We start from the raw sequence: 72,089 nt of genomic DNA on the forward strand, positions 1-72,089 counted from the left end.
AGTATTGAAAGTTATCAGATGAGGGCTTCACCATTGCTGGGAAAAAAATATTTTCTAAAGATGAAACTGTCGAGTATGTTGAACCAATGGATACAGCTGCTTGGAACAATAGTCAATTCAGAGTGTCAGGGAAGCAAAAACAGTTGAACAAAAATGGTGATGTTGTTCCTCCATTGATCAAAAATTTCGATTTTTGGGATGTGAGAAATTCAGCTTAATTACTAACTTTAGGAGCATATGGGATTTATAAGTAATTCCTAGACCATGCAGAGCAAGTATTGGAAGCTTTAAAACCACATACTGCATGGTATAAAAAGAAACAAATGTTACTGGCAACTTGTCTGTCATTGCATCAGTGCATAGGCGGAGAAGCTTAACAGTAACTCTTGACTGACTTTTCACTTATTGAAGCCCATGATTATTTACATTCATTTTCTGAAGGAAAACAAACAACATCTTGAGATCCCAAACAAAACAAAACATGGAATTGCAGTGTTTTTTCCCGAAACAAACAAAACACGAAATACAAAAGAAAATAAAATAATAATATTAACAAAATACAGCAAATTAACATGAACACAAGATCAATGCCACAATCACAACTAAAAATCTAAACAAAGAAGAGGAAAGCAGAAAATAAATAATAGAGAGAGTTTTGAGGAAGAGAGTTACCTGAAATAAGACGATTCAAGGAGCTTCAATGGAGATCGTTGCAGATAGCAAACAAAAAGAAAAGAAAATGATGATGTTTTCTGTTCCAGTACAGATATTTGAGAGGGAGAGATTTGCAACAGCTAGAAAGTTTTTTATGAGGTATTTTATTTGCGAAGAAAAGAAAGGGTTTTCCAAAGATAATTTTCTCTTGTAGGCTTAACTTCTTCTGGAATTCATTCATTTTCCTTTGATTAACTTTTCTTAAGCTCATCATTGAGCTCATCAACATGGGAAAGGAAAATTGAGCGAAAATCTACAATTGGTTTTCCCGAATTGCAGCCATATAACTAATTATCATGTTTAAACATGGGATTGAATGGTGCAATTGATTGCCATCCACACCCAAACATTGCGTTTGCATCATACATAGATCTCCCTCATAAATTCTGGAAAAAAACAAACAGAACGAAAAGGAAATATCACGTGCATTGAATGAGTAATATCTAAACATTGAACCCCATAAATCCAGTACTTGGAATTTTCCAGAATGTAATTTTGGCAGTAATCTCTGTAAGAATAGCATTATTCCAAAATAATTATACTCGCTTGCCACAACATAACCAGTTTTAGAGAACACGGAAAACTTTGATAAATAGTACAGTAGACCATTGATCATGCAGCCACAATTCTGATACCAGCCCAATTTAAAGACTAGTGGAATTGGATACCGTAATCACTCACGATGAAATGATATATAATGCAGAATGGTTATAAAAAAAAAAAAAGTGTAAGCACATCTATATGTACAATTGGTTAGTAAAAATCTGGGAAAGTAGTTTTTTGAACACGGTTTCTACAGAAGGGTAGTCAATATCAAATCCAAAGCTTTGTCCGCCATACTGTACATAAAGATACCCTTTAGGGGATAAAGGTGGAGGCAAAATCTTAGAGATCTGGGGTAAACCTGAGATGGGTGGAGAAGGCAAGTCTTTCTTCTTCAAAGCATAGTACACATCGGCTAGTAGAAGCCATATAAGGTCAGAGTCGATGGATGCAAGTCCGCATAGTGCATTAATGGACGCATCATGAAGCCCTTTAACACCACTAAAAGCTATTCCCACGACAAGGCCACTAACCTTCTTGAGGACTATTTGCAATGCTGATGTGCTCCTTTTATTCTGGGACAAATGAGCAATCATGTTGAGCACTGCAACCTGGACCTTCAAGTTTGAAATTTCAGACATCGAGTCCCCTGAGGAAGTAGGAGCACTTCTGTAAGGAAGTTGAAGTGGAGTTCTGTCTTCTTTTGAAAATGGTTTCTTCTGTAATGGAGACGTTGAAAGAAGTTTCCAGAAGTGTGGTCCATCAGTGTGGAAGCGGCGCGAAAAGAAATCTCCTCCACAGATTAATACTACACTGGATATCACACTTAAACATCTCCTAACAGCCTGTCCAATTAAAGGAGTTAGAATCCAAGATAATAGTACCAAATGATCTTTATTATGAAATTCTTTTGTTTCTTTACTCTTTTCAACTTCAGCAATTCAGGATGTGAAAACAGTTGGGCTAAGAATGAAGCTTGCTGTGAGTTAAGAATTTAAAACCATAAACAAGAGATGACCAATGTTTTTTGTAGAAAAAAAAAATGTCCCAGGACTAGACTAACAAAGCAACAATGTTTCAATACAATCACTAAAGGTATACCACATAAGGCAACTTCCAACAGGAAAAGATGAATACGCACCACTGGGTTTTTATTACGAACACAAGCAACCAAGAATGGCCATATTTTATTCATTGCTGGGAGCAACCTGTTCTCATCAGTCCCTTCCTCAGCCGCATCCAAAGTATCTTGAAGCTGATATAATGAATATGATCGAATCACTTCCTCAATTGCTTCTTTAGTTTCTTTCTCATGCCTATATGCTTCTTCCACTTTGGCCAGTGTCACAATGCCATCCTAAGAATGCAATTTGTAGTGAGAATATATTAAGAAAAATCTCTCGAGAATTTGTTTGATGCATAGCATTAGCATAAAGAAAACAGTCCATTCACAGATTTAAAGTAATCTGAAAGGTTCTAGTTTGTTCAATTAACTTTTTAAGATAAAATAGAAAATAATTATAAGAACCAGGAGATAGGGCATCACCACTATATTAATAGCACACTATATTAATAGCACCTTGCCGACCTTCTATCCAGGGAATTTGCAATTAGAATATTTAGGTTTCAGAAGCACCAGCACTGGAGAGATTACCATAATTTCTTGCAGCAACGACACTAAGGCACAATTTGGAATTGTGTTCCAAACGGTATTTCACGGAAAATTAATTTCTGTTTTTTGCTTAAAATAAATTTTTTAATATTTTCAGATCGTTTTAATATGCTGATGTAAAAAATAATTTTTTAAAAATAAAAAATATATATATTATTTTTGTGCATTTCCAAGCGAAAAGCACTTTTAAAAACAACTACTGTCACACTCTCAAACACCCCTTGACATGACTACTACAATTAAAAACCCCAGTACTCCCAACAACATCCAAAAAAATTAGGTATCACATCTACCACCAATAGACCCAAGCTTGAGCTTCATAAATGTAAGATGTACGAGAAAAACAAATGTTAAGTTGTGCAAAGCATCTTAAGTCTCACATCTATATTTCAACAAGCTTATTTGATATCACACACCTGATGAAATTTCAAAAATTAATATGCACAATAGGTACCTCAACTATATTCAGGGCCACCAAGCATTCCTCTTGCTTCATTGAAGCTAGTAGTGGGATCACAGCTGTTAAGCATGAACCAGCAATTGATCCAACAGTTCGTCTGTATCTTTTGAAATCATTCAACTTGAAAAGCAAATTCTCCCATTGCTCTGCAATCAATATCATTACTAAAAGCTTTCTCAACAAACACACACACACACTTTAAATGAAAGAACTAAATTCTTCTGTCTTCAGGACAGGTATCAAAATCAGATCAACTAAGATACAGATACATAAACAGACATAAATCTAGTAGGAGGGATACAGTTCAATGGTTCACAAGAAGTGGATGATTCAATAAGGAGTCATAAAGTGTCCCTTGGTTATTCAATCTGTTACATAGTTTAGGTGAATATTCTGCATCACACTGCAACTAAAAGACACAGGGTATGAATGTGCAAACTGCCCAAAGCAAAATTATTTCCATATCAAGCACGAAGGAAAAAATTCTCATCTCCTTGATATCTAGAAATAACAAGAAAAACAATGGGAGCAAGCACAAGTATACAAGCATGGGCATCATCATTTTGAAATGGTGCACAATTAATTCATGGCATCCTTTTTATCCAAAAGTTTGTAAATGATAACATGGAAACAACAAAACTGTACACCTAAATCAAAAGGACCAGATCATGAAACCATAGATCCAATTCCAAACTGAATAAGCAGAATGCAAGACATAATTGCTGAAGTAATCACCTGATTCCATGTCAGACATATCAATATCATTGTCATAATATGATGTTGAGTTTTCATGGGATTCCAGTTTTTTTCCTTTTCCCATATCAGATACTTTGGACTTGACATGCATAAGATAAGATTCTGCATTAGTGGGCAGTGAAGAAGCCTCATGTTTTGACGCCTTACCAATTTCTGCTACAGCCTACAGGAAACAAAATTGTTGACAATAAGAAAAATATCATATACAATAAATTACTGGGTAGACAATGACATAAAATACAACCTTCAAAAAGGGAATAGTTAAAACTGGGTGTTGATGTCTACCAAGAATCTCAAGTTCCTGAGAAACAGAGCGCATCTGCACAATTTTGCAACATTTGTCTTAAGCATCATATATCAGCGGCAAATCAATTTAAACGCAATTTATTGACTAATAAAATGCCAAGAGGGTTAAAGCAAAATTAACAACATGAGAAAAAGAATGTGTATGCACATGAGAAAGAGCAAGGAGCATAAATTTCATAATTAGTGAAACGAAAGAAAAATAACAATTTATCAGAAAATCGACCAAGACAACTCAAAACTGTTCTCAAAATTCAGGGTAAATTGCCGCACCGGTTCCTCCAGCAGAGGCAGTATCTTATGAGCTACTCCAATGTAAGAAAGCAATGAAGCCAGCACATTTGGCACACGCGGGTTAAGATCCAAATGACGCAGTTGTCGACATATTGAATCTATTATGTAGTCTGCATTTGCCAAGACTAATTGCCCAACCTACAAGAAAAAATAACAATATAAAAACAGTCACAGAAGCACGGATCCGGTGGCAGATAAAAAATGTTGGCTATGCAAGCTCACCGTTGGATGGCCCGATGCACAGGAAAGGACATGTAAAACAGCATCAGAAGCTTGTCTAACTTGGATGTTTGAACATATTAGACTCTCAAGCAACAAATAAAGGGATGAATGAAGAAATCCACTGGAAGCGAAATCTTTCCCAAGGCACATGGAAAAGATGCCTATCCCATCAATAATAACCTGATTGAGAAAACAAAAGGTTAGAATAGAAGCTCAGTAATATGCCATCCAGGAAATTGATGAACTAATGCAGGATTCATAAAATTATATGCACTTTCTGATAGAAAGACAAAGTACCTGTTGCAGCATGGCAGTATCATGGAAGAAGTGCAAGGTAATTTCTTCAACTTCACCATCAGACTGTATGAGAGAAGATTTTTGATCTATTGGAAGGTTCCACACTTCAGAAGATAGATATTCGTGTGCAATTCTACCAACACAATCATTCAAATGACTCCTAGCAACTCTTTCCTGTGAAACCTTCCAAATAGATCGAGTACGCTCAGGATGTTCAGCTGTATTGGGCTGAGCATCAGCACCTTTTGCATCAGGTGCTTGAACTCCCCTGTTTAACTCAGACGTATGAAACAATCTTATAAGATTATCAACTGCTTGGTCAGAGAGACCAAAAATCATCTCATTCAGAATACACACTGCAGTGCTTGCCTGGCGCAGCAATTGGCCTGAACCTGTCCTGTTATACCAAGATTGCCAGCTTTCTTTAGTAAACTCCCTATCACGGATCTCAGAAACCAGTTTACGAAGGTGACCCAGTGGTATATCACTGACAACTGACATATGCCCTTCACTTTTAGAGTCTAGCAACACACAAAATGAAAAACATGCGTGGTGTTAAGTATAGAGAACACGAGACCCAAGTCTAATAAAGAAACTGAAATTACAAGAGTTGAGATGACCTGTCATTAAAGATAAACCTACAAGTCTAAGAATTCCTGCTAGAGTCTGATATAATTTCTGACTACCAAACCAAGGGGGCATGCGTGGAAGCTCAGAATTGTCCTGCAGAGAGAGCGAAGGGTTTTGTATTGCTTTTCCATGGATATCTCTGGAGTTTGGGTTATCAGATGGAACAACATCCACAATGGGTTGGTAATCAGAGGAAAATCGAGAACCAGATTTCAACTCAGCAATAGAGTGAAGATATCCAATTGAAGATGGCCTTGCTAACATAAGCTTGTCAAGAGCACCTGTAAATACTGAATTCTGACTCAAACTGAGGGCAAAAATATCCAAAAATCTTGCAGCTGTTACCTATGCATATAAGAAGGGATAGCTGGAAATTATAACCTTCCTTGTACGAAGAACGAAAAATAAAAAAGGGGAACTCATATGTCAGGCACCTACCGGAGACTGAAGGTGATCCATCAAAAACTTGGGACCAGAATAGTAGATAACTACAAGTAATTGCTGGGCATGTGAGAGCGCATGTGATTCATCATTGCCGAAAACCACTTTTGGAAGCTTCTCGACAAGCCTTAAGAGGAAAAGAAATTCATAATAAGAAATTATTTTGAAGAAGAAATCCTGTATGCCCCCACATCCAGTCTACTCTCACATAAAGGACTAACCTGCTAAAAAGCTCAGCAACATCTGATTGTACATTAAGTTTGCTGCTTGATGACAGTAAATATTCAAGAAACTCCTGAGCAGGTGCAGAAATGTCTCCACATTCATCAACGACCAAAACAAATAGACACTCCTGCATGATTACTCATCAGAATATGCATGAAGCCAAAATTTACAGGAAGTTATAAGTTATTAGATGCCTTATCCAGTCTAATTAAAAACAACGTCCTAAACAAACACAATGTTTGTTCTAACAGCTTCCATTCATAAAGGATAACAATGACAAGGAATACAAATGTTTCTAAAACTTTACAACAGACAACAAAATGCAACACCATTTGCACCCATATATATTGAATGTCTGGTACTACCAGCAGTCAACTTCAAGGAAAAAATGACAGGTTACATGGAAATAGATTTCAATTCTTAGCTTACCAAAAACATTGATTTGCTTTGCTTCAGAGTGCAACTGCATTTTGATAACAGCCCACGTATGACAGCCAGCAGTCCTTGTCTCACCTTTCTTGCTGGATGAAGACAAATCTAGAAACATGTAAACTATTAAGGCAATGAAAAGAATCAACTGACAACATCAAAGGAGAGAGAGTGGGTGAATGCACTAACTCAAAAATGAGGTTTTGTAGAGCCCTGATTCCTCTACCAAAATCTTAACAGGAACTAAAAGCTGAACAAAAAGGGAATTTCAAAAACATACATGTGGAAAGGTTGCACTCAAAAGTCTATCCACGTGCGCTGAAGTTTCCTCAACCCAGTCTCTTGTGCGATCCACATGCAAAGCTCCTTTTTCATTGCCAGGCTTAGCACTTTGAAATTCAGATGCAGGAGTAACTGATTTTACTGCTTCAGCAACTGAATTTTCAGCTGCAACTTTACTCTGATTTTGAGTGCTAACAGGTAACTGACGAAGTTCATCCAGAACTGAGTGGATAGAAGATCCTTTCTTATTTGAATTAAAGCCAGAACCAGCACATAAAGATCTATCAAGACTGGATACATTAGCAACATCCTCAAGGACTATCATCAGATACTCAGCCAAGGCTCTAATTGCCTGGTCAATAGCCTCCACACTTCCAGCTGCCCCACTTATCATCGTTTTTGACATATGCAAAACTTTTGCAAATTGACTAACAACACCAGGTAAGAAGAAAGCCAATGCATCTGCAGTACCAATCTACATGAGATAATTTACCACTAAAATTAGCTAATTGTTGTTGTGAGAACTTGTTTGCAGGATAAAGCTGAAGGTAGGATTCAGTTAACCCAAAAGCTAATCTAAATTACTATAATCCTTCCTGCTAGAAGAAACTTCTGGTATTATCATTTCCAACAAAAAATCAAAGTGAGTAACTAATAAGAAAGATACACTAATGGATAGGAACGCTGCCACACAGCAAAGCATCTTCTATTAAGACTCAACACCTTAAGAAACATCTCCCAAGCTAACAGTCAATAATTACAAAATACAAGAAATTAATGCAACATAGTTACATCACGAACAAAAATCCAACAAGTTGCCCAAAAAATAACTAAATTCAATCACCCCAAGCACTCCCTGCAAAAGAACTAAACAGGGCACTTACATAACAAAAATATATATGCAAATGCACTACTGCAGGTTATGAGCTTTAACATTACAATTTTACATACTATCACGATGAGATGGAATTACCTTAGCAACAAGAGCACGCACAGTCAAAAATATATGCAAATGCACTACTGCAGGTTATGAGCTTTAACATTACAATTTTACATACTACCACGATGAGATGAAATTACCTTAGCAACAAGAGCACGCACAGTCAAAAATGCTTCAACCCGAATCTTCGCACTCCCTCTATGTCCTCTAGCAACCTCATTATCTGCAGCCTTTTATAATAATAATAAAATAAAAAGACCATTTTTCAGCACAAACTCAAATATGAACAACAAGGACAATTCCCAAAAATCACAACTTACTTTGAGAAGAAGTGAAAACCAATGCCCAACAGCAGCAGAAGCACTCTGCGACCTCAAAAACGAAACCAAACACTCTCCTTCCCCTCCTAAATAATCCCGAGCTGAATTCACATTCCGATTGTCTCCGGCCTCTACAAGCGCAGGCAAACCATTAATTTCTTCACATGAACAGCCTTCAACTCCACACGAACTTAATCCCTCAATTAATGCCCTAAAACACTTAATCACTCCTTCTCTAAACTCCTCCGAAGCCTCATTTTCCGTTAACATGGCCGCATACGTCAACTTCTTCATCAACACTACCATCTAAAAACAAATATCTTTAATTAATTTAAACAAATTCAAGCAGGAAATTTCGAATTTTTGTTTGAAATACCTGATCAATGGAAACTAAATAACACTTGTTCAACAACTCTTCTAAGCACTGAACAACTCCTTCAGCTACTCTGTCGCTTATTTTATGAGGCTTAGGATTTTGTTTTCGAGAATCAACGGCGGCGTCGAGGAGGAGGAGGAGAGGGAATAGAACGTAGTCGAAGAAAGGTTGGAGAGAAGGAGGAGGAGAGTCGTGGAGGAATTGGACAAGTGAGGGAATTGAAGATGAAAAAGAAGTAGGATTAGGGTTTTGGAGGAGTTGAAGAAGGTCTAAACAGTAAGGTTTTAGCTGCGAAAACACAACACCGCTGCTGATAATATTTTGTTGTTCTTCTTCTTCTTCTTCGTTGACGTCGTCGTTTTGGTGGTTGAAATTGGTGGTGATCAGGTGATTAAAAGCGTCCATTTTCAGAGAGAGAGGGAGAGAAGTAGGCGCTTGTTCGAGAGCGTGAGAGAAGAAGAAGAAGAAGAAGAGGTGGTGGAGGAGTGGGCTGTAATTTAGGGAGATGTGAGGGTGAAGTTGTTGTATAACGTATTAACTTATGAAGATAAAATTTTGGCTTTTATCTTCTTCTTTTTTTAACATCTTCAAGGTAAAATCTATATTGAAAAACTAAAATTGTATTTTCACGTTATTTTTATGCATTGATAAAAAAATGTTAAAGATTTATTTAATATATTTTTATGTATAGCTTAATTAATTAATTATAATTAATAAATAATTTTATTAATATCAAATATATTAAAATATAATAAGTTTTTTGAATGGTTTTTTACTATTAGAGTGCACATAAACAAAATAAAAGGTCATATTTATATTATTTATAAAGCTATATTATCAATATTATTGCCTTTTTATTATTAGATTGCACATAGGTAAATATGGCTTCTTTGAGTTCTTTCTTCTTCTTCTTTTTATGAGCACTAGAAATAAAAAAAAAACATTTAGAAAAACTAATTGTATTTTAATATATTTAATGTACTAAACAATAATAATAAAAAATCATTGTTTTAATATGTCCTGCTCTTGTTTTTCTGTGTCAGCTTTTTTTCAACATGTAGAAATGGGTTTTTTTAAATAAAAAAAAGAGAGAGAAATTTTGATATTTTATATGGTTATTCTGTTAGAGTGTATAAAACAAGGATGATGAGCAAAAATGATATATTTTCAATTTGGCTTCTCATTTACCGTCAACGATGGAGATGCCATTAATAATGAAGTTAGACTTATTATGTTTTGGTGGTTGTTTTTAAAAGTATTTTTTATTTAAAAATATATTAAAATAATATTTTTTTAGTTTTTAAAAATTATTTTTGATATCAGCATATTAAAATGATTTAAAAATACTAAAAAATATTAATTAGTTTAGTTTATTGTTATGAAATTAAAATTAATGTTGTTTTGATTTTTGTTTTGTTTTATGTTGGTGTTTCCGTGTTATTTCAATAATAACTTCTACTAGCTCTTAACAAGATATGCGAGATAATATATTTTCTTTCTGTTTAAACTACTTTTGCTTGTATTGGCAATTATCGAGCTAATGTAAATGACTTTTTTTAATTTTCATTTTAATTTCAATTTGTTATCGTTTATTTTTGCTACCTTTCTTTGAACATGATTTACTCATTACAGTTGCTTCATCAGTCAGGTTTGTCTTCAATGTCTTTCCTTTTTAAGTTTCTTGTGTTTGGGTGATTTTTCACTTTCACCGACTCATCATCTCCCCTCTCTTTTGTTTGTATTTGTTGTTTGATGTTGTCTTCTTGTTTTTAAAATTTAAGTTTATTGACATTCTAAAATTATTTATTACATATTTTTAATTTAAAATGGTTATTTATCCAAATCATCCAATCTGATTTTTTAACCGCCTCTCTCGTGGTCGGATTCTAAACAAGAAACTGGTGCATCATTTGCCACAATAGATGGCACTTTACTTGCTTTCTTTTTTCCAAAAAAAAATATGCATTGACAACACGTCATCTGTCTATTCTAACAAAAAAAAAAGAAATTAAATGAGGGTCAGGTGTTAGGTCTGGTCTTACAAGCCCATATACGTATAACCTTATTTTTATGATTAGGTACAATGGTCCATCCTAGCCCAAATACTTTATCTCTTTTTGGCCTTTATTGTTTTCTTCAATTTTATTTAAATTTTATAAAAATAAATCAATTAAAATATTTTTGAGATATTGTTTTATTAATATTGTTCAATTTTAACTTTTTTTTTTCGAATAATAATATAGCAATCTCTTATAATATTATTAAGCGTTGTTTTTTATAACCCTTAATGATATTTTTTATTTTCTTAAGATTTTATTCGGTCATTTTTCTTGTGCATGTTTTTTTTATCATATAATTAAATAAGAGATAAATTAAAAAAATATATTTTTTTCAAATTTATTAGACCTACCCAAGTTCATGACCTGAGTCGCAGGTTTGACAAGTTAATCTCTTTTACCCAGGTCGATCCAATCAGCATTGTCTCAATATCTAAGAAACAAAAAGTTCAAACAACATCGACTTGAATTTCTTTTTTAAGTCAAACCAAAGTTTACATAGATTGCCTTTTGGTCTACAAGTTTGAATAGTTTATTCAAGTCAACTCAAACCCAATTTATTTTAAAATCAGGCTTAGCAAGAGCTCAACACGACAAGTCTTCAGTTTTAATTGAAATTTATTAAAATAGATTAGCTTAAAATATATTTTGAATATTATTTTATTTTATATTCCTCAATTTTAACTTTATTTTTGAATAATATTATAATATTGTTTTATAATATTAGCAAGTGCTTTTATTAAAACCCTTCATGATTTTTTATGTAAATTTTATTTATTCATTTTCCTACACATGTCTATTTGTATTGTTATATAATTAAGTAAAAAAATTAGATTCCAAAAAACCAATATATTAAACCCAACTAGATCCATGACCCGACTAACGAGTTTACCAGGTTGACTTGGGTCGATCCAACTAAATTTTGACCATGTCAATCGGGTTGCATGTTTACTCATAATGTCGATTGGATCATATTATGTCAACTCCAATCCATTTTAATTTAAAACTTAAGCTATACCTGGCTTGATAACACAACCAAAATGTTCACCACATCAACACAAAAATTGTGTATTATTCTTATATTTCTAATGCATTTACATCAAAATTATCAAAATATTATTATTATTATTATTATTATAAATTTTTTATATGATTATGATGAGGTGTTCTCAAATTAAATATTTTGATAAAAGATGGACAAAAAGGGAACATGTTAATAAAATAGAGGAGTTTTAATTAGAGAGATGTCTTTTATCCTTATTTCAAATCACCTATTTTTTTAAAATATTTTTTCTATTTTTTATTTTATTAAATAAAAAATATTGATACATGCTAGAAAATTAAAATCAATTAAAAAATAATGATATTTAATTAAATAAAAAATGAATGGCTCATCACGACACAAGATCGGATCTCTCAGCTTTCTAATTTACTTTCTGGTTATTGTTTAATAACTCTTTGTAATATTTACTGATATATATAATTATCAATTTATTTTATTAAACACATCTGTCAAATTTTAAGTTCACAATTAAATTATTTTTTTGAAAAAAAAACATTAACAATACTTATATATTTTTTCCATTAAAAATTAACATTTGTTCCGACTTGTAGTGAAATGAGAGAGGAAGTTGGCTAGTTACCAAAAAAAAAAAACTTTTAAGGGTTTTTACTTGTTGCTTATTGTATTGTAGTACCTCTTATAGTTCATTATGGATTTCAATAACATTTGTTATTTTTGTCATCAAATAATTTTTATTGTTCAATTGCATCCTTTCATGGGCTATTTTTTTGTGTTTTATTAGTTGATGATCACTTATCTTTTCATTATATAAGGAGTTAAAGGTTTTTATTAGATTTTTAAACTTCATTAGAGGTTGATATAATGATATATAATTTTATTTTATAGTTAAAAGAAATAATTAAAAGAATAGGGACAAAACCAAAAATTAGAAAAAAACCGTGTGATCAATCTCTAATTCGTATGAAAAATTGCTTTTTAGTCCACTTATTTTTTTTTTGACTTCTTTTTAGATCCCTTTACTTTTTGTGATTTTTTTAGTCCAAAACTTCATTTTGTATATTTTTCAGTTCTTAATTTAAGAAATGGGAGAAAAAGTCATCAAACAATGGGTAAAAAGAAAAAAAACATAATTGGTTGGCCACCTCTGACAATAAAAACAATTGATCTTAGAGTACACAGGTTTCATAAAGAAGAGTTTTATTGATGTGTTTTTAATCTTCATCTTGCTAGAAAAAAAATAGATCTGGCCTTATGATATTTTAGATTCAAGTTAATTTTTTATTTTTTACCCAATTAAATGCTTATTTAAAACTCTAAATGGATTTATTAAGGTCTAAATGGTGTTTCTTATACATTTTCAGGTGAAAAGGTGTTGAAAAATAACTTTTAAGGGTCCTAGAGGGTTGGCCTCTAACTCGTCATATGACGTAGTAGACGATGTGTTGTTGGTTTGTTTTTTTAAAACAAAAATTGGATGGAAAACGTGTCGTTCACATAATTTAAAAAAAAATAAAAATGTACCAAACATGTTGGCCTAGCCTTGCAAGCCCTGTGTGTCTGCATTGTTTTGATGGCCCAGACCTTTATGTTTTTTTTCTTTAATTTCAACTGAAGTTCATAAAAATAAATAAATTAAAAATATATAAAAGGGTGTTATTTTACTTTGTTATTAAATACCACTCATTTTTTTGTTTACTTTGTTTGCAGGTCATTTTAGAATGTTAACAAACACACTTTTTTCACAACTCTTTGTGATGTTTTTTTTTTTGTCATGCCTATATATATATCTATTTTTATTATCATATATTTCATAGCTAAAATTTTGATATATTTTCTCTTAATTTAATTTTTGGAAGGGTTAAAAATTAGATATTAAAAGATTAAGGATTGATTTCGGTTAAAGATGTGATTTGTCAATTTGTGAAAAAATTAGGAACTATAATGTGTTTTTGCCCTTCTCTCCTAATCTTCAATTTAAAATGAAAAAGGTAATTAAAGCATTGACAAGAGTATGATAGAAAACAATGTCAAATCACATATTTGATGGAGTAAGAAAGGGCCCCACAAGAAACAAAAACTAGAGACTTCTTCCCAAAAATAAAAAAAAGATAAGAAAGACAACATAAGAAATAGATCATAGCTTAAACATACAAAATTGAACAAATGAACGAGCTCTTACCAAAAAAGGAATTCACAAGAAACCATAGAAAAGATGGGATTTATGTTTTCAAACTAGGTAAAGATACGTACATTTAACCCCAAAGCATTGCACCAAGTTTTATTTTACAAGAACAATTCTTGAAATCAAACTCACACGAGTCAAAAGATTGATAAATAAGGAGTCTTTGGAAAGCTTTAGTTGAAGAGGATTATTGAGATTCAGGGTTTTTAGAACAGTTGAGCTGAAAAGGAAGACAAAGCTTTTTGGTTCTAGTTAAAGGGAATTGCTAGATTGGGATTTCAGATTAACTGAACTATCAATAAAAATTTCAATTATGGTTAAAAGAAATTGCTAGATAGGGATTTCAAGTTGACCAAGGTAAATGTTCTAATTTTAGTTCTAGTTAACGAGAGTCGCCACATTGAAATTTTAGGTTAACCGAGTTGTAGATAAAAATTTTGGTTTTGATTAAAGAGAATCGTCATATTCGGATTTCAGATTAACCGAGCTATAACATGAAATTTTGAAACTAAGGGAACAATTAAGATATAGAATTTCAGGTCAAACTTGTAATCAGGAAACATCAAGAAATTCAACCCTACAATCAAGAAACACTAAGTTTTCAAACCTCGTAATTAGAAAGTATCAGAGATCAAGGTTTTAGTTAAAAGAAATTGTTAGATTGGGATTCCAAATTAACCAAGCTGTAAACAGTTTAATTATAGTTTTGGTTAAAGATAATTATTATAAATATAGATTTTTGGGTTCATCAAAATAAAAGCTTTGAGAAGAATAGTTTTGAAGGACAATTCTTTTATCTTTACAAACTTGTTACGCGAAACACTTAACAAGTCTTTGCTCCATAACTATTGTAAAGAAGGGGCATCTGTTATTACCCATTTTGGAGCCCCACATAAACAAAAAAAAAGAGAAAAGAGAAAATACAAAAAAATATAAAAAAATATTGGAAGAAGATTAAAAAAATATATTAGTGGGAAGAGTATATCAGAACGCCCAAGAAATTGCCGAAAACTAGTCGAGGAGGATCAAATATACAAGATTAAAAAATTCAAAAGTGTATTTTTTACTGATAAGGATCTTATTAGCAAAGCAAATTCAATTTGAGGAGGAAAATTCAAAATTAAATGTTTAAGGACTCAATTAGAATTTCTCAAGGTTTATTTGAATTGATTGAGGGGTTAATTGCAAGAAAAATTGATTTTTAAAGTCAATTTAGACTTTAATTAAAAAAACATTAAAGTCTGGGGGCCGAATTGTGATTTTTATGAGGTAATTTGATCAAATTAGAGGCTTAATTGCATAAATATTGAAGTTTAATGGGTAATTAGGGACTTGATTGAAGAAATCAAAACCAATGATCAAACTAAAAAGACACGTGAATATAGAAGCTGAAATGACCAAATTAGGGGCTATATTAAAGAAATTAAAAGTTTGTTGGTCAATTCAATAGAGGGTCAAAATGTATAAATTCAAAACTAAGAACTTAAATGAAAATGTCGGCCAACTTAAGGGCTGATATTTTAGTTAGGTGGGGATTAAATTGCATGCAATTAAAAAGTTTTTTTTTGTCAATTAAGGGTTCATGTACTACAATTGGAATAACATGTATTAAATTGAAACTTTGTCAAATTCTAAATTAAAAGCTCTAACTTCTAGGGTTTTAACCCAGACAACGCGTCGTTCAGCCTATGTTCATTTTCTTTCTTGGAAGTTCACGATGATTAGGTTGGCACCTTTCAAGAGCTCGTTTTGGTGTTTTAGACCTCTAAATGGCATAAGAGTTTTTGCAAATGGAAGAGGAACATTCCCTTTACAACCCTATTTTCATGAAATTAAATGTTTACATCCTAATTTTTCCAAGAAAATCCCCAACATCTTGTCCCTAATCAGCCATTACTTAATTTCCAAATTTGGGGCTGATCAGGTTGGAACCTTTGAACGAATAAATATGGAGCTACAAACCTTTAAATTAAGTAAAAATGAATCCAAATAAAGGGTGTGCACCCCTTCTATCAATCTCAGCCGAAAATAACGTCAAAATTGCTCCAACAAAACCTTGAAAATGGGTAACTCAATCAACCCCAATATTGCATCTATCTTGCAAAAAAAAAAACAATTTGATTTTCGTGTGTTCCCATATAAAAGCTCCTTAATAGATCCTTATCGAAGGTTCACAACACTCCTGTCAAGATCAAGAGATCAGGAATTGATTCAAAATCAAGAGATCAGGAATTGATTCAAGACCTCCCAAAACCCTATAAATACCCCCCTCAAGCATGGTTAGGGGCTGGACAAAAAAGATGGAAAGGAAAAAAGAAAAGGAAAGATAAGAAAAAGAAGAGTAATAATAAGAAGAAATATAAAGTTAGAGGTCCAAGAGAAAAAAAAAACAAAGTTTTCTTAAGTTTTGTAAGCTTGTGAAAGGCAAAACTTTTCAAAGAAAAACCAAGAGAGAGTGGTTGTTCTAGGTATACATTGCAGACCTAAAAGTAGATTTTTATGGCTTGCTTTTGTTGTTTTTCTTGTTTGTTTTTGTCTTATGTTTATAGTTACATACATAAAAAAAAAGTTTTGAATGCTTAACAAGTAATATTATTGTTTCGATTTCTGTTTACTGAAGTTATTTTAATTTTGTTTTTAATGTATTCAAGTTGTTGTTTAAGTTCTCCTTTCGATATATAAATGTTGTTTTAACTTTGGTTTAGTTTAAGTTATGTATGTTAAAGTAAGAGTGTTTATCCTTAACTTGTTAAGTTTGTTCATGCATAAAAATGGGTTTCAAAAACCAATTTTGAATCCATGTTGCATGAATATATAGGATGTTTTCAGTTGTTAGCTTCAAGATTTGGTATCTCATGTTTCATTTTGATTATTTGATATTTTTTGTTAGTTTTGTAGATTCAAACTTGTTTGTGTATGATATTGTAATCTATTAAAATAAAAAGAACATTCTTTAAAATCCAAAAATACCATTTTTTAGACTTGATAAAAGCTGCCTTTATTGGAAATATTTTGGGCTTTTTGGGCATGTTATTCTTGTTTCTGGAAAGAACATTGTCTTAGCCCCTAGATTCGTACCATGTTTTGTCTGTTTCTTTGCACATCACCCTTTCTTATGTATGACTAACTAATAATCTAGTGTTTATTTGTACCGATAACATGTTTATAATGATTTTTAATCTTAGGGTTTTGGTTTTGAACCAAAATCCATTTTAGCCAAATCATGATAACTTAATGAAAATCAAAGTGAATGAACCTTAATTCTTGATCTTTGAATGATTTGCAACCTTTCTGTCCTTTTGATCTCAAGAAATCTGGTTTAGATTTGAGTTCACGTTGTTGGGTTCATTTCGAGTGTTCTTGGTGTTCTTTATTTTATTTTTTTATTTGTTTTGTTAAATTTATTTTTTTTATTTTTTATGTTTTTTAGGTGTTTAATCTTTTTTTTTTACTTTAGTTTTATTTGTGGGTTGTTGTTTTGGGTCAAACCATATTTTTTTGGTTCAATTTATAGTCAAAACTAAAGATTTCGGGTTAACCCAATCAAGTCGAGTAAAAAAAATATTTTTTTTTCTTGCATATGGCTAAAAATCTTAAAGTTATTTAAGCATTTAAAAAAAAATAAAATACTTTGACATGTTTTTTTTAAAAATATTGCATGGATTTTACAACAAGTTTGTAAATTCCTAAAGGATTTTGACCTATATTTCAAAAAAATATATATAAAAAATTTCTATTAATATGCAGGATTATGAACTTATACGTAAGATATATTTCTAGTATTAAATGAAAAGACAATTTATTTTTGTTGGCATTAGAATTATTATGTTTTTAATTTGATAAGATAAAGATCTTATTGAGGATTATTTTTTTAAAACCTTAGACAGATCAACAATTAGAAAACATAATTTTTTCTTAGTTTATATCAGATAAATAAACAATGCAATTTACCTCAGGTAAGATATACTAGGTATGTTAATACATTTCCTTTACGCAATCAATCCCCTTTCTCAGACTTTAAGACTAGTTATGGTTTCTAATAACCAAAACACTAAGTAATGACTCTCATTTCCTCTTTTTACCGATAAAAGACAAGAATCCCTTGTCCTTTCCACCCACATAATTAACTATCCCGATTTAGGAGGACGATTACCTCGACGTTGTACACTTATGATAAGAGACATCTACCAATTATTCTATTTCCTCTAAGTTTTCTTGCAATTTTCATTTTTTGTGGTGTCATGATTTCAAAGAAATAAATATGACACTCTACTATGATTGCTAATTATTTCAGATTTTTTGGTACCCGCCTTAATTATAAAGAATTTGAATTTCAAAGTTAGATGTTAAATTTGATATTAATAATTTGAACTCCAAATACTATTCTTACAATTCTAGAATTGTAGGTCTAGAATTGTAACAATATCTCTTAAATACAAATTTTAAAATTCTATGATTTATTTATATGCATAAGAGTAATTAAATAAATTGAATGGTTTGAATGCAAAAGATAACTTAGCAACTTAGGATTAAAGAACTTATATTCATTGAATGATTTTTTAATTGATTACAATCACCCATAATAATTCTTTGATAGAAGAACATGAAGTGATATATTTTATGATATTTTCTAGGTTTTTTTCTTAATTAAAGTTGCAAGCTTACCATGTTACATTAGAAATTGCAAGTCTACTATTACAAGTCAACTAATTATCTCTTATGAAATTATAAGCCTACTAATAAACATGTTTTAAAGATCCTAAAAACTTAGTTCAATTGCACATCAATAATTGTTGATTTTTATTGAGTTGTTTTGTCTTCCTCTAGCCTTGATTTATATTGAAAATGTTATAGATAACCGCCTGTTAAGTATCTACTCTCTCAATTACTTTTTATTTTAAAAATGCACGACTGAAATTGTCTAACTTCACTTGTTTTAGTTTGTTTCTTTTACAAGTATAGATTGTATCTTTTCTTTCTTTTCTTAATCCAAACCTCATGATCCACTTGATTAAGCCTATAACCATGTATGTCCTTATTTTTATCTAGCCTAGACTTATATGAAAACACTTACTTAAGTTCAGTTCATTATTTCATTTTTTTTTACCTAAATTACTTCTCTAACTTATTTATTGTATAACAATATGTTAGGTAGATTATGTGGTATAAAAAAATGAAAACATATGATGGTCCCCAAATTATGGTTGTTTGTGAAAATATGACAATGTCGATTTTTTTTAATCTTGTTTTTGGATTTATAATAAACATGACATTTTAAGGCTCATGTAATTTAGAGGTTTTATAATCTAAATTGGAAATACTTGTCTTGGAAACTTAAATTTTAATTCTTTAGAGTTTTTTTGTTCTCTAATTTTAATATTACATGATTCATTTGCTTAAGTTGTTATAGTTTATGCTAAGTATTTATTTTATAATTTGAAAATTAAGGGTTATAGACATGTTCTTGATTTCTTGAATTAGGAATGGATGAATTATATGAGGCTTGAAATCTTTTATCTTAAGGTTTACTTTTTTTTTTTAATCTAGGTTTGTTTATTAGAAAATTAACTCAATTAAGCTTTTAAGCTTTATGTTTATCTTAACAACTAGCAATAAAAGGAATGAGGATCAAATTTGATATAAAAATTAAATAAAATAAAAGGTTAAGGGATAAAATTGAAAAATAAAATCAATTTTAAAAAAAATAGTAATAAAACAAATGAGGACTAAATTTGATACCAAAGCAAAATAACAGGAATCCTTTTAACTTTTGTAGGCTAGTATGATTTCCAAGGAGAAGATGGAGAAAAGAGAGAGGAGGAGAAAGAAAAAGTTGTGTGAAGCCTCATCATTGCACTACCATGGACACACTCATCACCATAAAGGTCTCTTTAAGGTGAGTTAAACACATTCATGGATGGTGGTGGTTTGCCATCGAAAAGGCCACACGAGCCATCAAAGTGTTGGCAAACTCTTTCCACCTACTAGCGCATGCAACGCACACACCAACCAAGTTGCCCTGCTTGATTTTTTCATTCTTTGTTATTTTTTTCCAAATTAGATCCTCCAAGCCCCAATGATTTAGATCAATAAAATTGTGTTTTTATCTTACAAAGTCGAGCATCAAACACATCATATTGTTTCCTTAACATTGCAGGATTCCTATATATAGGCAACAAAAAAAAATCAAGTTAAATCTAAAAAACATAATATGAAAGGATAAAATTAAAGAAAAACAATCGAGGGATAAAAAAAGAAGGTTGAGTCTCTCCTCAAATAATGCAATTAAGTCCCTGATGTTTGCAAAAATAAAAAGGCTCAATATTTGTCCATTGTTCAAATTAAGTCCACATTGTTTTAATTATTATAATACAATCTATTTTTTTTTCTAAATTGAGCATTAATTGAAAGTCGGTTTTCTTTTTTGGCAGTACGATATGTTTTTTAAGTGTTTTTAAGATAAAACAAAAAACATAATCTTAACTCCCTTCATCATATTGAACCATTTGACATAACAATCGATCATTTTGTTGGTCAAAATCATCCCCAATGACAACTTTTTCTTTCTAAGTCGGAATTTGACGACCTCATTTTTCTCCTCCACAAAAAAAAGAACTAAAAAGAGAAAAATAAAATTTGATATCAAAATGTAATTTTTAAAATTTATAGGGACCGATTACTGATTAACTTAAAAAGATGAAAGACTAAAATGAATTTTGCAAACAAATTGCAAAGCTGCCATTTATTTTAGTTGTGTTTATCACTTCAGTCCTTTATCTTTTAATTGAACCCCTCACCTTAAAAAAAAACAATTAAGCTCTAAATTGAATTTAAGAGTTGTGAAAAAAAATGGAATATCAATTGAGAATTTTCAAAAAATTCATTATTGAAACTCATAATGAAATATGAGAGGCTTAACTGTGAATTCGATAATGGCAATAAAACCGCTTGCTATTTTAGTTTATACTGTAGTAATAGGCACGCAGGTAAAGATGAGGTCTCACATTCTCGAACGGGAAGCCCATACTGAAATTGGGCTTTGGGTTAGATAGAGGAGGGAGAAGGGCTATTTGGGTTTTTCTGGGCAGTAGTTTCTTTTGTTCTGGTCGACATTGATTGAGTTGAGTGGTGTGGCTAATTTTGTATGGGTGTGGCTAAGGTGGATTCTGGGTTCGTGTCTATGAGAACATGAGTAGGGAGGCTGCTTCTCTGAGAATCCAAAGAGATTTACGCATGTATCTTGCTAAGAAAGCATATAAAGATTTGTATTATTCTACTATTTTGATTGAAACAGGCATGAGTGGGATGGCTACGCTTCAGAAGGCATACAAGAGTGGCAATTATGATCCAGGTAAGATATTCTTGAGAAAACATGAAAATTACAAAAATCCCAATTGAATATTCTTTCGTCTTCTGTTTGTTTGATAAAATTTGATTTTTTACTGGTTTTTGAGTTTTTACTATACTGTTGCTGATATGTGGTTTGCAATGTGGAATCTAGCTAGGGATCTTTCTGATAACTTGCTTTGTGGAGACATTCCCTTCTCTCTATCTAAGTTGAAGCAACTTGATGCCTTGTGAGTGACTGTTTTTTTAGTTTCGTTCACTGTGCTTCAATGGGATTTTTGTGATTCTTATGGCTGCTCGGGATGAGTTACGAATGTTTTTCTTGTTTTTCCATTGGATTATGGCATGGTTTGGGCAACATCTGAGGATGGAAGCCGTATGTTCTCTTTTGTTCCATCAGATCTTGAGCTATTATGAAAAGACCATTGCATGGTTTTCCATCAGATCTTGGGCTATTATGAAAATTCCAGAAAGAGATTTGTGTTCATGGAATGTTTGATAAAATGTATGAGAGACAACTTTTCTTGGACTGCAATGATTTCTTAGAGAGACAACTCCTAATGAGGCTTTGGAGTTTTTTAGAATGATGACGAGACGTGAGAATTCCATTCCAATGTTGGTGTATTTGTTTACGGGGCTGCGCGGTTATTTAATAATTTTTTTTTATTTTAAAGTATTATTTTTAAGATATGTTTAGATTGTTTTGATTAATTTTAAAAATATTTTTTTATTATATTTTAAAATAAAAAATATTTTAAAACATAATAGCTACCATAATCCATAATCCAAGAGATAATCTAAAGGAATGGATAAGTTTCAGGGTATTATAGATGGAATTTGATTATAATTATGAATTATGAATGATAATTTTTATATTTGAAAGCTTTTCAGTTATTAAAATAAATATAATTTTTTTTTTGCGTGGTTACCTAACATATAAATCATAGAATATAAAGTATAATTTTTCAGAAAAGAAAGAAAGAAATGCTTGGGTGAAATTCCATGGGTTATCTCATCAAATATTATTCATGTAATCTCCACGCATCAATATTGGACCGCCAAATGATTTGAATGTTGCTACAATGTAAGTGGGAACCAACCCTAAGACATCTTTGTTTGAAAGTGATTGATTTAGACCCACAAACTTTCTCTTTCCATCTGATATGATAGTATATTCCTTTGCAGAAATTCCAAGGCTTGCGTTGCATTGCGTTGCGTTGCGTTGGATTCTCAAACAAGGCAGGCAGGCAGATTCCTACAAGAGGTGGTTCAAACTTGATTTCCCATCCCTGGCCGATTTAGCGGTGATGCTATTCTGTCATTGCTGCTCCTCTTTTGCTTTTTAATTAACCTTTCACCTGAAACTCTGCAGCTCTCTCCCTCCCCGCACAAATCGACAAGCTCAAATGAGACCACAGGCTCTCTCTAGGTTGGTGGTTTGGTGCACCAATATATGTGGGCTGATCTACTTGTTTTGACTTATTGTTTTGCTAGAAAAGTCCATGAAGAGTTCAAAGCTCTGCATATTCTTCCAAGCTGTGGGAACACAAGAAAATCTTGTCTTAACATGTAGAAAAGATTACCAACCCACAAAGAAACATTTGATAGCGATCACTTAATTATATAGACAATTGATGATGGGAAATTTGATTTCTCATGAAAATCTTGCTACTTTTCCTAATTCTTTTTGTGTTGATAAAAAAAACCAAGTCGGACTAAGGAAGGAGCACGGACATGAGGCTAGCATTGATCTAAGAAATGTCATTATGCCGCCTCCATGGTGACGCCGCAGAAATGTAATGAGAGAATATTTTAGCAGTGACCAGTATCTGTTAGTTCTCTGTCCTTTTATCTGACTTCTTCCTTCCTACAGTGAACTGTCCTTCTCAATACTAATATATGTGGGCTGATCTACTTGTTTTGACTTATTGTTTTGCTAGAAAAGTCCATGAAGAGTTCAAAGCTCTGCATATTCTTCCAAGCTGTGGGAACACAAGAAAATCTTGTCTTAACATGTAGAAAAGATTACCAACCCACAAAGAAACATTTGATAGCGATCACTTAATTATATAGACAATTGATGATGGGAAATTTGATTTCTCATGAAAATCTTGCTACTTTTCCTAATTCTTTTTGTGTTGATAAAAAAAACCAAGTCGGACTAAGGAAGGAGCACGGACATGAGGCTAGCATTGATCTAAGAAATGTCATTATGCCGCCTCCATGGTGACGCCGCAGAAATGTAATGAGAGAATATTTTAGCAGTGACCAGTATCTGTTAGTTCTCTGTCCTTTTATCTGACTTCTTCCTTCCTACAGTGAACTGTCCTTCTCAATACTAATTTTTGTTAACAAGGAGACTTATCTCAGTCATTTTGGAGGTTAACGTGCTGATTCCAAGAGGTTTATATTTTCTTGTGATGTTGATGTCGACGCATCCCGCCGTGTTACGCTAGTATTGACCGTGACAATCGATATATCTTAGTCTCTCATCACCTTTGTTAATATTGAATCAAAACTATCAATATTTCTTGCAATTTATTTCTATATTTCAGTAACTAATTTGAGATTTCCTCCAGAGCATTCATGTCTGTCCAGGCGGCAGACGAGCTAGTTACTGTGCGCTCCTTCATATTCCACAGCAGACTCAAAGCACAGATTTTCTTGTGTTGATATTTTCTTGTTGATCAGGCTGCTTGCTTTGCGACTTGTGTCATTTCCAATTTCATTCTGTTTTTGTCAACAAAATCTACTTCGAGGTCAAGCATGGGACTTGCTGTTGGTGGATCCATGTCTTATCCTCCCCACCATTTTTCAAGGCGTGGGGACACACAGCCATCTAATGTCTCACGAATTCTTAATAGCGGGTGAGTAAGAGATTTTACCTACCCACTGAGATGGATGTTCAAACAAAATCATTCAATTAATATACATGGCACTTCCATAAACTCTGAAGAATGTCTCTATCATTCTATCAAATATCACCTAATTTAAGGCCATGTTTGGTAAACTGGTTTTTAAGATTTCTCTGGGCCTTTCCCAGAAGGAGAGAATAAAAGCATTTTTTTTATCATAGCATAAAAATAGTACAATGCTCCCTGGAAAAAAAGAAAAGAAGAAGAAGACGAAGCATTTTTAACGATACCCAGTACACTTTTTACAGTCATAATTATAAAAGTCACAAGTAGCAACAATTTTGGCGATGCCAAAGTTACAGTTTTAAGCCAGTAAACTACCGTTATACCAATGACTATATGTCAGTAATACCAAAAACTTGTGTATTGAAAGAGAAGTCACTAGTTTCACATACTTATAATTTCTACAAACTACTGCTGCTGTTTTCAAAGACCTAAATTAACCTACTTATAGGTTCACATGACAGTTTTTTTTTTCCCTTTGTTTTCATAAAGAAGGCCACAAATGAAAATTTTCAACTGTCCCTGGATGGACTTCCGCTGGCTTCAGTGGTATGTCATGCTGAAAATTCTCAGGGACTATTGTACTCTCCGCAGCATTCTTCGATAAATTCTGGTTTTCATCTTTGCTTGCATCGAGACCAAGCTCATTCTCCAAGTAACGGAGCCACTTCTTATTTTCAACTTCTCCCATATTATATGCATCTCCAAATCTTGAGCTCTGGCCAGCTTCAACATTTTGCAGCTGAATTCCACTGGACTGGAAGGAACTTAAGCTGTCCAACATGTTCCAAAAATCGTAATCCGACTCGAATGGGATTTCGGCCACGATTTCTTCTGGTTTGTTTACCTCCTCTAGTGAATTGCGAACATTATAACGTCCTCTAAAGTTAAAAAACGAGCCCGTTTTTTCACCATCTGGCTCGGAAACATCAGCTTGACTAGAGTTGGTGATGCTGGAATTGTTACTAGAAAAAGAGGAACTTGATAATTCGTTTGGTTTCATGGCTGGTTTAAACTGATTATTAGACACTCCCCTTGGTGACGAGTCCTCTTCGTTCTCTAGGATGCGAGGCTTCTGCGTTGAGAACCCTTGATTTTTTTGTTCATCAAGTTCCATTTCCAAAGCTCCTTTTCCACTTGACATGATCGTACTAGATGAAGAGGAGGACGTTGAAGTTGAGGAGGATCCCTTTGACTCATCTCCTTCAGAATGTTCACCATCGTCTTTACATGCCAGTTTTTTCTTTAAGTGAGTATTCCACACATTCTTAATCTCATTGTCTGTTCTTCCAGGCAAATGAGATGCAATCTTTGACCACCTGCAAGATTATAATTTGTTATTACAAATACAATACTAATTAAGATATTAAACGTAAAACGCCCGTCAAGATTTATTTAGTGTTATGTGGAGAAGTAGTTTACTTGTTTCCCAAAGTTTGATGTAGCTTAATTATGGTGTCTTCTTCCACTTCGCTGAAGTTACCACGCTTAACGTCAGGTCTCAGGTAATTAATCCATCTCAATCGACAACTTTTTCCGCATCGCAGCAACCCTACAAAACGGCAAGATTTTTTTTACTTTAAAAAAAAAATGAAGTACAAAATTACTCAATGCTATATAATTCTTGGCTTCACAACGACATCATCGATTTCTCCCTTGTTCAACCACCTTGAGGTTGAAATCTTCCCTCCCTTCTAGTCCTCTACTTTTTTGTTTTTTCTACGTGTTTACATGAAATAGTAAAAGCAAACAAAGTCCAAGCTGCGTGTTAGATTGGGCATTTAGGCTCTACCTTTAGCTACGTATTCAACTTTTGTAACTCTTTCAACGAGGTGAGCATTTGTTTCCGATTTCCTTTAGGCTGAATTGGATTAATTAACAAGATTATCTTATTATAATATTTTTTAAAACAAGATTATCTTGCATCTTCGTCAACAAAATGGGAAATCTTAGCAACCTCTAGTATATTGATGTGACCATCAATTGCTGCCTGGCCTTGAATCTAAATTGGGAATATCCCAACTAGGCAAGATATGAAATATAAAGTGTGATGAGACTACAAAAGATTTTGCTAACGCAGACACCACCATTGCTGCAAAAACAAATAAATCTCACTACAAACAAATGAGTCTGGTTTTAGACATAGATATATAGAGGTAAAAGTAGCGGAAAATTATAACTGATAAATATTTGTTTCTATACATAATTTCATTATGGATTTATGCACTCCAATCGAAATATCCGTGCCAAATCTTCCATGTTTTACTAATATCTCTGCACAAAAGTGCCTCGGAAAACATGGTTCGATGGTAGGCTTTTCTTAAACATTTTCTTCAAGTTCTTCTTAGAAATTTCTCAAAACATGTATATAGGTGCAATCTAGAGGTGATTTTCTGAATCTAGAATGATATTAAAGATATTGGTATCGAGGTTGTAATGTTGGTGATCTTCCATGTAACCCAATCCATTGGAGTTGGCAATTAATGACAGATTAAATGGTAGAAGGATTCATAGTATAAAATAATAATCTCTAATATATATTGTAGGCTGGCAATGAAAATGATGTTGTGTATATATATGCATACTAAATGATTTGAATAAGCGTTTCAAAGTTGCCTTCCTATTATTGCCTGATTACTACATTAACATAGCCATCGGTCAACAAACAATAAAACGGCAAATGCCTCTCATTTCATGCCAAGTGCAAGTGGACATACATGCATCTACCTAAAAAGAAGAGGAAAAAATCGAAGAGAATAGTAATAATAATAATAAAAAAAAGAGTTAAGACAAGACAAAACTATTGCTTTAACTGTTGGATTGAAGTCCATAATCCTATAACTCAACTGGTATCCACCTCTCCCTTTTCTTAAAAAACTAAAAAAAAAAAAAAACTCCAAGCTCTTTTTATTTATGTATATATAAAAAATAAAGAAAGAAAGAAAATCACTGATGAAAAAAAAGGTAACATAATTGATTTCACTTAAAAAAAAAACCGGGGGCTAACAAGTGTTTGTGGAGACAAATATTTGAATTCTGGATTTAGAGAAGCAATCAGAGTAAAGAAACTCTGATCCCGCTGATAAAAATAATCAGTGCAAGCTAGGAAATGTTTCTCTTTCAACTCTTTAAGGCAATGAACAGCCAAATACTAGTTCTTGGAGAGTCCTTCCCTCCCCCCCTGCTAATGAATAATGAAAAGGGAATGTTGCTGAATGCATGAGAAATCAATTTGTTTGTTCAGCAAAAGGGAATGATCATGTAAGATAAACAATGAGAACGATATTTAAGAATGCATGATGAATATTTTACATGATCAAGAAGAGAGAGAGAGAGGAGATTTCTGACCAGCTTGTTTAGGAAGAGCCCTCCAGTTTTCATGCCCATGTTTCTGAATAAAAGCTATAAGCCTCAAGTCCTCAGCAGGACTCCATGGTCCTCTCTTCACTTGACTCTTATCACAACATGGTGCTCTCCCTTTTCCCATGATCTCTCTCTCTCTCTCTCTCTCTCTCTCTCTCTCCCCCTCAAGTTTGATAGCTATATGAAGAGAATCGATGGATTAATGGAGACTCTTTGCCATCACCTCTTCTCTCTTTATATAGCGGCATAATATTATACCCTGGGGACATGAACATGTCGAGATGACCTAGAGCCCACAGGATCATGATGCCATGAAATAGGATGTTATTTGGGGCAATAAATAAAAGGAGATCCAAAAAGATCACTAAATATCTATAATTCAAACATTTAGTTACTATGCGTTGTCCTGTATTAATGCAGACTATCCCACTCCAGTAACCTCACTCCTCTATACTTCACCATTTTCGGAATAGAATTTACTCCCAGTGAGAACACAATTCAATATGGGAGGCCCCATGGTTGACCAAATGGGTAAATAATCCTAGCCATCCATATGGCTGTATCGTCAACTATATCATTAATTCTGTACACACGATATTTATTTATTATTTATTATTTTTTTTTATTTTTTTTTCAACTACTTCAAATTCAATTTAACAAAATAAAGTATTATCCACAGATAAGAATTTTCTCAACTATATATATTTTCAACTTTTCTTTCCATGTTGGGCCATATGATTTTATTTTTTTTAACAACAGTGTCATCCAGGAATCATCTTTGGTAAGTTTTGTCACAGGATTTTTTGCCAATTCAAGGTGATTTAATTATAGAATATACCTAGCTGGTAATCCTATATCTGTCACCTTTTTTTTCCTGTTTTTTCAATTTTTTTTATAGAAAATTATAGTAATATAGAATAGAAAAATAAAAATAAAAAAAATAAAAATTAACTAATAATAATATTTATTTTCTTATAAACCTTATACATCAGTCTCACCGGATGTGACGAAACTTATTCTCGAGTTTAGACCTTATTTAAAAACTTTTCTCCACTATAAATATCATTTTATGCATGGATCATTCTATTATGGATATATAATATATTTGTGTTAATCATCTTTTCTTAGTTCATCATCATTGTGGATCTCATTATTAAGATTGTCAATAACAATAATTGACATAGATGAAAATATCACACTAATTCCTAGATGCATTTTTTTTCTATCAAGAAGGAACCTCCTCAGCTCCTTTTACTTAAGCTCATCTTATTCTACAATCCTTTTTAGACATGTTTATTCGTACACACACAACATCTAACTATGTACCATGAATTATTGGACTCTAATACTAATTGATGTAGACATAAATGAAGAATAACGATATTTATTACAAGTCAAAACTCGCAACTCGCAAGTACTTAATTTTATTCATTTATCAAAAAGCTATTATAATATTTTATACAAAGAAAACTAGAAAACTCTAGTAATAATGAATAGGAAAAATAAAATAGAAAAAAGCTATTCGATCTCTTTAAATAGGAAAAGAAATAATAATATAAAATAAAAAAATAAAATTAATTTAGAAAAATATTTAATGCGCGCACGCGTGTGGAGTTTTGATGCATATAAGCTAAACATAGATGAGATTTAGCTAATGATTCTAAGTTAGAGGGCACATGCTCTAAGAAGAAAAATATTGTTTTGTGCCAAGTTCCTCTTCATTTTCTAACTTGATTTCAGAAATATATATATTGCATTGATCAAGCCACACCCTTTACCACAATACAAGCAGGAATACATGATATATACTTTTCTTTCTCTTTCATTCTTTTTATTTAACAGTCACGTGACTTTACTAAATTAAATTGTTTTGGTGAGACGAAATTCACCTTTTCAATTTAATAAAATACATGTGATTCATACGAGACCGAACTATGTAATAAAAACTTTATGTTTATAATAAAGTAAATAATTGCTAATTAATGAAATAACTTGATAAGGACTTCCGAATAAGTTAGAAGAGTAATTATCATCCACTAATAGGAAATTCTATTGGTTAATTAGAAGAAAAAAGAAAAAAGAGACTTTGCATGGTTCACATTAGTACTCACATGACATCGAGGCACTAGCCATCAAATCTTGTAAGAAAAATATAATTCATTTGAAGAATTTCTCTCCACAATACAAGAAGTAAACGTCTTTTTATTATTCATTGTATTTATACATGTAGAGACCAAATCTAATTGGAGATTAACCTTTCACTTTTCTCTAGCAATTAATATAATTAATTAACAGCTCATGACATTATACATGACAGCTCCTTTCATTTATAGCATCATCATATATAATATAATATAATATAATATAATATTCTTGATTGAAAATATTGGCCCGTTACAAAGGTAATTCACCAATTTTTCTATATATACACAAGCCCTTGAATAAATATTAAGAACATCCTAGATTTTTATTATAAAATAGCCACATTAAAAAAGCGTTGGTATATATTCTACGATAAATTAAATAATAATACAAAGGAGACAAGACGTACGAAATAATAATAGTGTGTAAGATAATTAATAATAAATGTCTATGTATCTTATTCGAACAAGGATAAAACAATATAATTAAGGTATTTTGATTAGTGAAAACTTTTTAGAAAAACAACAATGATTCATAGGATGTTATTACACAAAACATTAGTTCTGTTTCATAATCCAGTTAGTTAATTACTCCATTAATTATAAAACAGCAAGTGGAGTGTTGTGAAGATTAGTCCTCTGAGATCGAGATCAAGAGCAAGTGGTCCTAGGATTTAGGTCACCAGCTCAGTTTTGTGCCTTTTGAAGATGACAAGAACATCGACACTTTCACTAATAGATTATATGCCAAACCCCTGGCCCATGCGAGCGAACCTGCTTAAAGTCCAGCAAAACAAGTCTAACCATTTGAAATTTACAATAAACATTATTAATTAAGCTAAGTCTTTTGTTAGGGAAACTAACATTAACAAGTCCTTTTACCATTTGGTACCTAATCTTGACATCTTTCTCCTGGTAAGTAGCCTCACTAACCATTGAAGACTTTTCATGACTACCAAACTAGACAAGTCCAAGATCTCATGAGACAGAAAAATCGTGAATTATTATTATTATTATTATTATTATTATTGTTATTGTATAACATATGCATGACGTGCTGCTTATATACATGTGTTCGGAGCCATGTGGCATGCCCCTTGAGCTGATATTTGACCTCTATGTTCTTGGTGGAAAATAGTGACTTTTTATTAATAGCAAACATTGTTCAATATGTCCCACGTACACACACCAGACATTTTATTTTCTAATACATGAAAGAAACATTTTTGTCCTCATTTTATTGCAAATTAAGTGTTTGCTAACCCATGCCTTAGCTAGACTTAATTTCAAATTAAATGACATCAGTCATTCCATGACATGTCTTCTCGGTATTGGTAAAAAGGAAGACCATGTTCAATCTCAACGAAATCTTGAACAAAGGTTTCATATTATGCATTATGTTTTCAAGCTGGTTTTGTGTTTGCCATGTTTTAATTTATTATTATTGTTGTCTATGATGTTGGAAAAAATAACATCATGCTGAACGGGTAAAATCTTGATGACTTTTATGGATAAATTAGCTATTTAATCCACGCTTTGTCTCGAGTTATAATTTTTTTTTCAAAATAAATCGGGTATACAGGCTGCTTTAATGTATTTTTTTACATTAATTAATTTCAAAGTGTAAATCAAAAAACCTATACAAGCATCTAATTAAACAAATCGATAACCATTTATGTAAATAAACAAAAACAATTGTTAACAATAACCAAAAGAGAAATTAAAAAAAATTGAGGTTGAAAAAAATTTAATTAGAGGGCAAATAAAAATTTCCAGGTGGAGGGTTAAATTAAATTGAAAAATCAAAAGAATGAGGGTTAAACTGGTAAATTTTTTTTTGATTGAAGGATGAAATTAAAAGAAAAAAAACATCAACAAAAAGGCCAAGGAAAAAAAATTAAAATTTTAAAAAATAAGGACTGAAATGAAAAAATAAAACATTTGAGAAATTGTAATTAAAGGACTAAATTGAACAAAACAACTTCTATAAAAGGAATAAGAAGAAAAAAAGAAATTAAAAGAATGAGAATTGAAATTAAAAACAAAACAAATAATAAATTGTAATTGAAGGACTAAATTGAAAAAAAAAACTTCTTTAAAAGAAATAAAAATGAAAGAAGAAATTAAAAGAACGAGGAATGAAGCTATAAAAGGAATAAGAACAAAATCATAAATTAAAAGAGTGAGGACTAAAACTAAAATTAAAATTTATTAGTAAGTATAATTAAAGGACTAAATTGCAAAAACAAAAAAAAACTTCTAAAAAAGAAATCAGAAATAAAAAGAATGATGATTGAAATTAACAAACTAAAAATAAAAATGATAATGGTGTACTTTAGTTGTTAAGAGAGAGAGAAAAAGGGGAGAAAACAAAAAATAATTGTTGGTGACCATCTGACCACCATCCTTCGCCACACACCACTCTATGTGGAAAAGATTATGGTTGCACATCCAGGGAGATGGTGGAAGGCTAGATTTGTCCATTGGGTAGCGTCGTTAAATGGCGTAGACACCACCCATGTGCTGGTGTGTGATCAACACATATTCCCAATTTTCTGATTTAAGTATTCAAAAGTCAATGTGAAAATACCAAAACATCCTCTATGACTCTGTTATAAACCAATGACATCTTCCCTTTTGTGGATTAACTTCAAGAATTTTATAAACCAATGACATCACCTATTTTTAAGGATTAATGCCCATTTTTTTCTAAATCAATGAAATCATTTATTTTAGGGATTAACATCAAAGCTTTTCTAAACCAAAAAAATCATTTATTTTTAGGGATTAATGTTAAAGTTTTTTAAATTGGCTATCTTTAGGGATTAAAGGCACACTTGTTTTTTTCCTTCTAAATTGACAAAATTGTCTATCTTTAAGGTTTAACATCATAATTTTTTCTAAAATATCCAATTCTTCTATTTTTAGTTATTAACATCATAATTTTTTTTCTAAATTGAGGAAATTTTATAGTTTTAGGGATTAATGTCAGAATTGTTATAAATCAATGAAATTGCATATTTTAAAGACTTAATGTCAAGTTTTGTTTTTATGAGTCTCCTACTTTTTAGGATTGACATTATTTTTAAAATAAATCATGAATAAGCTTAGAATTTAATAGCATAAATAAATTTAGAAAAATATAACAAAAATAACCTTTCATTTGAAATGATATGGTAAGAGTGATATTCCCCTTTCCTTAAACATAACTAACACAATACCTAAATATCTAGAACTAATGTATGTTTTTTAGAATTTCTAGTTTTTTTAAATTACTAGGTGGCAACTTTATTATTTTTATTTTTCGCTTTCAACATCCATTGATTCCCACACATTTCAGCAAAATGTGACAATAGTTACCAAACTCAACTCACCCCAATGGATCGACAAGGTTATCTTTTGAACTAGGTCTGGCTTGACTCGAATCAAATTTGCTTTTGAACTAACTAGAGAGTTGATTCAATTAGACTCAGATGACATGACAAAATCAAATGAGACATATTCAATGATTTTTTTTATAGAAAAATTTTGTTCTAATTTTAAAAAAATTAATATTTGTTAAAAGAAATCTTTTCTTATAAAAAATATTTAACTTAAATTAACCTGTTCAACTTATAATCTAGATATTGTATCGGATCAAGTTTTATAACTATCAAACATACAAAGTAATTAACCCATGAGGCTAAATATTGAAAGAAAAAGATTGGGCTAAATTATGAATTAACATTTCAAGAATAATCTTTTTATCTTAATGGAAAGAGCCGCAAACCTTAAAATAAAAAAGCCACACTTAGCTTATCTACAAGAACCTAGCAATTTCAACACAAGTGTGTAAAAGAGCAGCTCCATCTACACTGTATAGCGTCCCCCCCCCCCAAAAAAAAAAAAAAATTTGTATGTTCTTATTCAATCTTTTTTTTTTTTAATCTTTTAAGTTTCTTTTAACTTGGATTGGATAATGGATTGGTCAATTACACACGAAATCTTAATACATTCCAAAAAGATTGTTCTTTTTCACAATCTCCTATTATATTCATATATGAAATGGCAGTATAAAAAGCAAACTCATTTATCAGTACGTCTAGTGATTACTAGTTTAGTGGACCAAATTTTTTTAAGCATAGAAAAATATATTTATATGATGGTAATAGTTTTAAAGAAATAAAAGAAATGCAAAAACCAGGTTAAATCTTGATTGATTTGATGAGATGATAAAAAAAATAGACGAAAACAACAACAATAAAGAATTACAAAATATATTGGATCTAGTCAAATTGGATTAACAAGTGAAACTCGTCACCTTGCACATGAAATCAGTATAACTCATAGAATGGTGAAATAAAAAAATTCAATTGTAAAAAGAAAATTAAAAAAAAAATCTAAGTCAATCTGGTCAAATCTTTCAAACCCATGACCCAAAAAGTTAACAAAATCCTGATCAATAAAATATTGAGAGGTGAAAAGAAAAAATAAAGTTTCAATAAAAAAAATTAAAAAAATAGCAATCAAAAGAATAAAGATCAAATATAATACAAAATAAAACAAACTAAAATATTGAGGGATTGAAAAAAAATCAATTAAGAAAATGATGTAAAATATTAAGTGGTGTCATTGAAAAGATAATTTAATTAAAAGATTGGTTATAAACACATTCATAATTAAAAAAAATAGGGATCAAATCCGAAAGGTGAAAAAACCTAACGAGGGTTAAATAAAAAAAAAGTAAAATTTTATGGGTTATTTAAAATAAAAGAAATAGCAATAAGAAGAATTTCAACCAAATTTAAAAATAAAATAAAAATTAAAGGGATGTTTTGAAAATATAAAAAGAAAAGCTCTTAAACCATGGAGAAGTGAGGAAATAAGGAGGGAAAAAAAAACCCTAATACACCCCATGTGTTGTTTAGGAATGAGGGCGATGCTACGAGGATTAAAACATTGTCATGAAAGCTCAAGTTTGGCTGTCAAATAACACTTTAACAAGTCATTCAGAGAACACACAATAGACTTCTTCAGAATAAATAATATATTATATATGATAAAATATTAAATTGCTCATGGTGAAACTCGATAATTATATAACAGAAGTAAACTGGTTTTATAACAGCTTTGTATTAGCACACATACAATAAATAGCTCACAAATTTACAATCTCTTTAATTCCATGTCTTAGATTAAGTCATCAGTTTTGGGCTCAGCTTACAAGTTACAATCCCCTGTGAATCTTCTAACCAAGAGCAAACTAGTCGAATAACGATCTGCATTATATGGGCTCCCTATTAAACTACAAAACCATTCTACGTACCCTGAGATTACAAGTTATTTCATATACCCAACTTGCCTTCATTCTCGAAAAATACAAGTCTGCGTATGTACAGAAAACTCTTTAACTTTAAATGGTTGTAGAATTTATTTATGTTGTTTAAAGCTTCAGAATTGAATAAATGATTTCATTTCTAAGTAGGCTCAACAAAGCTGCTTTTATGTTCACTCATAATCACTTCGTCCTTGAAGACCAAAACCTTGAACAATTCCCTCATCTTTTCCCACTGACGACCGGACCTTTTCTTCCCTAATTCCCAATAAAATATGATCAGAAGCGTAAGCATGCCCACTAGTTCAAAAAGATTCAGGAGATTATGTATTAGCCTAAGCATATAATAGTAGACAGCAAACAAAACAGCGTGCAAATAAAGTCACAGTCCATAAAATTCACTGAACAATTCATGTCATATCCTCATGTTTATCCACACGTCGCAAACAAGTCTCAGCACGTAGATTTTCCTAATGATATTAGCACAGTCTAAAAACTACCGCCCCTGAGAGCAAGCACAAGATGAAGAACAGAGCCCCCCTCAATATTGTAGTCACGAGCAGTCTTGTCGTCCCCAAGCTGCTTCCCAGCATAAATAAGCCTGCAACCAGAGTCTCAATGGAAGGAATGATATAATAGTGAACCATGTCATCATTCAAGTGTAAGAAAGCAACAAGGGCCATGAAGTGAAATTGGATGATACAATTACTGAAGCAACTAACAAGGCTCCGCCTAGGATATTGATTACAGACAGTGATATTAAGTCAGGTTTGCCAGGGTTGTATTCGCTATTTAGATAAATGCAGTGACCACATTTCAAAAAACAAAATAGTTGTGGATGGTTTAGGGTAGCAAAAGAATGTAGTGGAGTCTTACAGTATGAACCAAGATAATGCAGTCATACTATAGCATCTCTTAAAATAAATACATGCAACAAGAAAGATAATAGACAAACAGATAACGAACTGCCAATTATTTAAAACATGTTCAAAGTACTTATGCAAGAGCATCCCTCCTTTCTAAGCTTGACTGTCCAGATAAAAACAGAATGAGATCACAATAGTTACCTTTGTTGCACAGGAGGAATTCCTTCCTTCTCCTCAACACGTTCCTTTATACGGTCAATTGTATCAGTAGGTTCAATGTCAATCTCAATTTCTTTTCCAGTGAGAGTCTTGACTTTGATCATAGTTCCTCCTCTAAGCCTCAAAACCAAGTGAAGTGTTGACTCCTTCTGAATGTTATAATCAGCAAGAGTCCGGCCATCTTCCAATTGCTTACCAGCGAAAATCAACCTCTGCTGGTCTGGAGGGATGCCTTCCTTGTCCTGAACCATACACATCACCAATAGTTGAGCACAAATTCATCAACTCCCGGAAAAAAAAAAACCTAAATATCCAAATCTCACAGGGAAACCATTTCGATATGGAAAAGGAGCTCCAAAAACCAAACAAAAAAATAATCAAAGATTCATGTCAAGTCATGACAAGAAAATCATGAATAAACTCGTAATAGTTCATTCCTATTGAAAATTCTGAGCTGAACTTCAATGTTACAGGCTTTCCCAAAGCTAATTTCCATTACAACCTAACTAATTTGAGACACTGTTTGCTACGAACTCCTCAATCAACAACATTCAAATATACGATTACTATTGCAAGTAAAAAAACCCTCCTTTTTCTGTATATGGAAAGACAAACCAAACCCACAACCAAATATAGTTTTTCCCAGGAAACAAATTATAATACTATATATTAAAACAAAAGGGAATCAATTAAAAATAGAGCCCCAAAAAAAAAGAAAAGAAGAAGAAGTCTACCTGAATCTTGGCTTTGACGTTGTCAATGGTGTCACTGCTCTCAACCTCAAGAGTGATGGTTTTACCAGTCAAGGTCTTAACAAAGATCTGCATCTTTCTCTGCTTTCTCTTTTCGGTTTTCTTCGTTAGAGAAAGAAAAATTGATAGATAGAAGAAAACAATGGGCTAAAATTTTGGTGATGCTTTTTATTTTTTTTTGTGGAATATTGGAGGACAGATTTTATATTGGTGGACCCCACAACTATTCCTCAATTGTGTTGGAAACAGAAGTTCCCAGATTTGTTTAATTTTTATTTATTTATTTTAAGAAATTACTTTGAACCTGCCTTCTTTTTCATTGAACATGGTTTTGAAACCGGACTGGTATGGTAGATTGACCCGGGACTCGGCTGACCTGAATCTAAGATCGGTCCGGGTCTAAGTAAAAACCCGCTGAGGAGATGGCCCGGCGAAACCTAATCGACCCAGGTAAACCCGGATGAAACCCGACCTCTTTTTTATATATACATAGCCGTGAAACGACGTCGTTTTGATCTTTTAAAAGGCCAAAACGATGAAGATAAACGATGCAGAATTGCAGACAGAGAGAAAACCTAATTAAAGAAAAAACAATTTCAATCGCATAGCTCCTGTGCCCGTAATACGCCTCCACCACAAACACGGCGTCCTCTCCGTCAATGGGCTTTACCCTTATTAGCAGCCTTACGTGGTAGGACATTATTGATCTTGTTTGATTCTTTAATCTCCCCGTTAACTAAAGAGTTTTAGTCCTTGTCTCTTTGCCTCCCTGACTATCCGTCTCCAATCTATTCTCCTTATACATATTGCTACCAGAGGTTAGTTCTTCTCTCATATCTTTTAACTCTCTTATTTTTTTCTTTATTACTATTTTTTATTTGATTTTCATGCTAAAAACCCTAAAATAAAAATAAAAATTCCCAACTTGTTTGTGTTTGCTTTCCTGGAAACGTAGCAAAACCAAATTTATTTTCATGCAAATGATGATTTCAGCTCATAAAAAATAATCTCTCTTGCTATTATTGAGAGCGAATTTGATTAATTTGACAATTATTTTTTAAAATAATTATATATTTGTAAAAATAAATTTACACCTTTTTTGTGTGGTAAACAATGAAAAATCAAACAAGCTCCTAAGTTTCAATTGAAAATCTTCATTTTTTTTCTGCTACTAAATAATGAAGAAAATGACATTCGAAGAAATTCTCAATTTTGAACTATTTGTTGCATTTTGTGGCTGAAAATGTGCGAATTCAGCTTACTGATTTTAAGCTAGATGTTCCATTGTATTTAGCTGCTATTTGTTTGCTCTTCTGCTATTCTCCAGTTGGCTGACTTATATCAGTAGATCTTTTAAAACACGAGTAATCTGTGAATTATTAGTTTATATTTTGTTGGCAATTGAATTGGGTGTTTGATGTTTGGTGCTCTTGTTTTTTTTGGATTCTAGTTAAACAAGTGGTATCAAACTTTCAGTTTGATTCAGTATGCCTAAAAAGAGCTCTTCAAATAAACATCTAAATGCTGACACGAGTCTAAAAAAAATTTTTTTATTTGATTTTTTTTTGGGTTGACTCGGATCAACCCGGGTCAACCCATCTGACCCGTGACCCGATCATTAGACCGAGTCAACTAACGAGTCGGGTTTCAAAACTATGGTTTGAATAGTATTTTAGTACATAAAGATTGAAAATTATAGAGATAAAAAAATATTTGATTGAAAAGATAAAGATAAAGATATAAAAATAAATTTATTTTTATAATAATTATGAGGAAACTCATTCTCCAGTTATGGATGCAATCACTTTCAAATTTTTTATTGATTTAGTAGTCGTGTTAATGATCAACTGAACATAATTTAAATCTAGTAGATTACCTTGAAACCCTTCTCTTAAGTAATCACCCTCTTGTTTCTAGAGAGACTTAGATAAAACCCAATATCCGGATGCCTCATAGAACTAAACTTCATGATCACCCATCTTGAAACATAATGACCAATTAATTTAGTCAGGGTTTCAATTACATTTAGCCTACCTGTTATACCCTAACATAGGTAGAAAACCCTTAAATTTTAGATCTAACTTATTTAAATGGTTAGGGTAAGTTTCGAGTAGTCATTAACTACTAAGACTAGACAAGAGAAGTAGATATGAACTAGGGTGAAGCCCATCGATGTAACTATCTCAAACTTGCTAGCTTCCAGGAGGTTCAAGGTGTTGTGAGCTCTAGTTTAGGAACACACCTATTGGAAAGCCACTACTTCCTACCTAAAAAGAGTCAACATATGAAAATATATAGTATATACTCCTGTATGGTTCCATATCCAATCTTAGATATAAGTAATAATATAAAAGGTCACCTGTAGGTATATAATAATATATACTCCAATAATTTACACATAAGCAAAGATAACATATAAGTCAATCATTTAAAAAAACAAAAACAAAATCAAGAAATCAACCATATAAACACAAAAGTATAAATCATAAAATGATACTTATGATGTACATGAACAACTTAACCCCAAGAATTATAGTGTCTGGCAGAGTTGTCATCCTTTATTAGCCGTTATCAATTCTGATCCTTGCACATTGCAGGAGTGGTGTTTTAGATAGGAGTCCGGAGTCCCCCTATGAAATGAGATAAATAATGATAACACATCACCCTCTGGATTCACTTTTCCATCATATAGTAAACAATTATCCTACTAATAGGGTTCCTCCTGCAGTGACAACATATCATTTTAAATATAAAAAACTATCATGTTTTTTTATCATCTTTATTTGTAAACATGTTTTTGATATATTTTTTTTCGCATTATGATATATTATCCCTATTGTTACGAGTGGACCCCATAAAGGCTCAATGAGTATGAGTGGTGCCCTTCGAGCCCATTTTGGACATTTAAAAGAGTAGATACAAAACCTATCTTTTACCATCCATACGAGTCCAACACCCATTTTATATAAAAGTTAAAATCAATTAAATCTCTAATTTATAGGGATTAACATCAATTTTTCCATTGAAAAACTAAAATCAGCAAAATCTCCTTTTTTAATGATTAACGTCAGGATTATCATTTGAAAAACCAAAATCGATTAAATCTGCTATTTTTAAGATTAACAATAAAATTTTCAGTTGAAAAATCAAAATCCACATAATCTCATATTTTTAGGTAAGGGTAATCATTTTCAGTTCGGTATGATTTTTATAAAAAAAGTAACCAACCAGTTCAAACCGACCAGTTTCGGTTTGGTTCTGTTATTTTAGAAAAAAACCGGGTTGACTCGGTTTTGTTCCAGTTTTGGCTCGGTTTTTTCCGGTTTGGGTTTGGTTCGGTTCGGTTTTTTCAGTTTCAGGCTTATAAAACTGAAACCGAACCGGTCACTTTTGGTTTAATCGGTTTATTTTCACGGCTTGGTTTTTTAAGTTATTTTTTTTTCAATTTTCTTAGTTTTTTTGCTCTTTTAGGGATTAATGTCAAACTTTCCATTTGAAAAAAAAAAGATAAAATATCCTATTTTTTGGGTTAACTTTAAAATTTCCCTTGCAAAACCAAAATTGGTGAAATTTCCTATTATATAGGATTAATATCAAGATTTCTCATAAAAGAATAAAAAATTTATGAAATTTCCTATTTGGAATTAATGTCATATTTATTTATTAAAAGATAAAAATCGATGAAATCTTTTATTTTTAATGATTAAATTCATTCTTTTTTGTTAAAAAGGTCAAGATTGATGAGATCTCCTATATTTAGGTATTAATGTCAAATTGTTTTTGATAAAAAGATAAAGATCAACAAAATCTCCTATTTTTAGTAATTAATATCAAACTTATTAATGAGTCTTTGATTGGAATGATGTCTTTTTTAAAATAAAATAAATCATAAAATATGATTAGAATTAAATTTAGACGATTAATGGCATGTGTAGAATAAAATTAGGATAAAACACATAGTTATTATAACTTTTTATTTGAAATGATGCGATAAGGGTGATATATATCTTCCTTTATGAACAACCAATGCCTTACCTGAATCTAAGAAACCAAAGCTTATTTTAAGATTCCTAGCTTTCTTTAATTATTGGGCGGCTATTCCATTTTGTTTTTTTTCCCCATTAATTTAGGAGATCCCAAACATCGTATCGGGTGCAATACAATTCATATAAGTTTAGTTAAATAGGAACCCATTTCTATAGCATTAAACATATTAAATTTATGATAACCTTAAGGAGCTTAACAAATTATTCATTAATGAAACTTTAATTTTATGCATATAAAATTAGAAGGTAACAAATCACTATCCCAATATGTACTTAATATATTAAAAAGGGATTCATTATATTAAATAGGTCTCATCCCATGGCATGATTGATATAAGATGCATGACAAACACACACACACCCCCCTAGCATATCATTTTAATTAGATGATTATAGATATATCTAAACTAATTTCCTTGAGATCAAATCCTATATAGTTGTTACATGTCTTTATAAGTCTTGTGAGCACCATGATTGTATTCCTTTCCACCATTCTTTCTTCGTATTGGACTACAAAATTTTTTTATCTAAATTTCTATATTTCTAAATTAAATAATTTTTAAAAAATTAAATAATAAACCTTGAGTTACATTCAAGGAGAATTAGATGAGAAAATAATTTTACATCATAGAAGAAAAATAAAGAAAAAGTAGGGCATATAAACCCCATTTGATATTACAACCATTTAACCAGAAAAAACTCAATTACATTGGTCTTTTAATCATCCATCATGCGTAAAAAAGAACATTAATATGCATAAAAAATATATTACATGCTTTAATTCTATTTATTTACTTTATTGAAATTTTATAATAATATTTCTAGCATTTAAAAATATTAACTTAAACTCAATTTTATAATTTCCCAAACTTTACAAAATTTTATTTAATATAATTTCCTTGAAAAACCATTTTCAAGATTTAATAAGAAAATTAATCATATTAAAATTCTTATTAACATCCCAAACTATTTTAAGATGAATTAAATAAAAACTTTCTTTATTTTAGAAAATTTATTTTTCTAAAATAGTATTAAAAGTTTTAATTAAATCCTAATGTAATTAAGATAATAAAAAAACATTTTTTTAATTAAGAAATTTAATTTAATTAAGAAATTTACTAGCTAGGAGTTGTTGGAAGGACGAGGTGTTGTATAGCTAAAAAAGGACGGGTTGTTAAAGCTGCTAATGTTGCTGTCGGGGGTCTGTTACTGGCTAGAGAAGAGAGTGTGAGAGAGAGAGAGAGAGCAACGTGAAAGGAAGTCTAATGGCTGGAAAGGAAAACCCTAATATATATATATATATATATATATATATATATATATATATATATATATATATATATATATATATATATGACATTCTGATGTGCTCGAGTAGCATCATGACTTGGTCATCATCTTAAGGGTTTTCACAACAATTAATGTTGTCTTAAAAGACTTTGTGTATCTCTTAAATGCTTACACCTTCCTCTGCATAGAAACATTATAATATGAAGACAAGAATAAATGTATCCTTAGACTAAATAATACTTACACCTTCATAATAAATGTATCCTTAGACTAAATAATACTTACACCTTCATTTCCATGGTAGTAATTTTTGTTTTGTTTTCAGAATGATTGTTTTTTTTCCCCTGGTAAGCGAGTAAATGCAGATTTCCAGCCCATTTCACATGCTTCTCTAAGAGACTGAAAGAAGTTTCCATTCGAGAAAATTCATAGCGAGGTGTAAGTATACCTTTGTGCTTTGAAATTTGTAAATTTACCCCTATTAGTTTAGTTTTCGACAAAGCGACCCCCACACTTTCAATTTGTTGTTTCTAGAGAACATAGCGTGATGACAAAGAGTTTAAGATCTACACAGCAGGTCTCGAGTTCGAGTCAGGACGTGCATCTCTTGTAAGAGCCTGAGATAGTCAGAATTTTACTCGATCACCTGAGCCCATAAAATATGCTTTTTGAAGAATGAGATTTCCTCGAATAAAAAAAAAATCAAGTTCATTGGGTGTCCACCATGTGTAAAACATCAAAGTGGATGAAGGACCATGTCTACCCACAAATTGAAGGTGTCCGGTTGATTTTTTAAAATTGACGATAAAGGTGTTCATTCCACCAATTCCTAAAATTAATCGCAGAAGAAAATAATAGATTTTTATTGAAAAGAAAAAAGATTGAAATAATCTCGTTCTACTCCTAAGTTCTAAGTTCTGACCAATTCTAATGTTTGGCATTTAGTAAAGAATTGAATTCCATTAATTTTAAATAAAGATATTTGCAAATCACACCAAAAATAGACCAGAGTTGGTTGAGTTTAAATTTTTTGAAGAGGCCCGCCTCTTAAAAGAAAAAAAATAAAAAAAACTAAATCATTACGATATCATTAGCAAAAACACAAAACAAAGGCATAATATATTATAATTATATTAAAGAAATTAATGTGGATTGTTAGATAATTCATTGTGCATGCATTATAATAGTGTTTTATGATTTTTATATTTTGTTATTAATTTTTCTTAACTTCATCATTTGCTATTGTGTTGATTAGAATTTAAAATTTAAAATTTGTTTTTCCTTCCCTTTTATATTGTTACTGAGATCTCGGACAGATTGGTACTTGATTTCATGAAAAGGTATTTAATTTAGTTATTTACATGAAATTAAAAATAAAGGGACTAAAATTGAAGAAAAGGAAAAATAAAATACCTTTTATTTTTTATTTTTTAAAAAAGATGTAAATTCTGGCTTTTCACCCTTCAATCGCTATTTTTTCCATGCTTGAGTTAAAAAAATGATCCAATTTTATTGTCTTAAAAGGATTGAAATTTAGAAGATTGGGATTATATTAGAAGATTGAGATTATATTAGTGAAATATTTAAAGGTTTTTTTTTTTTAAAAAAACATCTTTCATTTGAGTCTCTAAGTTTGAAAGAGAAAAGAGAAAAAGAGTCTTTATATTATGATGAAAGAGAGAAAGTTGACAAACACTAATTTTTCAATAATAAAACTTGTCATTCTTGATGTCAGTGGACTCTATTTAACTAGGAGAGTTTTATTTTTATCTTTTTTTTTCATTTATCTTTTCTGAAAATAGTAGATCAACTTTCAAAATCTTATTTTCATTTTTAAGCCGAATTAAATGGTGATTTAATACCAAAAGTAGGTTTTCAAGTTCCTAGGGTATTTTTGGTGGAAAAATTGGATCAAAATGGTTTTTTTTTTTTTTACCTTTGGAGAGTGGCTGCATAATTGTTTAGCCACCAAAGGTGGCTAAAATATGTGAAAATAGGTGACGTGTTGCCTCTATTTTTTTTAATGAGGTGGGCGGACGATATATAGTCTACCCCTAAAACAATAAAAAAAAAATTAACAAGCCTAGGCGCATGGGTCAACTAGGCCCTCACTCTTGGGCTTTTCAATTTTTTTACTCGTTTTTTTACCTTTATTTATTTTTCTTGTTCTTTTTTTTTTCAATTTTATCCTTCAAATTTTTATTTGTTTTGAATTGGACAACATAATTTATTTTAGTTTAATAATTATGGGTTTTTCATGGTTTCAAACAAACACTTTGATATTTAGTTGATACTTAATTTTGTGAACGTCTAATTTTTTGTCATATAGTCAAACAAAAAAATAATTTAAGAAAGAAAGTTTTTAAACCATGTTCAGTACATCACCTGACTTACATATTATATAATTAAATAAAAAATGGTCTAAAAAATTAAACACGTTGGAGTCCATGATTCAAGTCGCGAGTTTAATGTGTTAGACTAAGAAATTTAGATTAGTTCAATATGTTATTGTCTTCATATTTTAAAATAATTATTTCATCTTGCGATTTTGGTTTATTTTTTTAATTAAATCTTTTTTGTTGCAACTGGATATTCTTTTTTTTTTCAATTTTATTTATGAGTTAGTCCTCGAAATCAGGTGGACATTCATTTTATGAGTTAAAAACAAATTTGGTGTGCATCGCAACATAGTGTGAGACATATATTTAGTTAACAAGACACTAAAAGAGGTAGTGCTTTCATTGTGCATCACCTCACAAGGCACTACATTTCAATACTGATTTTTTTCCATATATGTTTTTTTTTTAATTTTATCCTTAAACAATTAGCTTGTTAGGGATTGGATATGTTATTATTTATTTTATATAGGGTTATCTCAATTTCATGACCTGGATTACAGGTTTGATGATTAGTACTTAAAAGTGCATTCTTATTAAGATTTTATATCATCATATTGCACTTAAAGTATCATTAAATTCCCTAACTTAATCATGTTTTATAATAACAAGTCTGATAATTTAAAATAGCTTTAATTTATGGTAAATGCTCATTTTAAATAAAGATATATCTCACAATTCAAATGATTGATTGATGTGATTAACTATTGAAAGTGAAAGAACAAAGAGAGGGCTAAGCTTAGAGAAGAGATACTGGTTCAATTCAAACACAAACATCATTCAGTTATTGGGTTATAACTAGAGCTGTAGACCTTGGATTTAGGTCTGATTTATCTTAATGGAAAGCTAAGACATAGGCCTAAAACATTCATGAAAGGTCCAAGACTTAATTCTGCCGTTTTAGAGTTCAAATCGTAGCATCAAAAGAGAAGTCAGAATTTGTCCTGCAGCTCAGACACTGTTTGGTATTCAATCAATAGCTCGAGTTCTAGAAGTTCAAATGAGCTCATTCATATTTTGGTGGAAAGCTGAGACAGATTTCTACAACTTCCATGAAGACCACTTTGCCAACTTCTGATTGTAGCAATGCCATTTCATCCAAACAACAAATCCACACCTAAACCACCAAGTAAATAGTTGGCCACTAAATCAATAGTTAATTACCAAATGAATAGTTCTTTTTAACCTATAAAAGAAGGCATTTGCCATACATTTAGGCATTTTGGTTTTAAGATCAAGATCTTGCTCTTACTTTGTTTCTTTGAAATGTTCAAGTTTTATTTCATGTTATATTTTCATTAATATCTTGTTTATACTTTTCATTTCCTTTACTATACTTAGTTAACTTATATCATAATTATGTTCTTATCTAGTTTATTTATGTTTCTCTTCTTCATAATGTTTAGCTAAGTTTAATATGTCAAGGTGAAAAGGTTTCACTAATGGTGTTATAATAAGTATAATATAAACTCAACATGGACTTCAATGCTTATATCCAAGAAAGTTTGCTGTTAACATGTCCTATCATATTTATCTTATGCATTCTTAATACCTTGCTTGTTAAATGGTTAATCTAGATTTTTGTTGTACAACCCTTGGTACAACAAATACTTGATCCATTCATAGCTAACTGTATGGTTAACCAACACCTGTGCTATGAAAAGAACTTGATTTGTTGTTAACATAAGTTAACATCATGAATACTTGATAATATTTATAAGTATTGGTGTTACTTAAATAAGATAATTAATATGATCATGTTAATAATTTATAATAAGACATTAATAATAAATCATCCGATTGGAACCTCCTTTGTTTGTGGTTTCCAGTTGCGTAATAAAATGAGTTTATATTATATTTATTTGAAATACCATTAGTGGATCCTCTAACATTGACAATTATTTTATCATTGTTTAATCCTCACATCAATATCACATAAAATTCTCTCCAACTCTTTGTTTTATATATATTGATTTTCTTTTTCAATTTTACCCTCAACATTAGGTTAAGAATTGAGTTTCATAATTTCTTTTTATTTACTTTCAATGAGATTATCCTAATCTCATGACCCGAGTCGCAGGTTTGGTAGGAAAAATCAGGTTGTGTTTTAGATTTTTTTTATTTTTTCAATTTCATCCTAATAATATTTGATTGATTGAGAATTAGGTTTCATAATTTGCTTCAATTTGCTTTTTGTGGGGTTACCATGATCTAATGATCAAGGTTGTAGATTCGAAAAGTTAAACTCATATCAATCTAATATGTTTTTTTTTCAATATTTTTTTTTAAAAAATATACTTGAATCACTATACGTTATCACTATAAGAAATTAATGAAGTGGTAGGTAAAACGCTAAGATCAATCAATGTTCAAACATGGAGCTTTTCTTTCTCAATCATCTAGCTTAATTTTAGGGTGTATTTGTGAGAGTTTCTACTTTTGTTTTTGGTGCCTTTGGCTTGAAAAAAAAATCAAATTAATGTTTTTTTTAGTATTTTTTTATGATTTTGATGTGCTGATGTTAAAAATAAAAAAAAATATTAAAAAAATTCATTTTCACAATATGTGGATTTGAGGTTCAAGTTTGGCAACTAATATTTTTATTAGACTAAATTAATATAGAAAAGAAATGGCATATTTAATCTGTGGATTTGAGGTTCAAGTTTGGCAACTAATATTTTTATCAAGTGGTATATATGTGTTTAATTACCATCATTTTCACAATTATACAAGTTTTGATCATGATATAGGTTTGATGTAGATTTCTCCAATTAATGCATGAGGGTGAAATTGTAATATTTCTCGTGGTCGTGTGATTAGTCTATCTACACATCCTGCATGGCACTTAGAAAAAAAAAACAACATGACTTGGCATCTTATAATTTGATAACATGATATTATTAGAAAAACCAGCAGCCTGCTGGAGGACTAGTTTACTTAGTTATTATTGTTTAATTTACTTTACACAACAATAGTCAATTTTCTATTTTATTTTTATTTTAAGTATTATTAAGGATGATAATTTAACTTGAATATGGTAATCATTAACATGAACCGATCTAAACAAGTTGTTTATATATATATATATAGTTATTTATTTAATTAGTAATGAATAAGATATGAATAAATATTAGTCTTTTATTTTATCTTGAATTATAAATAGTTTATTTCTAAACCTGTATTCTGAAGCTTAATGAAAGCTATTTTCATTATAGAAAAAAAAGAAGATAAAACTGGGCTCGAGCTGTCTACACGACTGAAGGAGGGGCTTGGGATGATCAACAAAAATATAAGAAAAAAAAGGTTAAATAGATAATTCTTAGAATTGAAGAGGATGCATCTAAATATCCAAAATTATGAGCCAAAAATGTCGACTGGATATCAAAGCATAGCATTAAATGCTTCCATTTACATAGACGCCTTCCCTTTTTTAATACTTCTCCCCAACTTCATCCGCATGCCATAATTAAATCATTAAGCAACACAATAGAAAAAACAATTAATTAATGAAGTAGAATTATAATATTCAAAATTCTTTCAATATAGAAGTGGTAAGAAAAGAAAATAATAAAAAAAAAACACTACTAGTTAATACCAACTTTTCTAAATTTTTATAACATATTCCCCCTCCCCTCTCATATATATATATATATATACGTATATATTGATAAATGAATCTCAATTTAATACAAAGCAACCCCACTCTTCCCCCCTCCCCTCTCTCTAATTGTTGTTGTTGGAGGAGAAGAAGAAGAAGAAGAGACTTTTTTTTTTTCTGGTGAATATGGCAGCTGAGGTGAGTTCTCTGGTAAGGCTTTTTAGTGGATACAAGGATGATAGGAATGCTGGGAGTGAACCCGGTGGAGCAAAATCAACAGCTTTGATCACAAGGGACTTGCTTGGTGGTGCTACTTTAGAGACTGAATCTCTAGAATTGGACCTTGATTTGCAAGTGCCAAGTGGCTGGGAAAAACGGCTGGACTTGAAGGTAATTGGTGTTCTTATCTGGGTTCTGTTTGTTTCTTGAGAAAATAGCAAGGAAAAGAACATCATAGGGTTTCAAGATCCTATGATGATCATCATAATCTTTTGAAGGTTCATGAGATATACTTTTTTGGGTTTGTTTAACTTCTTGAGAGTATCTGGTTATATATTCCTAGGAAAAACAGAGTTTTTTTAACGTACAAAAAGAGATTTTATATATGTGTTTCATGACATTTACTTGTTATGATTCTTATTTCTTTTCCCTGTTTTCTTTGAAGGTAGAAATCTTAAGGGTTCTACAATTTCCTTCCATTTATGCAAATACATCTTCTTATTACATGGCTGCACTTAAATGTTTGCTGATTTATTTAATTTGAATTTCTCTGCTTTGTTTGATTTCCGAGAAACTGGAGGAATAGGAAATGAGAGTCCAATCAATTGATTTTCTCTTAGTGCCAGCTTTTGGCTTTCATGGGAACTATATATGCAGAATTTGATATGCAGACAGAGGCTTTCTTTAAGTTTTTCTGAGCAATTTAATTCCCCAACTTTTCCAGCAATCAAACAGTTTTATTTATTTCTAGGAGTAATCAAACATTAGTTACTCCCTTTTCTTTTCTTTCTTTCTCTTTTTTTTTTTTTTTTTGATAAAGGGTTTAAAGTTGTACGCATCCTTTCAACATAAGTAATAATCAAATGCTATAGTGCCATTAAATGCTCTTCAATGCTTAGCAACTTGTAAGTTATTTCCTCCACCTTCTCTTCAATAAATTCCGATCATCTATTTAATTTCTGATATACTTCAACTTCAGAATTAAATCCATCATTAATGTCATGGCCAGTAAAAAAAAAATCAATTTTCTTTCTTATTAATCTTTTATTTTATTGGTTGCAGTCAGGAAAGGTTTACTTGCAAAGATGCAACCCCTCAAATTCACCCTCATCATCCTCAGATTACAGGCACCAAACCAATCAAACAGTGGCGAAGCTTCAAGATTTAAATTTCCCGCCTTCGCCCTCCAAGACGACATTAAACCTTCTTGATAAAGGTAACTTGGAACTGAAGTTAGTCGCATCACCATCGTCAAGCAGTTACCGTAGTGTTTGCACTCTAGATAGTGTAAAATCGGCACTCGAAAGAGCTGAGAGAGAACTAGGAAGGAAGCGATCCGCATCGCTATGGAAATCATCAATGTCACCTCCGTATTCATCATCATCATCCTGTATAAGAGAAATTCAAGAGGGGGGAAATGATGAGAAGCTAGGAGCACCATCCCCAGTTGCGGCAGGATGTCCCGGTTGCTTATCGTACGTGTTGATAATGAAAAATAATCCAAAATGTCCTAGATGCAATTCAGCTGTTCCCATGCCAATGGTGAAGAAGCCTAGGATCGATCTCAACATATCAATTTGAGATTATTGTTGTCAAAATTAGTGACAAAAGGCTTGAGATCGATTAACTGGATGTTAATTTATGATTTTTGTGAATGATAGATGGAATTTGAAGGGGGCCTGAAAAGAATAGGAATTAATGTTATGTAAAGAAGATTTTATGGTTTTATTAGGCATATCAAATGGTAGAAAAAATATATATTTCATCTTCAACCCTTCCATATGCCAACAGTGAAGGCGGCTTATTTTATTTTTTTAGGAACTAAATGGCTCATGTGTTGTTTCTTTTATTTGTCTTTTAATATTTGTAGACATTTCAACTGTTTCATCTCACACAAATTCCTTGAACATTAAATCTTATGCGTGTTTCATGTTTAAAGCAATTAATTAACTACCAAAATTATGCTGAAATATTCTATCAATATTTAAATATTGATTTCTAATTATACCAATGAAATCACAAAAGATTGCTGTCCGTTAGAAAACTTATCATAAATGATTTCTCTTTTGCTATTCATTCTGTTGGTATTATAATCACCAATCGATTTATGAACAAAAAAAACACGCTAAATAAAAAATATTTACCAGTGTTATTTCGTTGGCATTTCCATCAGTAAAGATGGCATATCACCGATAAAAAAAATCATTTATATTTTCATCGGTGATTTATTTTTATATTACCAATGAAATTAACTTGTCGGTGATTAAATAGTGCCCGTGACATTTCCTATAATTATTTTCCAACTCTCAAATTTTTTGATATATTTTTTCCATTGATAAGTTCATCAGTAAGTTGTTAAAATATATATTTTTAAAAAAATCTAATAAACAGAGTAGAAAAAAGTTAAAAGAAATTAAAAGAAAATAAAAAATCAAATATTTATATAGATTTAAATTAAAAAAATTAAATTAAAATAAAAAATCAAATACATATTACAAATTTAAAAATTCATCAATTTAAATACAGAAGAGAGGGGGGGGGGGAGGAGGAGGAGGCAGATCTTTGCCAGGACTGGGGGTGATAAGGTGGACCACATATATCACCTATGTGTGATTTCAACTCCATGTATAATCTCTGGAGTTCGATAGTCTCAACATTAAATCGTCCTGTCTGAGCAACATGATAGGTCGTCTGAGATACAACTTGTTGTTTAAAATCACGTGGAACTCTGGAGATTGAGTCCTTGGAGTTGATTGCGAACATCCAACGACTGAAACACTTTGAGTCGTCTGTAACTCCTCGACCGTAGTGTTTGAGATACCGTAAACTTGATTTTTATTGGGTTCACCAGACAATCCTACCTCCAACCATAAATCTAGATCAAGTTCTGGATGGGTCGAATGATTGCCTTTGTATCTCTTTTGTAACCAAGTGTTATATGTTTCCTAGAAAAAAAAAGTCAGCTAATTCAGAAAAATAATAATCTAAAAAAAGAAATTATTGAAATCTAACATACCATGAACTTCTGAGCTCGACTATCCATAAGTTGTTGCATCCCTTTCTAACGGTCATCATTTCGCATGTGAGTTTCTATAAAAAGAGAGAGGCTACCTGTGCCTCATCTGCCTGTTCATGGTTGTCACCTAATGACTCATGACCGTCAGAATTGCTGCTGAAGAACTAGCAACAATCTTTTCTGTACGATGCATTACTGACTTTCCTCTTAGCATATACACAAATTAAAGGATTGAAAAAGGTAATAACATTTCTTTTTAAAAAAATCAGCAGCACCTCTTCTATAGAAGAGACTACCCACAATTGAACGACCTATAAATACACATAATTAATAATATATAGTCACAAACCAGTTAATTTTATTTATGACAATTCCTTGTTGCTGTTGATTTATAAATAAAAAAAAGGAACCCCATAAAAATACGAGGAATCAACTAAGGTTTTATTTTTGCTAACAATTTGGTTAATTTGTAAAACTTCCAAAAATTATATAAACCAAAGATTTGACCAAAATTAACATGTGTTTTCTACCGACAAATTATTTGTATAACTAATTTAACAACAATATAAATCACCATTTTAACCAAAAATAAATTACAACCTATACAATCAAACTTCCATCTTCTTAACTACCTGGAGATATAGTTCTTACTATAATGCTTTATTAACTTCTCAAATAACAAATCAATATTTTGCATCTTATGTGCTTCCACTATATTGAGAGAAAAACATTTCCCACCCTCATTTCACTTCAAACTTAAAACACGTCCGTGATAACTGCACACGAGTCATTGTGATTCATTAAACCTAAAATTGTTGAAATCTATGCAAAATAGCATTTGATATATATTGCGTTTTTTTTTTTTTTGGTTTTAATACATATTGCGTTCTTAATTTCTGCACTTAAACTTCAAATATCTAGCTGGCATAAGCTATCCCATCACGTACACCTACTACCTTTCTATTCATTTTACTTGAGCTTTTCTTAGTGCCTTACAAATGAAATTTTTCTCAAACCTGTACTATGATTCAGAATCTCTTCACAGATTTATAATGCCTGGCTTATTGGCTTACAAATAAAGTTTTGCTCAATCTTTTAAACAACATTGCTCAATTTATTTCCATATTAATTTTTAGTATTCTTCCACTTTTTTTCTATCTTTTTTTTTCTCCCCATTCATTGCTATCAACAAGCACATATACACTCCTCAATATGTTTAATAAAAACACAATAAAAACATCAAAGATAAAAACACAATGACAATTGTTTTAAGAAAAGGAAGAAAAACTTCGGCCTCATACACATCCCCAATAGCAAGTTGTAAGCCATGAGTATCACCGGCTAATAAAAATAAAGAGTAACAAATGATCCGAATGGATTGAATCTATTTGTACATAACCCAAGATATACGTTTCTTGATTCCATTGAAAACTAATGATTCACCCTATTAAAAATTTTCCAGACTTCTCCATTAAAAGGGTGAACCATGACTCCGTGCACCACATCATGTGAATGATGCTATATCATGTGCTCAACAGTCTTTGAAGACATGAATAACATTTACATTCTAAGAGTGATTATGAAGTATCTAAGTTTTCTATGTGCGACAACAACCCTTCCCCTGCCAGTTTTGGGTTTATAACGAGCATACCCACAGATTCTGTACTCGGCCAAATCTTTATTTTCAAGGTAGTATAACATGTAAAAGTCTGGAAACATGTCAATTTTCTATTATTTTAGACCAAAGGGTTTCATCATAGATTTAGTAATATAAAAGCTCTTTTTTATCCTATTACCTTCAGGTAAAATACTTCTCACTCATTCGATGATTCTATTGTAACCAACATCACTTAACTTATAATTTGACTTGAGGCGAACACTTGTGCAACAACCAATAATTTACTATAATCTGTGCACACATCCAATAATAGTTTGTGAGAGCCTTTCAAAAGATTAAAGAACTTGGTTACGTCTGCATCTGATTCTTCATCTATGATTGAACATTCACCTGCATAACCCTGATTCATTCTCATCGCATCTATAACCATATTCCTATAAGGATTACTATTGTCATTTACAACTCTATGCACATTGTTAGAACTAGAAGTTGACCCAATCATCTTATCTACCATGTTCTCATAAGAAAACCAACACAAGTATTTCTCCATGAAATCTTTTTTGCAAAAGATGCATTGTTACAACATCTGGATCGAGAAACTTTTTTATTTTTACATCTCTTACATGGACATCTAATACCACCCCCACTAATATTTCTCATATTAGATAGTGTGTAACTAATAAAACCCTCGACCCCATTATAATAATCCATCATATACAATCCTTCAGGTGAAACTCGATACATCCAAGAACGATCATCCATTACTTATATCAAAACTATATAGAATATTGATCACAACATGTATTAAGTAATTATGTGAACTAAATAAATTAGTTAACATTCGTTTAACTCAAACTTATTAAATCTATTTTAATACTACTCTTAAATCAGTATCAAATATCTAAACAAATTCAAATTCCTCCATATTTACCAAAATTTCCAACTCAATAATAAAATTGACAAAATATGAAACATATCCATTAAATAAACCATTATTTATTTCATTACAAAACATCTAAGTCACAAAATCAAAATCAATTTCATCAAATTACAAAATATACAATTTTTTTTATTTCAAACAAACTTTAACATGTACAAATCATACATTTATAAAACAAAATTCTATGGGAAAAAACTATAAAACAAGTAAATACATAGACAAACTACATATACTATAAACAATAAAAATTAACATTTTAAAAATGAGTTCAAACAAAAAATGGATAATTTTGCTTACTTGATGTGAGAAATAAAAAAAAATGGAACTAGAAAGATGCTGACAAAGTGAATGTTAGGGTGACCATATTTTGTAGTGATGAGAGTTTGATTTGTTATAAAATAAAGGGGGTTGTCTGTTGTTTTTTGTAGAGAAAAATAAAGGAAGAAGAAGAAAGGGAGGAGGGGGAGGTGTGGTCACTCGCCAGGTCATTATTTAATATTAATGACAGATTTACAAATGAATATTACTAAAAAGTTTATTTTTATCAGTAATACTGTCTATAAAAATAACACGTCATTGTATCTTTTTTTTTTTAATTCATTATACATTGATGAAAGTTGTTGTCGGTGTGTATACCAAGAAACATAAAAAAGAACTAGTTCATTTATAAATTCACTGCAATTTCTGATAGAATTTTGATCATTGATGTTTTCATTTGTGTTTGTTAGTTTTATGGTGATAATTTATTGGATTTATATCAGTTAAATAATGCACGCACCTATAAATTCATCGTTAAATTCAATGGAATTTACTGATAGAATTTTAACTCTTGATATTTTTGTTTTTGTTATGGAAATGATTTATCGGATTTTTGTGAGATAAATAATGCACACACCTAGAATTGTATGCCCATAAATAGACGCTGAGCATCACCAGTCACTCCCTTGCAATTAATAATAATAAAGTCTACTGTTTATGGTCAGAGTTCCTTAATTGCAAGGGGCTAAGGGCGTAGAATTTCATATAATAATAATAATGTCTACTGTTTATGTTGTGTTTCTTGCAACTTGTTTCATAGATAAAAAAAAATAAAATAAAAACAGCAGCTAATTAATTAAGAAATATATTTTACCTATGCATATCAATCCAGGTATGGAAAAGGAATTTAATTTCTGTAGGCAAATGTTGCCTTCAGATTATGAAATTCACAAGTGATTATCGAGGATTGGTAATTTGTCTTTGTAAAAAAAATTAAAAAAGAAATCAAGACTCTTAAATAGAGCAGTCTGATCCAACTAAGAACAATTAAGAGGTGAAAATCACTAGGGTTTAGTTACAATTAAGAGCAATCTGATCATTAATCTAAGATTGTGACTTGTATCCACCACGCATACTTAATTACGTGTGGTCCAGGATTTAGCCGTCTTAATTATATGGTTAGGGCACGAACTCAAATTCCGGTACCGACTCTCGGTGGATAATAAAAAGGGAAAAATGACAGTATGCACCCACGCACTTTGTCAAATGATGAGATTTATGGTACTGCCTGAGGCTAATTATGGCATTTATGAGACCAATTCATTAATACACCTAACTGGAAATAAATGAGGAATTAATTCTATCATCACGGCCTTAAAGCCTGCCCACCTACCCTCCCTCTCATGTGCTTATATTTCTCCAAATAGCAGTCTCTTCTTTCTGTGATCAGCGACTCACCTGCCACAGCAATGCATTGGATCTGCCTGTGCACACACACTTCAGCAGAATGCCCATTTATAGCTGACAAAGGATATACATGAACTTCTACATAAGCTCGGCGTCAGAAGGGGAAAACAATGCAAGGATTAGAAACTTATAGGCACATTGCAGATTAGAAATCCTTCGCGCAAGTTATTATAAATGTACACTAGACCTGGTAGAAATCAATGCAAGCCTATTGGTATGAGGTCGTGATTTTGTTCGCGTTTGTGTAGAAAAGGTACGGATCATGATCATGCCTTGTCTTGTGATATTCTCTTAGTGGGGCAGAGTTTATTATTATTATTATTATTATTATTATTATTATGGTAATGGTTACTAGTTTTGAGGTAGGCTACACGTTTCAGTGATGCTAGTCCGTACAAGAACAAAGAATTAGAACCATGGGGTTTTCAAATTAACTCTAAGTTAACTGAGACTCTTTTTCGTCGTTATGAAGTTAATCTTAGTTTTAGAATCAGATTTATTGATTTTAAAGATTAATATGAATTAATATTTTTAGGAATTTTTTAAAATTTAATTATTTTAATTTTATCCTTGAACTTTTGATTTATTGATTTATCAATTAATATATATATATATATATAATATTAAAAATATATTGAATTTTTTATATTTAAAAAATTAGCTATACGCAAATAAAAATATTTAATGTATTTTTTAGAAGATATATTTTTGTTGTTTTTTTGAAAGATGTGAAAAATAGTTATATATATATATATATATATAAAAGGTGGATCACGGCTTCATAAGTCGATTTTATCTTTGTATATATTTTTTGATTTAATAAAAGATTTATTAAATCTATGAGAATTTAATATACATTTTAAAAATAAAAAAAACAATTTGTTTATTTTCAATACTAAGGATTATGAACTTATATGTAAGGCGTATTCCCGGTATTAAAAAAAATATTTGACCTTTAGAATAGTTAGGCTTCACTTATGAAGCCATGGTCCACCCTACTAGGGTGGATCTTTTTTTACTAATAAACAAACCAATTGTTAGAAAAATACGATAGTGCTTTAGTAATCAAACAAATAAACAATACAGATTACTTTAGGTAGGGTGTACTAGGGGTGATATTATCTTCTTATACACAATCAGTCACCTTAACTAGATTATAAAGATTAGTTAGGGTCCTAGTGACTAAAATACTAGGCGGCGACTTCAAACCTTTTTAGCTGATAAAGGAGAAGAACTTCTTGTTCTTTCCACCCATACCAGAGGATGCCGATCCAAGAGAATGATCGTCGTGACGCCACACATGTGAACTAAGCTTTGTTGTTTGTCTATTTGTTGTGTTTTAATTATTTGGTTTGTGTATTTATTTTTAATATGTATTTTCTTTAAATTTTGCTTATATGTTTTAATTTTTTCACATTTTTCTCATGCATTTTTATTTTGAATATGGATTAATTTTTTCATGCATCACATGCTTTAAATTTTTTAGAGTACACATAAGCTTCTGGGATAGGTGAAGAATTAATGGTTTGTCCTATGACTATCAGTCAGGGTTGAAGACTCGTGAAACTTCTAACTCAAATCTGAGTGTTTGCTTGACAATGGTGGGCACATGTGACTTAATCATTCCTTGCAACGCTCCCATACCATTCTTACGAGGGCCATTACTAGGCAGATCTGAGACACTTTGAGACTAGGTAGAAAACCTACCTATGCTCACTTAACGAATAGAACCTATCCTTCAGTTGTATATGCTATTTATAAATATTTGCATCAAGTATGACCATATATTCCTTGTATTGTAAGACTTTAAACTGAGAATCATGACTTCCATTAAATACTCATCTTTTCAAGAATTTGAGCAAGAATCTGAGCTGGCATAATTAACTAAGGGAAATTGTCCAATAACCAACACTAATGGATTGCCACACATTACAAAGATAAATCATAATGTGAATAGCATGGAGAAGTTATTACTCATTATGGAATATGTAAATGAGGCCTTTTTGAAAAAGAAAATGAGAGGATTGCACAGTTGATGAAGCTCTTAGTACAAACATCAACTATAAAAGCATTACTGAATTTTTAGGATCTTAATTATAGGTTTTTACCATCAGAAACTATGACACCCATATTGAAAGAGTATAATAGGATCCTATATTTTCTAAATAACAAATATAAGATCTACTTCAAGCAGAAGTTTGAGGATACTGCTTCAGAGATAACCAGACTATTATGCTTGGTAAAAGTCAGCTAGTGTGGGGTAGTTGATGAGGGATTTAGATGAAAAATCATTGAAACTAGAATGAAGAAAAACATGGAAGAGAAAAAAAGGAAATGAAAGATACAAGATAATGGCATTTTCTATATTTGAGATCGTTTTGTTTCTATCTAAAGTTGAAGTTATTAGTCTGAAAGTTGCATATGCATTTGTGGAGTATAAGCACATTAAAATTAACTATTCCACTGTAATTTTGGCTGAAACCTAGTTATCACTTAATCATTGTAGAAATCGTGGACAAGGCATCATGAGATGTTGTGTTCCACTATTGTATCTATAGATTATTAGTCATATCAAAAAACTGAGGGACATTTTCAACAACTTCTAGTGGTTTGATCTCCAACCACTAAAAATTGTTATGGATGAAACTTGCAATAATCTGGATGAGAAAGCATGGATGGAGAAATATGCAACATTACCACAAAGAAACTTTATGTGCAAAACACCTTGGATGAACAATTCATCTTGCATAATGACTTGTGGTGGTAAAATATGGGTCCCTTTGACTGAAATCACATGTTACATTGGTTATGCTCTTGAATTAGTAATAAGACAACTTGATGGGATACAATATATACTAAGAACCTTGGGTTTAGCCAATTTCATTGGACCATTCAGGAATCAGTCGTCATTGGAAAAGCTCAAATTTATTAGTCAAGATTGATGAAGACTTTTTATGGTAAAGAAGGATGAAGGAAGCAAGTTTGAATCATCATTCAACCAAAATTACATCATCTGGAGAAATAACTGGCTTTTTGGAATGATTGAATCTATGACTCCTAGAAATCCAAAAATAGAGCAGCCATAAAAAAATAAAGAAGGATCGGAAAGAAAAATGATTGACAATGAGGAAGAGTAGAGAAAACCTGTCATCTCAGTGGCCCTTGTTTTTTTAGTTTAGTGGACTTGACACATCCTGTATCTCCGTGATTCCCTTCAACTAGAACTTTGGTTCTATAACTATTAGGAGAATCATATTCTCACAACTATTCTCTTGTGCAAATATTTTTTTTGTAGAGTCTCGTCATTTCAGTGACCCCTTTTTTTTTACCTTAGTTGACCTGACATCTTGAATCTCAATGATTCCATTCAACTAGAACCTTAGTTGACCTGACATCTTGAATCTCAATGATTCCATTCAACTAGAACCTTGGTTTTACATCTATTAGGAGAATCGTATTCTCACAGCTATTCTCATGTGCAACTATTTTTCTGGTGGAGTCTTGTCATCTCAACAACTCTTGTTTTTAGCTCAATTGACCTAAAATCCTACTTCTCGACGATTCCTTTTAATTAAAACTATACAAAGGCACCTTAACTGTTTTGATTTAGTCCGAAAAACTTTGATTGTAAGGCTAGTTTCTTTTATGATTGTAGGGTTACTTCCTCTTTTCTTGATTTCCGAGCTCAATGATTCTTTTTTGTTTTATCAATATTTGATTCATTTGAGTGTGATTATGAGGATTTTTCTGTAAAATAAAACATTATGCAATGCTTTAGGGTTAAATGCATACATCATTACGTAGTTTGGAAACATAGGTCCCTTTTTTTCCTATTAACTCCTCTTTCTAGTGTAAGCTCGTTTATTTGCTCAAATTTATATCCTTGAGCTAGAATCTGTTTTCTATGCTGCATCTCTTACCCACTTCATTCCTGGGAAGCAGTCTCCAACTTTGTTTCTTATAGGGCCTTTGTTTGCTCAACTGAAGATGTGATTTGGCATTGCTTTCTATTATACTTTTGTCAACTCTTTAATTGCCTTTTCATTTTAAGAGCTTTTTAGTATTTTTCCAGCAAAAAAATCCTTTTTCGAAAAAGAAATCTTTAAAAGACTTGGTTTTGTTCATGAAAACTGAAACTTTCATTGTATGCATCAAAACTATGTTTCAAGCAATTCTTTTAAAGGTTTTATCAATTTTAAAGTGTTTGCTATATTAGGTTAGGCTTTTACTATAGGTGACCTTCTGTTCCAGTTTTCAAAGAGGTTTCAAGAATTTACTTGAAAATCTATATAGAATCAAAGCTTACCTTATGCTAGAATTTTCATTTTCCTTTCATGAATAATAGTGGGTTGCTACTTATTTTATCACTTTACGTGAAAGGTAAGATCGTCGTTTATCAATCCAAGTTGTGTGTGCTTGATTAGAAAGGACTTTTAAAGACACATAATACAGGTTTTAACTATAGGCTATGAAAGAGATTGACATTTTGAAGCTCAAAAGGTGTTTAAGGGTTTAAAGATTTAAGGTCACTTTTTTTCCAGCCTCTTTTCTTTTATGAAATAGTCTCACAAACTTCATTTAAAAAGACTCTCTTTCTCGACGGAGAGTCTTGCTTTAGGATCTTTACTTTTTCTTATGCTATTTAGTTGGGGAGCATCATAAAATCATCATTTCGTTTTTTTTTCTTTTCCTTTCTTTTATTTCACTTCTTTCTCTTTTTTATTTTTGCTTTCTCTTCTTACTTTATTTTCTTCTCTTTTTTTTATGATGATGCCACTTACTATTGGGTTTTAACTTTTATAGATCCATGAAAGTACTTTGGCAATTTACTTTTTCTACTTACACATTCCTTTCTTTCCCCAATATAGTGTGTGATTCTAGTCAGGATCGACTCTTGATCTTTGGGGGTTTTAGTTGCCCCTAGTGTAGAGTGTGATAATAGTTATGGTTTTTACAAAGAAAATTTATTCAGGCTCAAATGAAAACCACAAGTGATATATTTTTAGAATGTGAAGGGATAACAAATATGACATTTTCTCATTTTAAACATGCATTATTAAGATTGATACATTTTTTCTTTTTTCAAAAGAATTTGCTAGTGATTATAGTCACCACTAACCATTTATCCATATAATTTAAAATGTCATTCAAAGATGGGTTTTATCTCATAGTTAGTATTGGTTTGTTTAGTTTGGTCACCTCCTAATTAAGAATTGCTTAAATCTTATTTCAAACATATTATGATTCATTCATCATAATTGATTAGTACTTAAAAGTGCATTTTTATCAAGGTTTTATATCATCATTTTGCACTTGAAGTATCAATAACTCCTTAACTAGAGCATGTTTTATAATAATAAGTCTGATAATATAAGATAGCTTTAATTTATGGTAAATGCTCATTTTAAATGCAGACATATCTTACAATTCAAAGAATTGATTGATGTGATTAACTATTGAAAGTCAAAAGATAAAGAAAAGGTGAAGCTTAGAAAGGAGATACCGATTCAATTCAAATTGGAACATTGTTCAATTATTGGGTCATATCTGGAGCTGTAGATCTTGGATTTCAGTTTAATTTATATGGATAAAAAGATAAGAAATAGGCCTACAATGTTCATGAATAGTTGAAGACCCAAATCTACTGTTTTCAAATCCAAAGTTTGGCCACAAAAGAGAAGTCAAAATGTGTCCTGTAATCCAGCCCAAACACTGCTCAGAATTTTACCCATATCTGGAGTTCTAGAAGGCAAAATGACGTGAAATTTGGTGGGTGGAAGGAAAAGATAATTTTCAACAACTTTCATGAGAAAGACCTGCTCAAATACTGATGATAACAATGACATTTCATCCAGACAAAAGCTTGAGGCCTATCCACCACATCCACCAGCAGCACTACTCAGTAGTTTAGCCATATCTTGAGCTCTAGTGATCCAAATGCTCTAAAATTTTATGAGTGGAAAGATAAGATGATTTCCAACAACTTTCATGGGGAACACTTTGCCAAATTATGATTGCATCAATGTCAATTTATGTAGCCAAAATACTTGAGTGTTGTTGTCCACCAAGTCCACTAAATCAATAGTTGGTCACTACATCAATAATCAATTACCAAATGAATAGTTCTGAATTTTAGCCTATAAAATGAGGCATTTGCGATTTATTTAGGAATCTTGGTTCTTCATATCAAGATCATGTTCTTGCTCTCTCTTTATATTTTTGTAATACTTAAGTTTTGCTTTTATTAATCTCTTGTTCATGATTTTCATTTCCTTTACTACACTTAGTTAACTTATATCATGTTTATGTTCTTATATTGTTTATTTATATTTTTCTTCTTCATAATGTCTAGCTAAGTTAATTATGTCAAGGTGAAAAGGTTTCACTAATGGTGTTAGGATAAGTATAATATAAACTCAACATGGACTTTAATGTTTATATCCAAGAAAGTTTGCTATTAACATGTCTTATCATTTTTACCTTATTAATTATTAATACCTTGCTTGTTAAATGATTAATCTAGATTTGTGTTGTATAACACTTGGTACATCAAATACTTGATCCTTCATAGTTTTCGGCTGACATTGTTATTATGAGAGGAACTTGATTTGTTGTCAACATAAGTTAGCATCATGAATACCTGATAAAATTTATAAGTATAGTGTTATGTAAATAAGATGATTAATATGATCATGTTGATAATTTATAAAGAGTTTATACTTTACTTATCTCTAATACTATTAGTGGATCCTCTAACCTTGACATTTGTTTTTATCATTGTTTAATCTTCACATTTATCTTACATCTCAAAGTCCTCTTTAACTCACCATCATCATCATCATCATCATCATTGTTGTTGTTGTTGTTGTTGTTCTTATTATTATTTATAATTTATTTAGTTCACCTCCCTATGGTTCGACCCCAGTCTTGCTGGGTTATTTATTACTTTGACACTCCTGCACTTGGGATAAGACATCAACTTTTTGATCGTGTCAATAATCATGCACAAATTCTTTCATTCATCATAATCATGCACAAAGCTAGCTCATTCTAGATTTTCAAAAAAAGTATTTCAAATGTTTTGAGATCATGCAATTTTTAAAGAAAGGTTATTTACACCAAGAATTTATGGTCAAATTTTACTTTATTAATTTGGAAGAAATTGAGTACATCATACATAATATTTATTTACAGAATCAGAATTCACAAGTCTAACTAGATCTTATCCATCTATTTTAGACAACATTAGAGCTCCTTCTAAAAAACCTTTCTTCATTATGTAAGGACCCTTATAGTTTGGTGCTTATTTAATCTAGTCCTCTCCTAGTAAGGGCAATATTTTTCTTTTGCACCAGATCTCTTTCTTGGAACACTCAAGGTCAAACTTTCTTGTCAAATACCTTAACCATTCTTTTCTGGTAGAGTTGGTGATAATAGATCGTAGTATCCTCTTCTCACTGATCAAGTTTAGCTCTTCGTATCTCGCTTTGATCCACTTGGCCTCTTCTATCTCAGAATCTATCAATACCCTCAAACGATAGGACTTCCACTTCCAAAAGCATCACCGTCTCTATCCCATATACCAAATAATACGGGGTAGCTCCTATTAAAGTTTTGACTGTAATGCGATATCCGTAAAGGGCAAACAATAATATCTCATGATAAACTTTATAGGTGACTATCAACTTCTTGACATTCTTGTTGGAAGCTTCTACAACACCATTCATTTTTGGTTTTTATGGTGAGGAATTGAAATGTTTGATTTTTTATTTGGCACAAAGCTCTTTTATCATCTCGCCCTTAAAGTTTTGAGCATTATCAATCACTATCTTTCCTAACAAACCAGATTGGTAGATCAAGTCCCTTTTTATAAACCTCTTCACCACTTTCTATGTTACATTAGATATGAATTGGCTTTTACCTATTTTGTAAAGTAGTTGATAGCCACAAGGATAAACCTATACTCATTATCGGTTTTTGGATTGAAATGTCTAATCACATCAATTTCCCACATCACGAACGGTTATGAAGATGTTAGATTAAACAATAAAGCTAGAGGTACATTAATCTTATCACTATACACCTAATAGTTATGACATTTCCTGAGATAATTGATGCAGTCTCTTTCTAACGTCATCCAAAAATAACCCGCTCTTTGTATCTTTCTCACCATCATATGCTCAATAAGGTCCCATCTTCAATAACTTCTCATAATGCATTTCTAGTCTTAACCTTATTCAAACACCTCAGTAAGGTTTCGTCGAATTATCTTTTATATAAGACCTCCATTTCTAAGTAGAAATCCATAATCAACCTTCTCAAGGTTTTCCTATCCATTTTGGATGCTCCTATAAGATATTCCTGGTTCAGTACAAAATTGATATCGTAATACCAATGGTTTTTATCTACCTCTCCTTCAATTAAGCAATAGTGAGATGAGAAATTTATAATTTCAATGTGTACTGAATGTACCCTATGCTCGAAGTCAATTCTAGCCATGGTAGCTAGTGTGGAAAAATGTTAGAAAACTAGTTCCCTTCTCTTTCTAGATGGGTAAATTTTATCTCTTCAAACTCTTCAGCTAGTTTAGACAAGTATTCTTGAGAGGGTCTTAGTTTTTCTTCGTTGGCTCGCTAATATCCTTTCACCTAGTAGATAATCAACATTGAGTCCCTATATGCATCTATCTTTCTCGTATTTAGCTCTAATGTAGCTTCCAACCGAGGATGCAAGTCTTATACTTAGTTGTATTGTTGATGCACTTAGATTGCAGCTTAACCAAAATCGGGTGCTGCTCCTTATTATAAGAGATTATTACTACATCAACTGCATTCCCACATATATTTATTACCCCATCAAAATACATAGTCCACCAATCCAATCTATTTTCTTCTTCTTTAACCAATGACACATTTTTTTCAAGAAAGTCAAAATCTAATAGCTCATAATCTTTAATAGCATTGTCAGCTAGATGGTCAGCAATTGCACTCCCTTTTTCATCATACACACTATGTCGTATTTTGCTAATAAAACTTACCATCTTGCAATTCAACTTGTTATATAGGGTTTCTTGCAGATATATCTAAAGGGATCCACTTTTTAAATTAACCATGTAGTATGATACATGTATTGTGGTAATTTTTTGCTGTATATACCAATGAACAACATAACTTTTCTATCACAGTGTATCTGGACTAATATTCTGTGAACTTTTTACTTAAATAGTAAATGGATTTTTTCTTTCCTTTAAGTTTTATCATACTAGCCCAATACACATCCTATTGCTACTTTAGTCATTATCAAGTATAATATTAGAGTCCTTTTTAATGCAGAAGGAACAAGCCAAGGTGGATTATGTAAGTATTGTTTGATTTTATCGAAGGCTTCTTGACACTCTTCATTCTAGGTTTCAGGATCATTTTACCTCAGTAATCGGAAGATTGGTTCACCTATTGTTATTAGCTGAGATATAAACTAGGCAATATAGTTCAATCTCTTTAAAAATCTCCTTACCTCTTTCTCAATCTTAGGAGTCGACAAGGATTGAATAGCTTTTATTTTATTAGGACTCACTTCTATCCTTCTATCATTTACCACAAATCCCAATAAATTTCTAGATTTTAGTCCAAATGAACAATTTGCAAGGTTGAGCCTCAATTTGTACTTCCTTAATCTCTCAAACAACTTTTTTAAATCCTAGATATAACTCTCTCCTTTCTTGGACTTGGTAATCATATCATCCATATACACCTCAATTTTTCAATACATCATATTATAGAATAGAGTCATCATGGCCCTCGAGTAAGTGGCTCTTGCATTCTTCAACCCAAATAGCATAACCTTGTAACAGAAGGTTCCTTAGGGTGTGATAAAGATAATTTTATCTTTATCTTCTAGAGCTATTTTTATCTGGTTGTACCTCGAGAAGTCATCCATAAAGGAATACATGGAATCGCGTGTAACATTATCAACCAAAACATTTATATATGGCAAAGGAAAGTTATCTTTGGGTCTAGCCCTGTTTAAATCTCTAAAGTCCATGCAAACTCTAATATTCTCCTTTTTTTTAGTACGACAACTATGTTAGATACCTATTGTTTATATTTCACTACTTTAAAAAAAGTTGACATTCCACTGCTTTTCAATTTTTGCCTTGATTTTGATCAAGATATCTAGGTGGGTTATTCTTAATTTTTGTTTGACTAGTGTGTCCTTTTACAAATGGTACCCTGTGTACTATGATATCTATATCCAAACCAAGCATATCCTCATAAGACCATGCAAAAACATCTACATATTCTCATAGTAGGGTGATCATTTATTTTCTTTCTTTAGGAGTAATCAAGGTCTTTATTTTTAGTTCTCTCTTAACTTACTCATCTCTCATGTTTATAGTTTTAAGATCTTCTATAGTAGGTTTCCATACATGTTTATGCTGCTCTATTAATTTTATGAATTCCCTAATATTATTTTCATTCCATTCTTCTTCTTTCATAGCTATTATATATTAATTAAAGTTTGGTCATTCATTCTTGGTACAAGGTGTATATGGTGTTGTGGAAGATCCACTTTCAGAATTCTTAAAAGCAAAAGTGTTCGGTGTAAATGCATAATAAGAAACAAAAAAAAGAAAATTTTAGAAAATACATGATCTCATTACTTTTATAGAAAAGGTTGGGTCCACAACATAAAATTAAGTTGAAATTTTAAGCCTCAATTGTCAATCAGGAACAAGAAAAATAGGAAAAAAAAACAGAGATAAAAACACTTTAAGACAAGCAATGTTGATTTACATTTTAAATACCACTAAAGCTTCCCGACTCACCCAATTTTGAAAATTTTCGCCCTTAGCCAGCTTTCATATGAAGGTCTTGGCGGAGAATTCTTTTAAAGTATGAATGGATAGTTGTGGCAGTACTTTACCCTCCTTTCTAAAATATGTACTCTTTGTAATCCTTTCAACCTTTTCTTCCTCTAGGATGTTTAAGCTCATTATAGACAAGTTTTTACTAAGGTTTTACAATCCTTAGCCTTTGGGAATGGAACCCTGATTGGAGGGATGGCTAGTTCTTCTTTTTAAGGCTATTTTCCTTTATTTTAACCATTCTATTCTCTCTTTTCATACTAGTAGTTCATCTATAATCTTCCTTTTTAAGCTTATATCCAAGCCCAAATCTCTGATCAACACATTTCATCTTTATTAAAATGACCATTTCTGGCATTTCAATGTCAGGTTTATAATGAAATGGAATTCCATGTTTTAGGAAACCTTTAACGCCACCTTTGCGACTTTAAAGATTTTTTGCTTTCTCAACTAGTATTTTCAGGAACCCCCTCTATATTCACAATCTTGAAAGTATGAACATTTCCATCCGTACAATCTTGTACTTTAATGAAGGGTACCACCACATTTCTTATCATGGAAATGGTTACTTTAGTTTTGACTACTACCAACATTCCATTCATGATATACTTTAAGCATTGATGCAATGATGAAGTTACTGCCCCAGTCGTGTGAATCCAAGATCTTTCCAACAACATGTTATAGGAAGGATGCATGTCCATCACTTTTATTGTTATCAGAAACACTTGTATACAACTCTATTTTCAAAATCTCAACTATTTATCTTAGTGAGCTATCATGGTACTCGGTTTCCAACAATATGTCATTGCCATCATGGTACTTGGTTTCATATGAAAGATATCAATACGCATCTTCTCTAGCAAGTGTCTTGGCAGCACATTGAGAGTGAAGCCATTATTAATTAGCACTTTACTAATAAGGCAATCTTTGCATCTGATAGTGATGTACATGAGCTTGTAATGTCTAGTTCCCCCGACATCTAACTAATCTTCCATGAAATACAAGAAATTACTTGTATGGATTATCCACACCAAATGTTCTATGGTTTTATGCTCAATGTCTTAAGGTACATAAGCCTTGTTTATCACTTTTTATAAAGCATTTTGGTGCGACTTAAAGCTGAGTATCAAAGACATAATAAAGATCTGGGCAAGGTTTTTTTTAATTGATCCATTATGCAATATTCACTATACTTTATTAACTTTAGAAATTCTTTCGTCTTTTTCTCAATTATTGATTTTTTAACCTCAAGTTCCTTACCAAGGTTTATCACCTCCTTGCCTTTAGCTTTTCTATACTTTTCTAGCTTTCCAGACGTGAAGCAACAACCACTTCAGGTCAACCTGATTATCTCATCTTGGAATAAAGGAACAAGAGTTTTGATACCAGAAGTACGGCTATAATTGTATGGCATATAGTATAATCCCCTTTATTTTTACATGAAGGTTTAGTCAAGATGAGTTTAGGTGGCCCATTAACTATTGGTTAAACCCTACACCCCTTCAACATTCTCTCTTAAATCACCATCATCCTTACCTCATCACTATCCTTCATGGCCTTAATTCTTAACTCCTTCAGGGTCAACATTCTTGTAACCTTTTGGTGGAACTCAATGCATTCATCAATGTGATGTCCTTTCTTTTCATAAAACTCACAATATTCACCTCTCTCTAAAAGACACTCAGTGACCTTCTTTAAAATCCTAACTATACCAACATGTCCTACAACCTCTTCATGGACACTTTCAACCTTTTTTCTTTACTACCAACTTCCACCACACTCATTTCATTGTTACGTACAATATTGTTAGGTAAAGGATTCAAATTAACATTAGGCAAATCCTAAAAAATTAGTTGTCTTATTTTGATTAGTTCTAACCTTTTCTTCAAAGCATAGCATGTTTCAATATCGTGGCCAAGATTTCCAGTATAATATTCACAAGTTAATTCTAGTTTGTACCAAACAAAAAAAGGTGATCGTAGTGGTGGTAAAGGGATAGGATCTATGTGTGTAATACTTAGTAATTTGGCATACAACTCCTTCAAGAGCATATGTAACGGTAGTAGTTACTCTAGGGTATTTCTTGTGTTTTTTTTTTGTTCTGGTTGTTTGATTGGCTATTTGATTGATTAGTTTGGTTTAGGGAAAATGAATTTTTCCATTCTACCCACCTACTAAGTTGTTCACATTACTATCCATTTTCTTCCCAGCAAAGCCTTTCTTTTCATTGGCTCGGCTATATGTCCAGACTTAATCCATGCCTATCCTTTCAACAATACATACAACATCGTAGAAATGTTGAGACGAGCTACCCATCAAATGTTTATAATCAAAGGATTTAAAGTTACCATCTATGTTTCTATCAAACGAGGTTAAACATGCATGGCCTCATCTCGTCATCTTTATGCATATACCCTTACTGAATCTTGATTTTGTTTTTCCATGGTCATTAAGCTAGCTCTATTGAGGGCAATTTCCAAATTGAATTTGTATTGCTTTAGAAAAGCATCTACCAAGTCTTTCTATTTCTTAATTCTGGTATTATCTAGTCTCATATACCACCTTAAAGCGAACCCTGTGAGATTATCCTAAAAAACAAATTAGCGTTTTGTCATTATAGATCACTTCAACCACCTTGTTGTAGTATGATTGGAGATGGATGTTTGGACATTCTAGTCTGGTATACTTGATGAAGTCTAGAACTCTAAATTCCTTTGGCACCACAATATTTAGCACCAAACATGCTTTAACTACTCGTATATGGTCAAACAAATCATTCCCTTTAACTACTCTTAATCTCTCTTCTAAAGCATACCATTTATCATAGTTCATAGGACCAGTAGATCTATCATTAAAGGGTCCTTTAATTATCAAATCCATAGTGTTTGAACTAGCTATGTAAATCCCGAGAAAACCAAGGCTAGATTAAATTAAAGAAGATAAACTAAACTAAAAAGAAGTGGGGGCAAGAACCAATACTTAAAGAAAATAGGGCCTAAATGCAAATAAGAATAATTATAGAGCATAAATACTCCTATTCTCACCAAAAACAGATCTGCAGCTACGTAAAGAAAGAAAAGAGGGAGTTTTTATATCTATTTTTAGAAATCAAGAGAGAAACACCAAAATTTCAAGAACCCATCCCAGATTGAGGGTTATAGGTAAAATAAACCTTGGTGGGAAAGGGATTAACAAGAAAAAAAATTGAACAAGAAGAGAAAAGGGGAGGGTCGGCTGTTATTAGAAAGAAAAGGAGGGATCAAAGCCTTGATTCGCACCAGGTAAGATATTCTAAACCTGGTCTTATGAGTCATTTCAAGTCGATTATAAATTGATGCCTGGATGTTAATTTATATATTGAGTTCTTAGACTTGAATTGAGGAAAAAGTATGAGTTGTTAAAGTAAAGAACTTCATGTGTTGTGTGTAAATGGAAAGGTTGATGAATCTGGACAGTTTCGTCTCTTGACCTTCAAAGAGATTTTGGGTAGGAGAATGAAGGAATTAGGATCAAGTTCCTTCATAGAAATTGTAGTTTTGGATGTTTACTAACTAATGAAATTGGTCTTGCTCAATTTGGAGTCATAGAACTCCAATCATGGGTCACCAACCGGGATTGGGTCATGACAGACCCTATAAGGTAGTAGGTCTGGTTCATTGATGAGTAATTTTGACTGTCTTAGAGGCAGAACTGGGTTCTCCCCAAAACATAAACTTGTAACCTCATGTCTTACCTTTCCAACGCCATAAATTTCGCTTGAATCAGAGTTCTATAACTCCAGATATAGTTAGAAATTTGAGGAGAGGTCAGACAGTAACAGTTCGAAAACGAGGCAGTAACAGTTGGACAGTGATAGTCCAAATATAAAGAAAGGAATGATAACTAGGATTGGACAAAGAACCACAGTAATAATGAGTGAAATGAGAAAAACATAGAGTACTAAGAAATGACTGAAAGAAAGACTTAGTGGTTGTTGATGTGGTTATAAAACATATCCTTGAGTGAGGAAAATTTATGAGATAAACCTGTGATTTGCAGGAGGGACCACAGACGTGGTGGAACAGCAGCAGCAGGGGAGCACGAGTAGAGCTTCTATTGCAGGTAGGTGATTCACACCTATGCTTTCTAGTTAAATTCCATGATTTAATATATTATTGATGTGAAATGTGAATTACTGAATGTATGTGTATTCAAGGTGAAAAGTTGTTATGTGAATTGTCAAGTGATGAAATTATCACTGATAAAGGAAATATGAGAAGTGTGATTTGAGGCATAAACTAGCATACATTGAGTGTATGTTAGGATCCCGGGTAAGGGGATCATCATGTATTGGCTAACATACATTTAGTGTATGTTAGGATCCCGGGTAAGGGGATCGCCACGAATGGACTAGCATACATTTAGTGTATGTTAGGATCCCGGGTAAGGGGATCTCCACGTATTGGCTAGCATACATTCAGTGTATGTTAGGATCCCGGGTAAGGGGATCACCATGTATTGGCCAACATACATTTAGTGTATGTTAGGATCCCGGGTAAAGGGATCGCCTTACATCAACTCCTATGGGGTGGTGATGACGATACCAATGAAATTGGTATCGGTAATGTGATAAGCAAAAGTAATCACGTTGATCTTATAAGGTCTGGAATGAAGGTTGATAGTGGCTGAGGGAATGGTTATTAATAATTTGAATAAGGAAGAGATTTTAAATAAAAAAAAAAAACTAGAAGGGAGAAATAAATGAAATATGAACGCATGTTACCCTGTTGAAATTATTAGATATTCATATTGTTATATTTATTGTGATATTCACCTTGCAATAATATATATTTTGTTTCAGGATCATCGCATGCACGACAGGAGTAGATCCTAGCTTATGTTCCCTTCTTAAAATCTAGGTTTTAGGGAGTATACCCTTGTATTTTGAAAACATGAAAATGTTGTATAACTTAATTTGTATAATAAATGTTTAAACTTGATTGGATGAATTTAACGTTGTAGTTCACATAACCATATTCATGTCTATGTATTTATATTTATTTAATTATCCATCCATAATGATATTTTGTTATATAATGCATATCATAAATATTATGGTTGATAGGTGTGAGTATAATTGTGGAATTGAAACCCAGGATAATTGGGTCGGGAATTAAGTTATGAGATGTGAACTGTTAGAAGTGTAAACAGGTTACATGTCAGTAACTTGGGACCTTCCGGTATAGGGGGACCCCGTCGAAATTCCGGAGATGTTAATACGAAGACCATGAATATATATACAAAAAAAAAA

General features: G+C 31.6%; 5 protein-coding genes across 9 annotated transcripts; 2 read left to right on the plus strand and 3 right to left on the minus strand.

Moving 5' to 3' along the window:
- Window positions 1-1,402: 1,402 nt before the first annotated feature.
- LOC133673379 (uncharacterized) lies at window positions 1,403-9,419 on the minus strand. Its single transcript, XM_062094135.1, has 16 exons — window positions 8,905-9,419; window positions 8,529-8,834; window positions 8,349-8,438; window positions 7,267-7,743; window positions 6,987-7,094; window positions 6,554-6,684; window positions 6,330-6,459; window positions 5,882-6,236; window positions 5,262-5,782; window positions 4,965-5,144; window positions 4,722-4,880; window positions 4,390-4,464; window positions 4,125-4,308; window positions 3,384-3,535; window positions 2,399-2,614; window positions 1,403-2,102 (listed from the first exon to the last, which is right to left on the minus strand). The coding sequence occupies exons 1-16, from the start codon at window positions 9,307-9,309 to the stop codon at window positions 1,452-1,454; spliced, it is 4,140 nt and encodes a 1,379-aa protein (XP_061950119.1). The 5' UTR covers window positions 9,310-9,419; the 3' UTR covers window positions 1,403-1,451.
- Window positions 9,420-21,153: 11,734 nt separating this feature from the next.
- Window positions 21,154-23,365, plus strand: LOC133672728 (uncharacterized). Of its 3 annotated transcripts, none has more exons than XM_062093237.1 (2): window positions 21,154-21,518; window positions 22,700-23,177. In XM_062093237.1, the coding sequence occupies exons 1-2, from the start codon at window positions 21,356-21,358 to the stop codon at window positions 22,858-22,860; spliced, it is 324 nt and encodes a 107-aa protein (XP_061949221.1). In that variant the 5' UTR covers window positions 21,154-21,355; the 3' UTR covers window positions 22,861-23,177. The 3 variants fall into 3 exon arrangements, 1 of the variants encoding a protein (XP_061949221.1); XR_009834892.1 differs by lacking the exon at window positions 21,154-21,518 and adding an exon at window positions 21,571-22,598 and having other exon boundaries at window positions 22,700-23,365; XR_009834893.1 differs by lacking the exon at window positions 21,154-21,518 and adding an exon at window positions 21,571-21,744 and having other exon boundaries at window positions 22,700-23,365.
- A 1,254-nt stretch (window positions 23,366-24,619) lies between these two features.
- Window positions 24,620-28,102, minus strand: LOC133672292 (transcription factor MYB58-like). The gene is made up of 3 exons (XM_062092670.1): window positions 27,781-28,102; window positions 25,855-25,984; window positions 24,620-25,751 (listed from the first exon to the last, which is right to left on the minus strand). The coding sequence occupies exons 1-3, from the start codon at window positions 27,917-27,919 to the stop codon at window positions 24,917-24,919; spliced, it is 1,104 nt and encodes a 367-aa protein (XP_061948654.1). The 5' UTR covers window positions 27,920-28,102; the 3' UTR covers window positions 24,620-24,916.
- A 6,967-nt stretch (window positions 28,103-35,069) lies between these two features.
- LOC133672543 (ubiquitin-NEDD8-like protein RUB2) lies at window positions 35,070-37,260 on the minus strand. 3 transcript variants are annotated; one of them, XM_062092985.1, is made up of 3 exons: window positions 37,070-37,260; window positions 36,318-36,577; window positions 35,070-35,508 (listed from the first exon to the last, which is right to left on the minus strand). In XM_062092985.1, the coding sequence occupies exons 1-3, from the start codon at window positions 37,160-37,162 to the stop codon at window positions 35,424-35,426; spliced, it is 438 nt and encodes a 145-aa protein (XP_061948969.1). In that variant the 5' UTR covers window positions 37,163-37,260; the 3' UTR covers window positions 35,070-35,423. The 3 variants fall into 3 exon arrangements, with proteins under 3 accessions (XP_061948969.1, XP_061948968.1, XP_061948970.1); XM_062092984.1 differs by lacking the exon at window positions 35,070-35,508 and adding an exon at window positions 35,622-35,851 and having other exon boundaries at window positions 37,070-37,254; XM_062092986.1 differs by lacking the exon at window positions 35,070-35,508 and adding an exon at window positions 35,716-35,864 and having other exon boundaries at window positions 37,070-37,259.
- An 11,205-nt stretch (window positions 37,261-48,465) lies between these two features.
- LOC133673580 (uncharacterized) lies at window positions 48,466-50,408 on the plus strand. Its single transcript, XM_062094455.1, has 2 exons — window positions 48,466-48,807; window positions 49,699-50,408. The coding sequence occupies exons 1-2, from the start codon at window positions 48,604-48,606 to the stop codon at window positions 50,215-50,217; spliced, it is 723 nt and encodes a 240-aa protein (XP_061950439.1). The 5' UTR covers window positions 48,466-48,603; the 3' UTR covers window positions 50,218-50,408.
- The last annotated feature ends 21,681 nt before the right edge of the window (window positions 50,409-72,089 follow it).

The sequence above is a fragment of the Populus nigra genome, chromosome 14 (assembly GCF_951802175.1).
Source record: "Populus nigra chromosome 14, ddPopNigr1.1, whole genome shotgun sequence".
NCBI classification, from domain to species: domain Eukaryota; kingdom Viridiplantae; phylum Streptophyta; class Magnoliopsida; order Malpighiales; family Salicaceae; genus Populus; species Populus nigra.

Coding starts and splice junctions, on each gene's coding strand:
- LOC133673379 (XM_062094135.1), bottom strand. CDS start 9,309: ATGGACGCTTTTAATCACCTGATCACCACCAATTTCAACCACCAAAAC. Junction 6,685..6,986: donor AAAGCAAATCAATGTTTTTG/GTAAGCTAAGAA, acceptor GTAATCATGCAG/GAGTGTCTATTTGTTTTGGT. Junction 4,465..4,721: donor TGCCTCTGCTGGAGGAACCG/GTGCGGCAATTT, acceptor AAAATTGTGCAG/ATGCGCTCTGTTTCTCAGGA.
- LOC133672728 (XM_062093237.1), top strand. CDS start 21,356: ATGAGTAGGGAGGCTGCTTCTCTGAGAATCCAAAGAGATTTACGCATG. Junction 21,519..22,699: donor GAGTGGCAATTATGATCCAG/GTAAGATATTCT, acceptor ATTCCTTTGCAG/AAATTCCAAGGCTTGCGTTG.
- LOC133672292 (XM_062092670.1), bottom strand. CDS start 27,919: ATGGGAAAAGGGAGAGCACCATGTTGTGATAAGAGTCAAGTGAAGAGA. Junction 25,985..27,780: donor GGCTCTTCCTAAACAAGCTG/GTCAGAAATCTC, acceptor GCCGTTTTGTAG/GGTTGCTGCGATGCGGAAAA. Junction 25,752..25,854: donor CATCAAACTTTGGGAAACAA/GTAAACTACTTC, acceptor ATAATCTTGCAG/GTGGTCAAAGATTGCATCTC.
- LOC133672543 (XM_062092984.1), bottom strand. CDS start 37,162: ATGCAGATCTTTGTTAAGACCTTGACTGGTAAAACCATCACTCTTGAG. Junction 36,578..37,069: donor ACGTCAAAGCCAAGATTCAG/GTAGACTTCTTC, acceptor TGTATGGTTCAG/GACAAGGAAGGCATCCCTCC. Junction 35,852..36,317: donor ATTCCTCCTGTGCAACAAAG/GTAACTATTGTG, acceptor CTCTGGTTGCAG/GCTTATTTATGCTGGGAAGC.
- LOC133673580 (XM_062094455.1), top strand. CDS start 48,604: ATGGCAGCTGAGGTGAGTTCTCTGGTAAGGCTTTTTAGTGGATACAAG. Junction 48,808..49,698: donor AAAAACGGCTGGACTTGAAG/GTAATTGGTGTT, acceptor TATTGGTTGCAG/TCAGGAAAGGTTTACTTGCA.